The sequence below is a fragment of the Lolium rigidum genome, chromosome 2 (assembly GCF_022539505.1).
Source record: "Lolium rigidum isolate FL_2022 chromosome 2, APGP_CSIRO_Lrig_0.1, whole genome shotgun sequence".
In the NCBI taxonomy this organism is placed as follows: domain Eukaryota; kingdom Viridiplantae; phylum Streptophyta; class Magnoliopsida; order Poales; family Poaceae; genus Lolium; species Lolium rigidum.
In genome coordinates, this window is record NC_061509.1 from 139,160,275 (window position 1) to 139,232,363 (window position 72,089).

General features: G+C 45.9%; 3 protein-coding genes across 4 annotated transcripts in view; 2 read left to right on the plus strand and 1 right to left on the minus strand.

Annotated features, from left to right (window-relative positions):
* The first annotated feature begins 36,487 nt into the window (after positions 1–36,487).
* LOC124687335 (NADH dehydrogenase [ubiquinone] 1 beta subcomplex subunit 3-B-like) lies at positions 36,488–39,030 on the plus strand. The gene is made up of 2 exons (XM_047221129.1): positions 36,488–36,751; positions 38,828–39,030. Exon 1 carries the CDS (start codon positions 36,535–36,537, stop codon positions 36,736–36,738), a length of 204 nt encoding a protein of 67 aa, XP_047077085.1. The 5' UTR covers positions 36,488–36,534; the 3' UTR covers positions 36,739–36,751; positions 38,828–39,030.
* Positions 39,031–39,902: 872 nt separating this feature from the next.
* LOC124687336 lies at positions 39,903–41,868 on the minus strand. The gene has a single exon (XM_047221130.1). It carries the CDS (start codon positions 41,764–41,766, stop codon positions 40,048–40,050), a length of 1,719 nt encoding a protein of 572 aa, XP_047077086.1. The 5' UTR covers positions 41,767–41,868; the 3' UTR covers positions 39,903–40,047.
* Positions 41,869–69,607: 27,739 nt separating this feature from the next.
* LOC124692411 (CLP protease regulatory subunit CLPX1, mitochondrial-like) overlaps positions 69,608–72,089 on the plus strand; it is a 5,539-nt gene continuing 3,057 nt past the window's right edge. For both annotated transcript variants that reach the window (XM_047225786.1, XM_047225787.1), the window contains exons 1-3: positions 69,608–70,339; positions 71,684–71,745; positions 71,884–71,981. In XM_047225786.1, the coding sequence (XP_047081742.1) occupies positions 69,623–70,339; positions 71,684–71,745; positions 71,884–71,981 (877 nt within the window). In that variant the 5' untranslated portion in view covers positions 69,608–69,622. The remainder of the gene's footprint in view (positions 70,340–71,683; positions 71,746–71,883; positions 71,982–72,089) is intronic.

Genomic DNA, 72,089 nt, shown 5'->3' on the forward strand with positions numbered 1-72,089 from the left:
GGAATTAAAGACCTTCCCAAATAAGAGAGAGAACACTCATACCAATATTAGATTTACCTATTTAAGAATAAAGGACAACCTTGGAACTGAAGAATTAGGAGATTAACCATTTCATCTTGGAGTGGTGAGACAACCTAATATCACATGGAATAATACCATATCCATGAATTGATAAAGTAAGGAGGAGATTAATTTAACCAAGATACCCAAGTGGAGTTTTAGACTAGATACCTATTGAGATATTGTGAATACACCCTAAACCCTAGAATAACTATTCCTATAAGAGAGAGAGCTCAAGCTATGGTGTTACACTCAAGTTAATGAGGCAACACTTGGTCTTGGGGAAGAGAACTATCTATATGTCCCGATAATTAAATCATTATTTATTAAGTAGAACCCTAACATATTATCTCGGGCATTCTCCTGGGATATAAACTATAGAGGCCACCATAATAGCCATCCTAAAATGTGAAATAGAAGTGTTATATCCTAGTTGATCAAGACAACACTTGATCATGGAAGTGAAAACCATTCCATTAGAAATACCTTAGGAAGCCAAACCTTGACCATTATAAATTGTGTAGTAATCATAAACCCTAAGAACTTGAAGTAGTGGATTTTAGCACATAAGAAAAGCTTAGAGTTAAAGCCTATAATTCATATGGTGAGGAAACCAACAATCCATTTGACCAAAGTTAACTATAAAAAGAACCATAACCACTTTAGTTACTTCAACAATAGATTAAGGATAATAATAATAATAGAAGTCTATTAGTAAAAGATAACACCAATTCTCATATCCTTAGTAACTAAAGGAGCACATGAAATAATAAGCAAGTAACCATTTTACCATGCATTGGGGAGATTAAACCCTAGCACATACAATATGGTGTCATCTCATCTCTATAACCTAGAATTAAACCTCAACCCTAGTTTATGTATCACTATGGTGATCATAATATGAACTAAGCCACAATTAAATTCCAAACCATGTGCCATTAGGTGAATATGCTTTTAACCCTAGAATTGCTCACTAATTAAAATCTTATGCTTCAATTCTTCAACATAAGAAAAACCTTGTGCTACATTATATGGTTAAGACCATATGTGAAGTGATCAACTATTTATCTTGGTAACCAAGAACAACCATGATGGAACACTACCTATCCTAGATCCTTCCAATAATAATAATAGGCTGTGTTTGGATGTATGAATTTGAGCTCGGAATTGAATTGGACCAAAGATTCCAAATCCAAGATGGAAACGAATTGGACTGCAATTCATTTCTGTTGTTTGTATGTGCATGGAATTTTCCCTTGGAATCAAGTCTGGTACCAAATTCTAAATCTTGTTTGGTCTGTACATGGAAATAGAAATGGAGAGCAACATGGAATTTCCCCTTGGAGCCGCTGCTGCTCACCCAGTGCCACCGGAGAGCAGCACGTCGCCGCCCAGCCTCCAGCTCAACCGCGCGCGCCGGAGAGGAGCACGCCGCCGCCCAGTCGGCCACCGCCACCGTTCACCCTGCCGCCGCCATCTAGGGTTAGGACAGGCGGTCTCGAGCAGGGAGGGCAGGACTGAGGGAGGGGATGGGGGCGAGGAGGGCGGTCGGGAAGAGGAGCTCGATTGCTCGATGGGGAGCCGGAGACGGCGGGGACGAGGAGCTCGATGGGGATTCTGGTGGTGGTTGCGGGGTCACGCGGTTGCGGGCAGGCGGGGGCGGCGGGGGACGCGGCGGGGGCGGCGGCCGGCGGGGAGACGCGGCGGGGGCAGGCGGGGGCGGCGGCCGGCGGGGGGACGCGGCGGGGGCGGCGGCCGACGGGGGACGCGGTGGTAGGGGCAGCTCCCAGCTGTGGCGATGGCCATGCCTCCCTTTCTGTCGCGAGGAGGAAGGGGGCAGCGTACCGATTCGGTCGGCCTCCCGATTCCACGCGTTTCCGAGCTCCCCACCTCGGAAATTTTGCGGGCGCGTTTGCACAGGAGGATTCCGAGCTGGAATTTGGTTCCATTTCCGAGTTACGATTACGAGCGCAAACCAAACGGTGGAAATGAATCCAAATTCCAGATTGGCTGATTCCGAGCCGAATTCCGCGCAACCAAACACAGTGATAGTGTTAACTTTACAAGGGGCTGGTAATAGAAACCATAAAACCCTAATAGATTTAATGCTCACATAAAATCATATGTGAACAACCAATTTCTCAAATAGAAACCAACTCCTAATAACTAACTCGGAATACTTTGAGTTGAGATTATCAACTCTATTAATTCCAAATAGAGTTGATTCATATAAATAAGGAATTAAAATGAGAATACAAACTCATGTTTAATTGCTATATTGAATAAGCCCACATATGTGAAATTTAATCAACTATAAAATGTTTTTCTCAATTGGGAGAGTGGTGTAATGGTCATTGCACTAAATACTCAGTAAACTTCAATTATTTAACACCTGCAAAATAAGAAGATTCAAGTTTGAATTATAAAAACCAGAATTGAAAACAGAAAATAAAATAGAAAAAGAAGAGAGGAGGGAAAAACCTACCTGGACCTTACCTGCACCGCAGCCCAGTCGCAGACCCGGCAACCAAGCCCGTAGCAACCCGGCCAGTAGCCCACCAACACGGCCCAACGCCAGCCCAAAATATCTTTTCGCCAAAATAACGAGAGGAGAGGCGTCGTCCTCATCCTCTCGGCGCGCATGGACGCCGGCCACGCAGGCGTGCTCCTCTTCTTCGCTCGCTGTCGCCCTCCCCTTCCCCGACGTCGTGACGAGGCTCGCCCTTGAGCCGTATAAAGCCTGGACGAACCCTAGCCCGACCTTCTTTCTCCTTTGCTCGATTTCCTTTCAAGAACGAAACCCTAACCCGCTCCGGCACCGATCACCGCCGTCGATTGGGGAAGCCCCGAGCCCCGCCGTGACCACCACTGTGACCACCGTCCTCGACTCAGTCACCATGCACAAGGAATCTAGCTGAAACGCCCTCAATCGACCGTGCCAAGTCGTCTTCTCCGCGCCGGCATCGAGAAATTCCGGCGACCTAGACCACCAGAGACCTCGCCGCCAAGCTCATCGTACTCCTGGTGAGCCGCTGAACCTCTAGAGCATCATAATCCTCTCCCTAGCCCCCTGCATCGCCGTAGCGCAGTATGACTGCAAGCTTCTCCGCTCGATCTCGTCGCCGGCGAAGCTCCGGTGATGATTAGCCGGCGGCGCCACCACTATTAGGTCCGTCTAGTCATCCTCTCTCGATTGAGCACACGCCCGAGTCCGCGGGAACCTGGAATCGCCGGCGACGACCACCTCTGGCCGCCGGTGAGGCACTTGGTTGCCACGTCGGCACCACGTGGCCGCCAGCGTGGACACGGCCCACCAATCAGGGACTGTGTGGGTGCCCTGTCCGTGTAGCTCTAGTTATTTTCTGTTTAAATTTAAATCCAGTAAATTACTGCAACTTCAAATAAATTTAGAAAATCCAATTTAAGTCAGAAAAATATAAATGAGTTATTAAAATTCTTAGAAAAGAAAACTCTATCCAATAAAAATATAAAATGAAATTTTTATTTTTAATAAAAATTCAATTGTTTAATACTTGTTATTTAAGCCTTTTCTTTTAATTCAAAATACCATTAAAATTCAGAAATTAGGAAAACTTTACAAATTAAATAAAAACCAGTAAGGTAAATAAAGAAAACTTTAAAACTAATTTCCTATATCTGGAACTTATTAAATCTTTATTATTGGAATTTAAACCCTAAATAACAATCACCTTAATTATTAATTCATTAAAAATAATAAAATGTCAAATCCAATATTATTATTTCAAATTTATTAAATAACTTCATCTTTATTAATGAAGTTATTAATCCAATAATTACAGGGTAATTAAGAAACCCTAGTTCCATTTTAAACCAAGTGATAACCTCATAATTTTATGTGGAACCCTAAAACCCTAATTCAATTATGAACAAAACCTAGTTCTATTATTACATGTGAAACCTAAATTGCTTCTAAACCTAAACCTAGGTTAGAATATGTGATCATGTACTTACTTCTGATCCACAAAACCATGATTAGCAATTAATACTTGTTATGCCCACATAAAATGTAGGAGCTCTTTTATCAATCATTTAGTATCACATATATGCATCCCTATCCAACATGGTTGATCAAATAGGGTCAACCAAATGAAAACCCTAGCTCATATCCTTAGAATTATCATCTTTAAGTAACTTTAATTATCATCACACCATTGTGAGGAACCCTAACATCACCCATACCTAATATATTGCATTACATAACCCTGTTCCACTAAACCCTACTAGTGTGAGATACTTATGAACCATCCTATTTTGGAACCAACCATTCTCTACTTAGAGATCCAATGGCTAATATAAGCCAACCTCAACCTTAATTGTAATACTTCTTATTACTTAAGAAGTATGTGACATGGGCATACCCTTCGGGTACCCATTATTAGTATACCTGGCTCGGGCCAATATGGAGAAGACCAAATATGGAGAAGGTCCAACAAGGCAACCCGAAGAAGTAGTCGACTAGGACTCTTGTAAAACCCTAGGCTGGTTGCATATATAAAGCTAGCCAGGGCACCCGAAATAAGAAAAACGACAGATAGACAACATAGCTCCGCCTACGGCGGCACCCTGTAAACACATCTATGATCATATACTGGATTGCTAGCAGCACGTAGGGATCCTCCACCGAGGGGACCCGAAGCTGGGTACGTTGTGTGCCTAATCTCGTCCCCGGAATCTCCATCGCCGCTCTCTCCCGAAACCCAAGTCTATAATACGTAGGCATTGGCGAGGTGATCCCTCATCAATTGGCGCCGTCTGTGGGAAACCGCGATGACTGGATTTTGTTATCCGGGCGGGATCCATCGAATTTATCCGAGAAGGCTGCTCTTAGAAGAAAGATCGGATCTGGCCGACCCGTCAATTTCATCGTCAAACAACATCATGAAGACCGCTCACCAGATCCGTTTGTACGCGAGTGCACAGCAGTAACGCAAGATATCAGAGGAATCCATTAGCAGCTACAAGATTGGACTTCGCCATGTTTCTTATAAACAAGCTAAGTATTTATACTTAATACGTAACTCAATAAGATATGACTAGGCCTTCTAGTTTCCTTTCTTCATATTTTATTGGCAGCCGAGAAGCCAGCGTGTGATTTTTTGGGTGCTTTTTTATTCAATCCAATCTCTTGCTTGGTTTGCGTGTCCCATATGACACAATTAAACCGTGATGTACAAAGAGCAGGACTCGCCGGCGCGAACGTCCGTCGCGAATTTGCCGCCATCCGACACAGATGGGATTGCAGGTTTCAAGCTCGCATGAATTAATGATGAAAAGGATTCGGAAGAATAGATGGAAGTCAATTGGAGCTTTCACGCATCCAAAATATCAGCTTTCGGCCAGTGCTTCGAGCCAACAAAAATAATCAGGTGCTATATTTTCAGTACACTATTCTTTGCAAATTTATTTTGGGCCAAATATTTTTGGTCCGTGCTATTATTTGCGCGCAATTTTTTGCGCTGTAACATAACTGCAGATCGGAAATAAGCTCCGACTACTTTGTTGTGTCGATACTGTTCGCCATCACGCGTCCACTGTCGCGCACTCAACAAGCATTTGACATGCCCGGGGGCTCGCCCGTCGTGGATCCGCCACATCTGCTGCATCCTCTTCATCAACTACTTTCGGGCAGGCACCACGCGACTACATCGACTGTGTCCGCCGCTCGACCTGCACGACCTGCTTTCACGTGGGCTCCGACATGGCTGATAAATAAGCTAAGCGTTTCTCTTCTAAGAATCAATTATTATTTACTCCTGCAACACCCGACACTCGGGATGCACCATTACATTATTACGGCAAGTACACTCGATTACTCGGATACTGCGAATGGATACATCTTCTCCGGCTAAGTGAATTTATTTATCCGGCCTAGTGGATTCATCTTATTTGGCACTGGATATATCTTCTTCGGTTAAGTGAATTTATTTCTCCGGCTTAGTGGATTCATCTTATTCGGCACTGGATATATCTTCCCCGGCTAAGTGGATTTATTTTCTTCGGCTCAGTGGATTTATTCTCTCTGGATTACTGGATTGGTTTTCTTTGGGTTATTATTGGTTCACTTATACAATATTACCCGATGCGTTTTCGGGTCAATGGATTCATCTTCTATGGTTATTACTGGAACTATTTTCTCCGGCTGAATGGATTCATCCTCTATGATATCAACGGATTCATCTTTTATGGTTATTACTGGATTCTTCGGGTCAATGGATTCATCCTCTATGATATCAGCGGATTCATCTTCAATATATGATGGTGTAATCTTTAATATGGATTCATCTCAAGTACTTCATCTCGGACTTCATCTTCATTATTTCATCTTTAATGGCCTTCTTTCGGCGACACGGATAATACTCGGGGGCTCGACAACGACTTCGCCCAGAGTAACAACTGTGACACGGCGTATAAGCAACAATCATGACATCACCCCAGCAGTGCTCGGGGGCTCGGCTATCTCTTCATCAATAATTTGGTGGTATCCACTTTCGTTAATTCGGTGGTTTCTACTTTGTCTTGACTTTGTTGCTGCACTCGAAGACCTCATCGCGCATCGATTCCGTCGTGCTCAATAAGCTAAGTGTTCCTTTATTTTACATAAAGTTGATTATCATTTAATTTCACCGCACCCGACACTTGGGGGCTGCGCGGCATATATTCACTTTACATATCATCGAATCAGAGCATCTGACACCGCATGCAAAAAAGAGAGTCAAGGAAAAGATAGAAAAAGTTTGTTTATTTGTGCAGGAGAAAGCAAATTATACAAGTTCTTGAGCCTATGTACAGATGCGTGCACCCGACCATAGCCTCGGGGGCTACTCCCATCGGGAGCGCTGACCACGCACCCGATAAAATCTTCTTCAGGGAGGAACCCGACGAAATCAAAAGAGCACCCGATAAAATCTTCTTCAGGGAGGAACCCGACGAAATCAAAATAGCACCCGACGAAATTTTCTTCAAAAGAGAACTCGACGAAATTTTATTCAAGGAGGACCCGAAGAATTATCCTCAAGGAGGTGCCGAAAAATTATCCTCAAGGAGGTGCCGAAGAATTATCTTCAAGGAGGTGCCGAAGGTGCCGAAAATTTATCTTCAAGGAGGTCCTGAAAATTTATCTTCAAGGAGGTGCCGAAGAATTATCTTCAAGGAGGTGCCAAAGAATTATCTTCAAGGAGGTCCCAAAAATTTATCTTCAAGGAGGTCCCGAAAATTTATCTTCAAGGAGGTGCCGAAGAATTATCTTCAAGGAGGTGCCGAAGAATTATCTTCAAGGAGGTGCCAAAGAATTATCTTCAATGAGGTCCCGAAGAATTATCTTCAAGGAGGTCCCGAAGAATTATCCTCAAGGAGGTCCCGAAGAATTATCCTCAAGGAGGTCTCGAAGAATTATCTTCAAGAAGGTCCCGAAGAATTGTCCTCAGGGAGGACCCGAAGAATTGTCCTCAAAGAGGACCCGAAGAAATTTTCCTGAAGAAGGAACTCGACGAAATTATTATCAAGGAGGAACCAAAAAAAAGGAAAAAGAAGAGGATAGACAAATCTTCGTGTCCATTGATTCATCATATTCTTCCGAGCAAGAGCATCGGTGATGAACCCGACAATATAGAAGAATCCAATATATTCGGCTATCTCATCAAGCCCGAGAGAAAAATAGAAAAACCCGCAAAATGGGTCATTGCATCAGCTGAACAAGGCACTTGACAAAATATTCTCAGAGCCAAAGTCGCGAATAATCTCTGAATGCCGCAAAACTCTGCGAAGGTAAGACCCCGGGTCCGTCCTGTGTGGCGTGGCATCGCCAAAGACTGCGCTCTGCTACTTTTTTCCACATCAACATATGTGAAGAAATATCCCAGCGGACGCGCTCGTGGACCCGATAAAACATGACTCGGGGCTCGACAGATTGTAAGACCTTAAGCGGCACTCGTCGAGTTAACACCGATATCCCGGGATCATGTCCAGGGACGTGATCTTGAAGTAGGTTTTTGCGGATTGCCACTAGAGCAGTTAACTAGTACCTGATCCGTCGGATGAACTAGCCCCAATTACCATTATCCCCGTACAATATAGATATGGATGTCAAATAAAAATAGCAACGGCCCGGAGTCGATAAAAGAGGGGCTGCGTCCATAAATACAGTCAAGTTCTTTATCGAGTAGTACAACTTGAGCCTATGCCTAGGTGCAAGCACCTGCTCATAGGCTCGGGGGCTACTCTTATCGAGAGTATTGTTCACCCTCCCGATAAGATACAAGAAAGAGAAAAAATTGTGGTGTCGATTAAAAGCAAGTTGAGCCTACACTCATGTGCAAACACTTGGCTGTAGCCTCGGGGGCTACTCCCATCGGGAGCGCTGGTCGCGCACCCGATAGAAAGATAACTTCGACAACATCTACGACAATTAAGGTTTGTAGACTCAACTCGATTCTACGACTCGAGTGGAGCCTACTCCCATCGGGAGCACATGGATTTCATCAAGTCTTCCAGAAATATAGTTAAGTTCTTCATCGAGTAGTACAACTTAAGTCTATGCCTAAGTGCAAGCACTTGCCCATAAACTCGGGGGCTACTCCCATCGGGAGCGCTGCAGCGCACCCGATAATTTCAAGGATCGTCGACATTATCTACGCTACACATGATCTATGACATGGACCTCGCCTTGTATTTCTTCGACTTCGGAGGTGATTATGCTTGGAGTTTCTACGCAAGTCTTCAACTTCCCTATAAACTCGGGGGCTACTGACATGGGCATACCCTTCGGGTACCCATTATTAGTATACCTGGCTCGGCCCAATATGGAGAAGACTAAATATGGAGAAGGCCCAACAAGGCAACCCGAAGAAGTAGTCGACTAGGACTCTTGTAAAACCCTAGGCTGGTTGCATATATAAATCTAGCCAGGGCACCCGAAATAAGGAAAACGACAGATAGACAACATAGCTCCGCCTACGGCGGCACCCTGTAAACACATCTATGATCATATACTGGATTGCTAGCAGCACGTAGGGATCCTCCACCGAGGGGACCCGAAGCTGGGTACGTCGTGTGCCTAATCTCGTCCCGGGAATCTCCATCGTCGCTCTCTCCCGAAACCCAAGTCTACAATACGTAGGCATTGGCGAGGTGATCCCTCGTCAGTATGTTCTTCAAAAGTTATTCTTTTGAAGTAAATAAAGAATCATCATCAACCCTGCTTATAAGGACCTATAAACCCTAGCCAACTATCACCAACAAGGTATGCCACCTTGATAGCAACTATTGGTAATTAAGATGTTTAGGCTTAATTCAACAATACAAGCCTAGTAGCTGATGAATCCAACTAGGTTGTGATCCATCAAATACTCACTCCAGTAACTAAATGAAACCATAGTTAACCATAGAACCCCATCAACCTAATTATCATACTTGTTCTTTATTAAAGAATATGTTCTTCAAAAATTATTCTTTTGAAGTATATGATAACTAATCATTAACCATGCCATGTAGTGCTAAAACCAACCACTATTCATTACATGTTAGAATCACACCAAAGCTTATTGTTATGTGCTATTAATGCTATTGTTATGATATATTGCAGCACATGTTTAGGATACCAAGTAATCACACCTGAATAAGAACCTTGTTTGTGAATCACTCTAAAAGTGTAACACACCCTAAAACCAATCATATCAACTCACTAATCATAAATCATCGGGGTTAGGTTCCGCTTAGAGCGATTGCATCTCATACTTATGCATTATTGCATCCTTGCCAATCTTTTAAACATCGTCCTTACCGGACGATGATGCTATTTCAGAATTTGGAGTTATTGCGTATCGAAGACCTTGTCCGCATAATCTTGCGAGTCAAGAAAGGCAAGTTCATCACTTGCTCATGTCATTTGAGTATCTTTATCAAATTACTTGCAAAGTACTATGATTATCACTATTGCATAAAAACCAAAAAACACTATTTTCATAACTATGAATATGACTATGTGGTGGGCAATGGAACCATGGATTGTGTTGATATGGTGGAGGTTCCATTGCAAGGGTTTACATCCATCTAGGATTAAACAACAAATGTCGTCCGGTGATTCTTGTGCCGTAATACCCGTGTTAACCATAAGATCCGGAGTGGGACGGAGTAGTCAAAAGTGTTTCCACCTCTCGTTCATCAACGGATGCGCTTACCGTAGCGGTTGTATCTTGCGGAGCAATTGGTGGGTGGGGAGCCCCTTCTAATTCCCCACGGTATAGCTTTTGCTTACCGTAGCGGTTGCTGCTTGCGGAACAATTGGTGGGTGGGGATCCCCTTCTAATTCCCCACGGTATTGCGGTCTATGATGGGTTGCAGCTACCGGCGAAGGAGTTTGGTTCGATCCCGGATCGTCGTCGTGGTCGGGGTCCACCCTGAAATCTATGGGAATAATGGGACCGGCGAGGACCCAGGGTCGGGGCATGCAACAAAGGGTGGGTGATCGAGGTAGCGGAGGAACATGATTGGCTAGACCTTATACCGGGCCTCACACCAAAGGAAGTGTGGACGGGGAAATTGCCCGGTTGGCACCAAGGTTAAGATCTCTTATGGGTAAAGCAACACACCTCTGCAGAGTGTAATGAACCGTGACCCGTCACTCCCTGTTCCGGGATATGGAACTGCGAACGCGGCCGGAAAGGAGCTCCATGAAGTTCTAGTAAACCGGTGAAGGCTGACGGACATAGTTCTTCGGAATAAAAGCAACCCTTTTGAAGAAATGGTTATGAAGACCTGCATTGGTATTAGACTTTACGGTCTAATGCTGTAGCTAGTGCATTAAACACCTCTTTCCTATAATGAACTTGTTGAGTACGCTCGTACTCATCCCACTCTTAAATCCCCTGCTTAGATATGGAGGCATCGAGGGAGGATCTACCGTGCAACTCAAAGGCCAAGGAGTCTACAACTATTTCAAGAGAAAGGACCATGACAGAAGAGTCAAATACTACATCCAACAAGAAGAAAACCTAGATTAACCATAGAAGGGAACTAGCTTCCTAAACCTAGCTCCTACTTAGTTAGAATCTATTCTTAGCCTCTTTAGCTAGTTAAATACTCTACAAATATAGTTCGTGATAAGACTAGTCTACGAGTCGTTCTTCTGAAGTTTATTTGCAGAATTACCTCATTGTAAAATAGGAGGTTGTGCTTGATCTTTTGTAACAAAGTCCGTATGTAATTCTATAGACATGCCTTGGACCCGCATATGTTTCTGTTGTACCACTCTGAGCGATATAATACTAGTGGAACGATGTTTCATTGGTGTTATATCAGACTTGCATACTACACCATGCAGTGGTATGCCGGGTCACCACAACATACCACGGTACGAGTAAAGAGTACTTGTCAGGAGACGAGGTTGAACAAGATATGAAGTGATACCGATGATCAAACCTCGGACAAGTAAAATATCGCGTGACAAAGGGAATTGGTATCGTATGTGAATGGTTCATTCGATCACTAAAGTCATCGTTGAATATGTGGGAGCCATTATGGATCTCCGGATCCCGCTATTGGTTATTGGTCGGAGTAAGTACTCAACCATGTCCGCATAGTTCACGAACCGTAGGGTGACACACTTAAAGTTGGATGTTGAAATGGTAGAACTTGAATATGGAATGGAGTTCGAAGTCCCGGATGAGATCCCGGACATCACGAGGAGTCCCGAAATGGTCCGGAGAATAAGATTCATATATAGGAAGTCATTTTATAAGATTTAAAATGATCTGGAAGGTTCTATGGAAGGTTCTAGAAAAGTCCGGAAGAAACCACTAAGGAAGGCGGAGTCCCGGAGGGACTCCACCTCCCATGGCCGGCCAAACCTTCACATGGAAGGTTTTGGGTTCGGGTCTTATTCGGAGACTTGTAGTCCAACACTTGGGGCTTCCACCTATATAATGAGGGGCCAAGGGGAGGGGGCCGGCCACCCCAAGACCACAAGGTGGCCGCACCCCCTAGTGGCCGCGCCCCCTCTCCCAAATCCTAGCGGCCCTCTCTCCTCCACCACATCCCGCACGCTTAGCGAAGCTCCGCCGGGTTTCTCCACCACCACCGACACCACGCCGTCGTGCTTTGTCGGATTCAAGAGGAGCTACTACTTCCGCTGCCCGCTGGAACGGGAGGTGGACGTCGTCTTCATCAACAACCGAACGTGTGACCGAGTACGGAGGTGTCTGCCCGTTCGTGGCGCCGTGATCAAGATCTTCTACGCGCTTTTGCAAGCGGCAAGTGAACGTCTACCGCAGCAACAAGAGCCTCATCTTGTAGGCTTTGGAATCTCTTCAAGGGTGAGACTCGATAATCCCCTCGTTGCTACCGTCTTCTAGATTGCATCTTGGCTTGGATTGTGTGTTGGCGGTAGGAATTTTTTTGTTTTCTATGCAACGAATTCCTACATATATATATCAACCAGGTTAGGGTTTACAAGAGTTCTAGTAGAATTCGTATTGAAGTTTTCTTTCTTATAATTTAAGTTGATATTCCTTGTGGGTCCAACTTATCGAGTCCTTGCGCTAGTCCATCTTCATAATCTGTACTGGTATAGCAATATCGGGTACCCGAAAGGTAATGTCCACATCACGTATGGAGGTGCGGTTTGCCCGGCGAGCAAAGCTAGCACCATTTTGGGTGCGTGGGGCGATGGCCGGCCAGGTGGAGGTAGAGCAAAGGGCTCCCGGCAACGCTCCAGAAACAATCTTTTCCCTATAAAATAAAATCTATTATATTAGAATCATTTTAAAATCTGAATTATATGCATTTAATATTATAAAACACACATTTTAAATTTAATAACTAACAAAAAAACGCGAGCTAGATGTGAGGGAGAGTACATCGGTAAGGAAACAAAATCTGGCACGCGTGGTGGATTTCGTTTCTGGGTGTTTCCAGCCTGGCTGAGCGACCCCACGACCGTAACCGAATCTTTACCTGGACGTCTCAGTGAAAATTGGACGGAGGAAATTACATTGTGAGTGACACAGCGCGCATACGGTAATTTCGCGTTGCCCCTTTTCCAAGCCGCAGTAACTGTCCGTCACATGATTCACATTTAATCCCCGTCCCCAGTCTCCACCCTTCGTCCACGCCCAAAAACCGTCACGCCAGCACATTCACAACTAGAGAGACACAGAGAGAGAGCTCGGCGCTGGGCAACAATGGCGGAGCAGTGGAAGGCGCTCGCGGACACGGTGGACTCCGAGCTCGCCCAGGCCTGCGCACGGCACCTCGAACCATACTTGAGGCACGCCAACTCCTTACTCGGCTTCCGCAATTTCGAGATGGGCCTGTTAAACGGCGGACACGTCGTCCCCTTGGACGGCGCCGACCTCGTCGGCCCCGCCGTCAACCTTATGATGGCCTTGGACGAGATGGCGCGCTGCAACGAGCTCAGCGGCAGGTCCGTCCGCGTCTACTCCATCTACGCCGGGACCCTCGGCGTCCTCACGGACGCCCCGTTGTGGCAGAGGAACCTCGCCGCCGGCCCGCAAGCCGCCGCCGGCAACCCGATGTGGCAGACCTGGGCTCAGCGCAGGGCCGACGCCCTCCACCGCACCGAGGACATGTCGCGGTTGCTTCGCTCCGTCGCGGTGTACGACCTCGCCACCGTCGACGCCTTCACCGTGGCCCGGAGCTTAACCGAGAATTCCCCGTCCTTCAGGCCGTGGATACGGGCGGCCGCCAAATTCGCGCTAATTGCCAAAGAGCAAGCCCACGAGGCGTCGCAGTTCTTCGAGACGATCATGTCCTCCGCCGTTGTCATGCAGTTCGCCGTCGGCGGGATCATGCTCACGCACTAAGCACCTGAGCGCCCCGAGCCCGGCAAGCATCCAGCTACCCGATCGATAAGCCTCTCTTCATAATAAAATCCCCTGCAGGTTTTGCGTTTTTTTTCCCCAGCTTCTTTCGAATATACCAGTTGGTGCATCGTCGATCTTGCTCTGCCCCCAAGAGGCTTGCCCAGGAGATTCTGCTTGTATAGATAGCCATTCTGTTTGTTCATTCATCTGTGATCCGTCGCTCAACTCAAAACTCTTGATCCGTAACAATGTTAGATGCACATGTATCTGCTTCGTCTAGTCTGCATTTTCGCTGCTTCTACAAGAGATTTTGTCTGTAGGCAATCATGCCGGTTGTTCATCTATTGTTGGACTCGAAATCCCTGATCAGTTTGAATGTTGGATGCATATCTGTCTACATCTTATGGAATTACTACTAGTGTATTACTGTATTGCAGTATTCAGATTCAAACTGCACTTGCTTCACCGCTTTCTGAATCAAGAACATCTCCCATTTTCAGAGTTTAGCATTCATGTTCAGCAGAATTCTGTTTTGGGGTTCTGCATAGATGGCATTGTAAACTGATCAACAACATATTCAGATTTTAGCATAGATGACATTGTAAACTGAATCAAGAGCAAATCCAGAGTTCAACATAGGTGGCATCGTAAACCGAATCAAGAGCATATTTAGAGTTCAACATAGATGATCAAGAACATTTTCAGAGTTCAGCACATATGGCATTGTAAACTGACCAAAACCATATTCAGAGTTTAGAATAGATGGCATTCTAAGCTGAATCAAGAACATATTCGGAGTTCAACATACATGGCATTATAAACTGAATAAATTAATTCTACCTTCCCATTTCGTTTAAGAAGTCACTGCTTGATGGAATTCATTATGGTTTAGAACAGAGCAGGAAACAAGTGCAGTTTTGAAGTATTTAGAGATGAATTCAAACTCACAGGTTATCTCATCAACATATTGGCAGAACCGCGTGACAATAATTTGTCAAAAAGAAAAAAAAAGTAGGCACATGAGCATCGTAGTGGTGTACGTGCAGGAATAGTTCTCAATTACGTCCATGAAAGCTTTATACAAATATGAGCTATGCAACCAAATTTCCGATCGGTAAGTATTTCGATCCATGCTCCCATGGGTCCAAATCTAGCTTTATGTCAACAGTTAGCATTTCCAAAGTCACAACCCTTCCACTAGATGAAGATAAGGCACGAAACAACTAGATCTTCTAGAGGAAATGATTTTTGAAACGTGAAATAATTAAGTTCCTATGCGAAAGTTTACTTTTCCTCAGTGAGCATCCCAAAATATATAACTGAAATAAACAAATGAGAAATTGGTTAGATTTATGCAGGAGAAAGATCATTACATTAGTTTGCAGGAGAAAGATCATTACATTAGTTTGCAGGAGAAAGATCATTACATTGGTTAGATTTATGAGGCCAGGCTGCACCCCCTTGGCCCATGTGGCCCCTCCTGGGGTGGTGGGCCCACTAGTGATCCTCAAGAACCTTCTAGAAACTTCGGTGAAAATACCAAAACTATTCCCGAAACTCGGAAAGTGACTTCCCTTATATGAATCTTATTCTTCGGACTATTCTGGACCTCATCGTGATGTCTTGGATCCAATCCGAGGCTCCAAACAACATTCGATTTCCATATCATATTCCATATCTACTTAAAATAACATTGAACCTTAAGTGTGTCATCCTACGGTTCGCGAATGGTGCAAACATGATCAAGAGATCTTTCTGATCAATAACCAACGTCGGGATCTGGATCCATAATGGCTTCTACATATTAAACGATGACTTCGTGATTGAAAGGACCATAAGCATTTGTTACAAATTCCTTTTATCGCGCAATACTTTACTTATCTCGATTCAAACATTGGTATCTCCATACCTAGTTCAATTTTGTTACTGCTAAATACTCTTTACTCGTTCCGTGATATGATATCACTTGTGACCTAGTCACATGCTTGCAAGTTAATTGGATGCCATTCCACCAAGATGATCTAGAGTATATCTCTCCGTCATTTGGACGGACAAATCACATTCTTTATCCATGAGCTTCAACTCTCACTTTCAGAGTACCCAATGCCACCTTATAACCACCCAGTTACGAAGCGGTATTTGATGTCATCAAAGTAATCCTCCGGTGTTAGTGATTAACATGATCTCATGGTCAAAGGATTAAGTTACTATGCATTTGATAGCTATAGCAAAAACCAACTTAATGACTTAATCTTATTGCTATGCTTACTATGGGTGTGTGTCCATCATATCATTCTCCTAATGATATGATCTTGTTATTAACAACATCTAATGTTCATGATCAGGAAACCATGATTATCAATTAATCAACAAGGTAGTTATACAAGAGACTTGCTAGGTTTGTTTACAAAACACACATGTATTAATGTTTTCAGTTAATACAATTATTGCATGGGATGTAAATATTTATCATACACAAATATATAATAATAACCACTTTATTATTGCCTCTTGGGCATATCTCCAACAGCTAGCGGTGCCATTATTTACGCCATGTGTAGAACTTGGAAGGAGAGAAATCGGCGTGTGTTCCGAAATTATGGTTTATTGCCGGACGCGATGGCTCACTTGGTTTTGGGAGGAGATTGCACAGAGGGCATACACATACACTCAGGACTTGGTTTGGTGCTTTGTGGGCATCTCCAGCAGGCCGACTCATCAGGTCCCGGGGCTGTCCCGTTTCGGTCCGCGCGGACGGACGGACAGTGCGCGCACGCTCCATCATGCAAACGGATCGGCCCGTCCGCCGCAACTAATCTGCGTCCCAAATTTGGGAAACTGATGCGTCGGCGTGGACATCGAGCGTTTCCTCCCATGTCCACCCGCGTGCATCTTGGGCCCGCATTGAAGCGACCCAACAGTCTTCCACCTCTGGCCATCAATGGAAGTACTCTGGCAGCACCGCCTGATGCCTGCGCTCCTACTCTAGTCGCGCTGCATGACGCTTGCGCTCCTATTCTGGCCACGCCGCCTGCCGACTATCAATGTCGGCATTTTGTTCTACGCGTCGACATCCAATGCTCCGGCCTTTTATAAGCAGGCAAACGCCGGCCATTTTCTTTCACCAGCTCTCATCTTTCATTGCCACCACCACCACCAGCATCACCACAGCCATGGCCGACGGCATAGGCTCGAGGGGAGGGCGCCTATGACCGGCCTCCGGGCCGTGGGCGTGGGTGTGGGAGAGGCCGCAGCCGAGGCCGGCGAGGAAGAGGTAGCGGGAGAGGACAGAGTCAGCCACTAGCATCGTCGTCGCCACCGCCATCGTCGCCCGAGACGGTCCCCATCAACCTCTCCTGCTTCGAGTTTGGCGTGACCATCCACCAGGGCATGAGCTGGGACAGGCTATGCCTACCCCAGAGGTTCGCCTCGGCCGTCGACGGGCAAGAGCCCCAATCATGTCCTCCTGCGCGTGTCCGGCGGTATGACAGGCATGTGGCCCGCGGAGGTGATGTTCGATGACGAGGGGCAGATGTTCCTCCATAACAGCTGGAGGTGCTTCGCCCGCTCGCACGCCATCGACATCGGGCGCTTCGTCGTCTTCAAGTATGACGGCCACGGTGATTTCAACGTCAAGGTCTTCGACGAGACCATGTGCCACCGCCACTACCACTCCGACGAGGACGACTAGGCGACGCCAAGACGAAGACGATGTGGTTTCTGCTATGTTTTCATTGAGTTTCTATTTGCTTCAAGCAAATCTGCCAATATATATGCAACAATGGAGAAATGAAATGCAAGATGATTTGACCAGCTCCGGACCGAATGGATCGTCCCGCTGCCTGCTTGAGTCGTCGATTTGGATCGCACCGCTGAACATCCCCTAATAAGAAACCGAAACTCAAACATCCGTACATAAACCTCAATTCTATCTAATGTAACGGTAGTTGTAAAAGTGGACCGTATACAAAATAGGGCTAGCGACTGTCTCGCAAATTTTGCAAGTCAACATAGTAGAACGGTTACATGGGTGAGCTCGGGGCATGAATGTCTTGGGTAGTTCCTCAAGGCGGACCTGATTGTAAGTCCTATTGAGTAATAAAGATCACTTTTACCCGAAAAAAAAAAGAACCTTAAAACTCGATGAAAAAACTCCGAAGCGATTGAGGAAATAAATCTTGGGCATGTCACATGTGCGTCGTGGATTTCGTTTCAGGGTTGTTCCAGTCTGCCGGAGTGGACCCCATTATCATAACCAGTTCTCTCTCCTTTTTTTAGATGACCGTAATAACCGATTGTTTACCTGGACGCCCTCAGTTGAAAAGTGAAAGAAGGGGAAACTGGATGCGCTGATCACGGTTGAAAACTGGACGGAGCCAAGTGCATTGTGATTTGTGAGTGACAGCCTCAGACGGTAATTTCCCCAAGCCGCAGTAACTGTCTGTCACAAGTCATATAAAAAATCCCATCATCCTTCTTCGTCTACGCCCACAAACCGTCACGCCGGCACATTCACAACTAGACAGAGAGAGAGAGAGGGAGCTCTGCGCTGGGCGGCAATGGCGGAGCAGTGGCAGGCGCTCGCGGGGAGGGCGAACTCACTCTTCGCCAGGACCTCCTTATTTCCCTTCGGGAAGCGATTCAAGGAGGCCTCCGCCGAGCTCCACTTCCGCAGGTCCCAAATAAGCCTCCTAACCGGCGGAAGCGTCGTCCCCTTGGAGAGCGTCGACCTCGATGCCGCCACCGATATGCTTCAAGAGGCCTCCTCGATCCAGATGGCGGCCTACAACGAGATCCACAACAAGGCCATCCGCGTCTTCTCCATCTACGGCAGCACCCTCGGCGTCCTCCCGGAGGACGCCCCGTTGTGGGAGAGATCCCCGCAACCGCAATCCGCCGACCCGCTGTGGCAGAGCTGGGTGCAGCACAAGGTCGACGCCATCCGCCGCACCGAGCACGCGTCACGGACACTTCGCTCCGTCGCCGCCTACCACCTCGCCTCCGTCGACGCCTTCACCGTGGCACGGAGCTTCCCCGAGAATTCCCCATCCTTCAGTGCGTGGATGTGGGCGGCTGAGGTTCTCGCGATACGTGCCGGAGCGGAGGCCCACGCGGCGTCACTGAGCGAGAGAAGCCTGTACTCCGCCGCTACCGGGGAGTTCCTCGCCGGCTGGTCGATTTTCAATCCCTGAGCGCGCCTGGCTCCATCCTCCATGCACCAAGGCCAGCATCCAGCTACCCCCGATTGATCGACAAGCCTCTCTTCATAATAAAATCCCCTGCAGGTTTTGCGTATTTTCCAGTTGGTGCGTGGTCGAGCTTGCTCTGCGTTTCTGTAGAGAGGCATTTTGTTTCTTCATTCATCTGTCATCCGTCGCTCAACTCAAAACTCTTGATCAGTAACAGTGTTAGATGCACATGTATCTGCTTCGTCTAGTCTTGATGTCGCGGTCTGAACTACAAGAGATTTTGTTTGTAGGCAATCATGCCGGTTGTTCATCTATTGTTATCCTGATCAGTTTGAATGTTAGATGCATTTCTGTCTACATCTTATGGAATTACTAGTGTATTGTAGTATTCAGATTCAGACTGCACTCGTTTCACCGCTTTCGGAATCAAGAACATCCCCTTTTTTCAGATTTTAGCATTGATGTTCAGCAGAATTCTTTTTGGGGGTCTGCATACATGGCATTGTAACAAGAACATATTCAGAGTTTAGCATTGATGACACTGTAAACTGAATCAATAACAAATTCACAGTTCAGCATAGATGGAATCTTAAACTGAATCAATAGCATATTTAGAGTTCAGCATAGATTATCAAGAACATTTTCAGACTTCAACATAGTTGGCATTGTAAACTGATCAAGATCATAATTTAGAGTTTAGCATAGATGGCATTCTAAGCTGAATCAAGAACATATTCAGAGTTCAACATACATGGCATTATAAACTGAATAAATTAATTCTACCTTCCCATTTCGTTTAAGAAGTCACAACTTGATGGAGTTCATTATGGTTTAGAACAGAACAGGAAACAAAGTGCAGTTAAGGAAGTATTTATTGATGAATCTGAACTCACAGGTTATCATCAACAAATTGGCAGGACCGTGTGGCAATAATTTGTCAAAAAGAAGAAAAAAAAGAGTAGGCACATGATCATCGTAGTAGCGTACATGCAGGAATAGTTCTCAATTACGTCCAGACCCATCAAGAACTATTGTATTGTAGTATTCAGATTCAGACTGCACTTGCTTCACCGCTTTTCTGAATCAAGAACATCTCCTTTTGTCAGAGTTTAGCATTGATGTTCAGCAGAATTCTGTTTTGGGGTTCTGCATAGATGGCATTGTAAACTGATCAAGAACATGTTCAGATTTTAGCATAGATGGCATTGTGAACTGATCAAGAACATATTCAGATTTTAGCATAGATTGCTCCGTAAACTGAATCAATAGCATATTTAGAGTTCAGCATAGATGATCAAGAACATTTTCAGACTTCAACATAGATGGCATTGTAAACTGATCAAGGTCATCTTCAGAGTTTAGCATAGATGGCATTCTAAGCTGAATCAAGACCATATTCAGAGTTCAACATACATGGCATTGTAAACTGAATCAATTAATTCTACTTTTCCATTTCGTTTAAGAAGTCACTGCTTGATGGAGTCCATTATGGTTTAGAACAGAACAGGAAACAAATGCTGTTGGGAAGTATTTAGAGATGAATCCAAACTCACAGGTTATCATCAACAAATTGGCACAACCATCCCACTTCAATTTGTCAAAATAAAATAAAAAGAGTAGGCACATGAGCATCGTAGTGTCTTACGTGCAGGAATATTTCTCAATTACGTCAAGACTCATCAAAGGTTTATCTAAAGTACAAATAGGAGCTATGCCACAAAATTTTCGACGGGTAAGTATGTCGATCTATGCTCCCATGGGACCAAATCTAGCTTTATGTCAACAGTTGACATTTCCAAAGTCTTACCACTTTCACTAGATGAAGATAAGGGCAAGAAACAACTAGATCTTCAAGAGGAATTGACTTTTGAAACATGAAATAAGTTCCTATGCGAAAGTTTACTTTTCCTCAGTAAACATGCCAAAATATGTAACTGAAATGAACATATGAGAAATTGGTTAGATTTATGCAGGAGAAAGATTGTTACATTAGTTTTCTGGTTGGAAACAAGGATAAAACAACTGCACTACAAAAATTATAAATACTAAATGTTGAAAACACCAGCTGCACTTTCCGGCGGGAAGGTGAGATAGGTGAATGTATGGTTACTACATTCGTGGTGTTCAATCAGTGTCCTGCCTGTCATTCTTTACCTCACCAATCTAAACCAAACACCAGGATAGAACTTGGTGAGGTTAACTTTCTAGCTAGGCTCCAGATTAACTGCCCCTCCGGGGAACTACATTGGTCATTTAACATTAATTTCATTATCCTGGCTTTGTATAGGAGTGGATAAAGTGCTGGCCAAAAAGGGGGAAAGCGGGTAAAACTAGTAACCTGGGGTTCCGCTGCGCACCTTACCATCACTAGGATAGAAGTGAAATCAAGTCACAAAGTAAGCCTTTCTCATCCTTCCGAGTAAACATTGTAAGAAAAGCATTGCAGGTTAAAGGTCAATTGCACTTAAAACTACTCAAGAGAAATAATTAAACAACACTATGTTTTAGGTATTACTTGAAGAATCATTAGCAAGCCTGCCGTAATGTACTGTGACAGTCAACTAGGTGGAAAGCAACTGCTTGAGTTAATCTTAAGCCTTAGCTATAGTGTACAGAACATAAGTGAACAGAAAACATTGCAACTATACTTTCTAGCTAGGCTCCATATTTACAGAATGAATATCACTGGATAACCGTACTGCCCCTCCGGGACTCGAACTACATTGGTCATTTAACATTAATTTCATTATCCTGGCTTTGTATAGGAGTGGATAAAGTGCTGGCCAAAAAGGGGGAAAGCGGGTAAAACTAGTAACCTGGGGTTCCGCTGCGCACCTTACCATCACTAGAATAGAAGTGAAATCAAGTCACAAAGTAAGCCTTTCTCACCCTTCCGAGTAAACATTGCAAGAAAAGCATTGCAGGTTAAAGGTCAATTGCACTTAAAAGTTAAAACTACTCAAGAGAAATAATTAAACAACACTATGTTTTAGGTATAAGTGTTCTTCCTGTTTATTTCCTGTTCTTTTGCTAAGCTTATCTGGCGAGTAGTTTTTGCTGCATATAATATTCCACCTCCTACCAATATCACAAACATGTTTGGGAATTGGCTTAATGGAACTGACAAAACTGATAAAGGTAGGATTCGTATTGGGGTTTCCGCTTTATGTTGGTCAATATGGAATTGCAGAAATGATATTGTTTTTAACAGAAAAGATTCTACTAATTTCTTGCAGGTTATCCACACTATGGTACACTGGATACAGCTGGCGTTTCCTACTCCCGGAAGATCAGCGGGAGTGCATGGTTTCTGGATGCAACCGCCTTCGAATGGTTGCTCAGGATATTTTCTACTAGGCTACTTGGCGGCCTACTAGAAGATTGCAGCATGCCTAGCTCGCTTAGCTTTTCCCTCTTTTTTCGATGGTTGATCTTTATAGCGAATTTTGATGATCCTTGAATTGTAAACTTTTATACGTTTTCTATTAATAAAGGGCTGTGTGCATCAATCGATGCAGAGGCCGGGGTAATCCCATTTCGAAAAAAAATGTTTTAGGTATTACTTGAAGAATCATTAGCAAGCCTGCCGTAATGTACTGTGACAGTCAACTAGGTGGAGAGCAACTGCTTGAGTTAATCCTAAGCCTTAGCTATAGTGTACAGAACATAAGTGAACAGAAAACATTGCAACTATACAAAAGTATGTACAGGTTGTCATGTTTTGGCAAGTAATGATCAGGGACGCACAGCAAACAATTCAATACTTGCAAATATATGTATATTCAATCTAAGAAAATGTTTTTATTCAGTATGTAGAGCTTTTATTGCTTTTATTCCTCAACTAAGCCGGTCGCCGGCGGGGACAGGTGATGGTTTTGGTAAACCGCACAAAGCACACTTCTTGGAACTTGGATGTGTTCCAACTGTCCACAATACAAACAAAGCGAGATCTCACCAGCTCCTTGATCAATCCAACTTGTTCATGTGCCATAAATCCCGAGCCCAGTTGATCAAAGGATCGAAGGCAAAATCAATTCAAACTCGAATTGACCACCAAAGTCGATGAATTGATCCAAGCAATTGCCTTCCACGCATCATATGCGCAAGAACTACGCTAAAAGCCTGAAGCCCAAGGTTCTGATACAACCGTTGGGCCGTCTCGACGAGAAGATCGTCATTAAAATTTCTCCCTACACGCGCCACCGCCAAGGATCCGATTCATGAAGATGGTCACAGTTCTTACCGCTAGACACATAATTGTGGAAGGTGAGGTAGGGCGTCGCTTGGGGCACTGTAGTCCTTGTACCTCATCTCGGACTACTCCTTCTTCCTCAGTCTCGATGGTGGCTCCGTCTTCGTGTCCTTGTCGGTGATGGCTCCGTCTCAGCACTTCAGGTGAGGCACCTCTGCTGGTATCCAAACATACGGGATGGAGCAGCTCGGGTGAGGTGCTAGCCTTTACTCTGGTGCAGAACAGTATGAGGAGAAATCTTAGAGTCCAAAACATGTACCCACTTGCGTGTTTTGCTCTAACTTGTGGCGCTAGCCACTCCCCTCCTTATATACGCGGTAGCTGAGGAGGCACGGGCTCACTAGCTTGTGGGCCCAAGTCCTCCAAAACTCTAACCCGAGAAACCTCAACTTGTTTACCCTCGCTCTCCCTTACACCCCTTCACTCACTCACTTCGAATCAGTACAACCGTGATTTGAATCAAAATAAGCTATACATGAAAACGATGTGTGTCGATGATATGGATCCATTCCGACAATCAGTTTCAAGTTTCGTTAGCCGTAAATAGTAAGTTTTGTGTTCATATTTAGAGCTTTTTTGAGCGAATTTTATCAAATTCATTTACGGTCAATTTTCTTTGAGGAGTAGGTTCATTTCGCCATTACGCACAACTCTCGTGTTTTAAGTTTTTCGTTTCGGTGGACGTAGATGGATATATAAACAACTCGCTAGTATACTACAACTAGTACATATGTGGTAGTTCATTTGGGTATACTATAACCAGACTCACTTGTCTTCTTGATCATCGTTCATGATGGTAACCACCCTCGGTGGCAGCATGATTGTATTTCCGTGCGCCGTCGTGGTATGCATTGTGCCCGACTTCGTGAATGACGGCATGGTCATGGTAGGTGATTGGTGAGAGAACGTAATTCATGGTGGTACCACCGCTGTTGTTGGCGGCATCATGGTGGTATTTTCAGGCGCTTTCATGGTAGACATTGTGCCCGACTTCGTGGAAGGCGACATGGTCATGGTAGGTCAGAGGTGAGAGGTGGTAATCCATGGTTGTAGCCACCATCATTGTCGTCTGTGTCATGGTGGAAGTTCCACGCGTTGTCGTGGTTGGTCTTGTGCCAACTTCGTGGACAACGAGTAGGTGATGATAGGAGATATGTGGTAATCCATGGTGGTATGTACCCTCGTTGGCGGTGGTAGGGTGGTAAATTCCGCCTACCTTCGTGATATGCCAGCGTGGACCACAACACCATGGTGCTATTTTTGTGCGCCGTCGTGGAAAGCGGTGTCATGGTGGTGTTCGACTTCATGGACGGCGACATGGCGATAGTTGTGGTAGGTGAGAGGTGAAAGATAAGATCACCATGTGGTATTTCCTCACGCCTCACGACATGATGGTGTGTCTTGCCGGCGTGAACGGTGGCGTTATGGTGGTGCCCGGCTTCATGGATGGCGATGTGCCAATGCTTGTGATGGTTGCAATCGTGGCTTGTCGGTGTGGACGGTGGCGCATGGCGGTGTCCGACTTCGTGGATAACGACATGGTGGTGTCCAACTTCATGGTCAATGACATGGTGATACTTATAATTGGTGAGGTAAGATCACTATAGTGTCAAAAGGATGAGCCCAACAAAAACATGCAATCGACCGAACAAAATGGCACTTAAATACCGCTAGATGCTACCTAGGTTACCCAGCATTGTGACGAAATTGGCTCGAAGGAACAGATTGGACTCATTCCCCCCCCTCCCCCCGCACCGCTCTCAGCGGTGAACAGTGCCTCCTTGAGAGTAGCTGAGAGGGTCACGGCTCCTCTCCCTCCCCTCTCCGGCGGCCTCACCGGCCGGAGTTGGAGAGGGAGAGGAGGCCGCTATGTATATTACAGTAGGTCTAGTAGTAGTTGTTGGCCTGGGTGCCAGTCTGGCGTCATGCCGATGGGGTGGTTTCGGTACGGAGACGGCGAGCTTCTCTGGCTGGATTAGGGAGCGGCTCTCCTTCGTTGCTGCGCTCCGGTGGTCGGAGACGGCGAGGAGTGGAGTCCTCCGTTCATCCCTTTCAATAAAGCTCAGGAGCTGGATGCCATATCGCAAGGATCTGAGGATCCCTTCAATCCCCTTTTGTGGTCGTGGTGATAGACAAGGGGGAGAAGAGGGATCCAAAGGTCATCGATTTGGAGTTCGGCGGGGAGAAGACGAGCGTGCGCTTCGCACGTTGGGAGCTGCTGTTCTCGGAGTTCACCAGCGTCGGCCATGGCTCGCCGGCGCTATCTTCGGCGTTTTGAGCCACTCCAAGCCGACCTCTTCGTCGGCTATTTATCCTCTGAGTGAGGATCTTCCCCGACCCCGCCTCAGGAACCAACGCTATCGACGCCCTAAGTGGCAACGTCCCCGGCGGCGACGATGGTGCCTGATGGTGGAGGTCCCAGACCGGCGGCGACGACTGAGGACTCGATCGCGTTTTTGCAGATTTCTTCAGGGTCCTGGTTGTAATATTCGAGGCCTGCTTTTCTTTTTCTTTTTCTTAAGGAGCCTGCCTGTAAAATGTACCGTCCGCGTTGACTAATGAAAGCTTCCTGACCCTTCGGGGTCTCTCCTGGTTCAAATTTTTTTTTTTTGGCTCGAAGCTGTATCGTCAACGTCAGACAACTTTGCAACGCACGGGGCACGGGAGCGAACAGCCCGACGAGATTGAGGAAATAAATCTGTGCGCACGACCGCACGTGCGTCCTGAATTTCTGTTTCAGGGGTGTTCCAGCCTGGCGGAGTGGACCCCGTGACCGTAACCGATTCTTTACCTGGACGTCTCGTCTCGGTGAAAATTGGACGCAGCAAATTACACCTACATTGTGAGTGACACAGCCCGATACGGTAATTTCGCGCTGCCCCTTCCCCAAGTCGTAGTAACTGTCTGTCACAAGTCAGCACATTCACAAAATCCGATCATCCTTCTTCGTCTACGCCCACAAACCGTCACGCCGGCACATTCACAACGCGCGCGCGAGAGAGAGGGAGCTCGGCGCTAGGCGGCAATGGCGGCGCAGTGGAAGGCGCTCGCGGAGACGGCGAACTCCGAGCTCGCCACGGCCTCCTTCCACCCCTTCGGGGAGCACTTCAACCACGCCACCGCCGAGCTCGGCTTCCGCAGGCTCCAGATGCACCACCTAATCGGCGGGACCATCGCCGCCTCGCAGAGCGTCGACCTCGACCGCTCCACCGCGCTGCTCGAGAACGCGGCGCGCGAGATGGCGCGCTGCGTGGAGGTCCAGAGCAGGGCCATGCGCGCCTTCTCCCTCTACGGCGGGGCCCTCGGCGTCATCGCGGACGGCCCGCTGTGGGACTACCTCGACGGCGGCCCGGAATCCGCCGACCCGCTGTGGCAGAGCTGGGCGCAGCACAAGGTCGACGCCCTCCGCCGCACCGAGCACGCGACACGGACGCTTCGCTCCGCCGCGGCCTGGGACCTCGCGGCCGTCGACGCCTTCGCCGTCGCGCGGAGCTTCCCCGACTATTCCCCACCCTGCATTGCGTGGTTGATGGCGACTCAGACTCTCGCGGAACGTGCCGTGGCGGAGGCCCACGCAACGTCGCAGAGCGAGGCGGCCATGTTCAACGCCCTTTACGGACAGTACGCCGCCGGCTTCCTGATTTGCAATCCCTAAGCATCTCAGCGCGCGTGGCAGCTCCATCCTCCATGCACGGAGGCCAGCATTCAGCTACCAGTTGGTGCGTGGTACGAGCTTGCTCTGCCGCAAGAAGCTTGCCCGGGAGATTCTGTTTCTGTAGATAGGCATTCTGTTTGTTCATTCATCTGTGATCCGTGGTTGAACTCAAAACTCTTGATCAGAAACAATGTTAGATGCACATGTAGCCGCTTCGTCTGGTGTTGTTTGATGTTAAGGCAAGCATGCCGGTTGTTCATCTAGTAATTGTTGGACTCAAAAATCCCTGATCAGTTTGAATCTTGCATGCATTTCTGTCTACTTCTTATGGAATTGCTAGTGCATTGCAGTATTCAGGTTCAAATTGCACTTGCTTCACCACTTCCTGAATCAACAACTTATCCCTTTTCAGAGTTTAGCATTGATGTTCAGCAGCATTCTTTTTCAGGGTTTAGCATAGATGGCATTGTAAACTGAATCAAAAACATATTCAGAGTTCAACATACATGGCATTGTAAACTGAATCCCTTTTTTTTTCATTTCGTTTTAGAAGTCGCAATTTGATGCAGTTCATTATGGTTCAGAATAGAACTGGAAACAAGTGCAGTTGGGAAGTGTTCACAAAAAAGAGTAGGCACATGAGCATCCGTGCAGGAATAGTTCTCATTTAGATCCAGACTCCAGCACAAGGTTTGTCTAATGTGCAAATAGGAGCTATCCCACCAAAAATTTCGTCGGGTAAGTATCTCTAGGCCCCCATGACACCAAATTTAGCTTTATATCAACAGCTAACATTTCCAAAGTCTTAACACTTTCAGTAGATGCAGATAAGGCAAGAGATTTCTAGAGGAAACGACTTCTGAAGCCTGAAAAGGCTCCTATGTGAAAGTTTACTTTTCCTCTGTGAACATGCCAAAATATCCAACTAAATAAACAAATGAGAAATTGGTTAGATTTATGCAGAAGAAAGATCATTACATTAGTTTGCTGATTGGAAACAAGGATCAAAGAACAACACTACAAAACTTGTAAATATAAAATGTTGAAAACACCGGCTAAAGTTTCCGGCAGGAGGGTGAGATGCATGAATGTATGGTTACTTCTACCTTAGTTCTGAAATGTAGTATGTTTTGGAGAGCTAAATTAGCTTTCCAAACCATACTACATTTCAGAACGGAGGTAGTAATTAGCTTTCCAAAACATACTACTTTTGAAAACAGTACTTGCTTGGTGTTCAATCAGTCTGTCATTCTTTACCTCACCAATCTAAACCAAACACCAGGATGGAACTTGGTGAGGATAACTTAGTTCCACAATGCACTTTACCATCAATAAGATACCGAGATTCTCTTGTCACAAGTGGTATTTCTTAGATCCTAGTTGTTCTTGCCACAAAAGCCTTTAAATCTCATTAGGGGAAAAATTCATCAAATCATGAATATATGGATAAAACGATTCTATAGTGCAATTTCCTCTTTCTAGCGCGCACACACCGCTCTCCCCCCACAAAGCCTTTAAAAATTCATCAAATCATGAATATAATTCTATAGTGCAATTTCCTCTTTCTAGCGTGCACACACCGCTCTCCCCCCCCCCCCACCCCCACCCCAGAGGCCAGACACACACACCACTCTTGTACACCAGAAATGTGAGCAGCCCAACTCGATCAATGATGACTGTATCTATATATTTAACGTCACAATTTTTGGAGACTTAAAAACGTGAAATTTTAAAATTTTCAAAATTTTAAAACCGAGGAGAGCATTGGTGTCCCCTTGCAACGCGGACAAGTTTGCAGGACAATTTACTGTAGTAATTGAACTATATATGCCTAAAAAGTAGATCCAAAAAATCAGGAAGGCAAAGAAGAAAAACTTGCTTTGCGGGACATGCGGACGCGCCGCCCTGCTACCCAATGCCCATGTGTCAGAGACACTTTCCGCTTGCCCCAAGCCGTAGTGTCCGTCACAACTCACATAATAATCACAATCACGATCCCGTCCCACGGCGATTTACACAGAAATAACCCTTTGTTGCAACTATAGCACAGACTGACCCTCCGGTGAAACTATTTCACCCATCTAACCCTTTTGTGTGGCGCCCCTCTGATGGGCGCCACACATGCCCGAGTGGTGCCCGTGCCTGCGGCGCCACTCTCCCAGCCGACGTGGCGCCCTCGACGCTGAGCTGGTGCGCCGATCCGACGTGGCAGGATGTGTGGCGCCGCTCCCATCGGCGCCACACATGCACTTGTAATTTCCCAAAACATACTGTAAGACAAAGCGTCTGGGACTTAGCCGTTTTGGCGAGGCGCTATGTGTGGCGCCGATGCCACGTGCGCCACACTGCACAGTGTGGCGCCGATGCCACTGGCGCCACACATCCACGGTCAGCTTACCAGTTGAAGCCAAGGGGCAAGGCTCCAAACCGGTACACTCCGGAAGATTATGTCAACCGAGGAAAGAAGGTTGTCATTGAGGAGGATGAGGCGCCGCCGCGGAGATCATCTTTGAGGAGAATGAGGAACGACGAGCCGTTATCTTCAGAGGAGGAGGAGCAGGAGGAGCAGCAACAACAAGAGCCACGGCAGCGGACGAAAAGGATGGCCGTCCGGAAGCAGCCCGCGAGGAGGGGACGTCGAGGATAGATGGATTTGTGTTGTGAACTCTATCTTCATTGCTACGTGTTCTAAACTCTATGTCATTACTACATGTTGTGAACCCTATGTCATTTCGAACCATGTCTGTAATGCTACTTGTTGTTTGAATCTATGTGCTACGATGTGAGCTATGATGTGTTATATGTGTATGTTCTGTGTATGAAATTGCTATTGTTGTGTTCAAAACTGTTTAACTAAGGCAAGAATTTTCATGGTTTAACACAAGTCAACAAGTGGCGCCGCCCACGCTGGCGCCACACCTCACTATGCGGCGCCCATGGCATCGGCGCCACATATGTTGATTATATGTCGAAAACATCCAGGAGCTCCGGATGCTTGGTCCTTAGCCGTTTTGGCGAGGCTGTTTGTGTGGCGCCCGTGGCACTGGCGCCACACCTCACTGTGTGGCGTCCGTGGCGTCGGCGCCACACATAGAGCCTCACCAAAACGGCTAAGTCCCAGACGATTTGTCTTACAGTGCGTTTTAGGCAATTACAAGTGCATGTGTGCCGCCGATGGGAGCGGCGCCACACATATTGCCACGTCGGATCGGCGCACCAGCTCAGCGTCGAGGGCGCCACGTCTGCTGGGAGAGTGGCGCCGCAGGTACGGGCGTCACTCGGGCATGTGTGACACCCATGAGAGGGGCGCCACACAAAAGGGTTAGATGGATGAAATAGTTTGCCCGAAGGGCCAGTCCGTGCTATAGTTGCCAAAAGGGGTTATTTTTGGAGAGAATTCCTTATTTGGCCCTGTCTGAAGTTTGCATTCTTTTTTTGGCCCTGGCAAATTTTTTCTTCCTTTCATGACCCACAAAGTTTGGTTGGTTCCTTATTTGACCCTCTAGTACAATTTAAGCACTAAGATGACCATTTTGCCCCTACAGCAATATGCGACAAAATTGCACTTAAAAAGCTGTGATATACTAGTTGGTTTGTTAAAAAAAGCAACATTTTGCCCCTGCTGCAATTTATTCCAGAAATTACTCCAAGTTTTTTGTATTTCCACAACTCCAAAAAATTTGATATTAAATAGGCACAAACATACGGACAATCCGCAGGCACGCCAGAAATTTCAGCCCAAAATACGTTGTATTTTGGAAGATACAAAAAAAATAAATTTCTGACAGACTATACGTACACTATACGCCTATATAATGTCAGATTTTTTTTTCACAGCCTAAAATAAAACGAGTTTGTGCCCGAAACATTGCACATACATCCCAATCATATACATGTATTTCTGGAATAAATTTTAGATTTTTATGAAACTCAAAAATTTGCTAGCATATTACAGCAGGGGCAAAATGGTCATCTTAGTACTTAAATTGTACTAGAGGGTCAAATAAGGAACCAACCAAACTTTGTGGGTCATGAAAGGAAGAAAAAATTTACCAGGGCTAAAAAAGGAAGTCAAATTTCAGCCAAGGCCAAATAAGGAATTCTCTCTTATTTTTGTGTAAATCGCCCGTCCCCACCGTTCAATCTCCCTCTGTCCCACTTCAATCTACAAAATCCCATCACCCTTCTTCGTCCAGCCCACAAACCGTCGCGCCGGCACATTCACAACTAGACAGAGAGAGAGAAAGCGAGCTCGGCGCTGGGCGGCAATGGCGGAGCAGTGGCAGGCGCTCGCGGTGACAGCAAACGCCGCGCTCGCCCAGGCCTCCAATCCCAACGGAACATACTTACACGACGCCTCCGCCGCACTCAGCGTCCGCATGTTGCAGATGATGCACCTCCGACTCCGAGACGGCGGAAACGCCGCCGCCCTGGAGAGCGTCGACCTCGACGGCCTCACCGCTATGCTCGGGAACGCCTCGCGCGGGCTGGCGAGCTACAACGAGGTCCACAACAGGGCCGTCCGCGTCCTGTCCATCTACGGCGGGACCCTCGGCGTCCTCACGGACGCCCCGTTGTGGGAGAGAGACCTCGCCGCCGGCCCGAACGCCGCCGGCCCGCGGTGGCAGAGATGGGTTCAGCGCAGGGCCCACGCCCTCCAATGCGCCGACCAGGCGTCACGGAAGTTTCGCTCCGTCGCGGCGTACGACCTCGCCACCGTCGACGCCTTCGCCGTGGCCCGGAGCTTCCCCGAGAATTCCCCATCCTTCAGTGCGTGGATCCGGGCGGCTGACAAGCTCGCGCTAGGTGCCCTATCGGAGGCCCGCGAGGCGATGGTGCGCGAGAGGTTCATGTACGACGCCGTTGGCCGGGAGCTCCTCGTCAGCTTGGCGATTGCCAATCCCTAAGCACCTGAGCCCCCGGCGGGCGCACGCAGCTCCATCCTCCATGCACGGAGGCCAGCATCCAGCTACCCGGCCGATCGATAAGCCTCTCTTCATAATAAATTCCCTGCAGGCTTTGCGTTTTTTCCCCAGCTTGTTTCGAATATACCAGTTCGTACGTCGTCGATCTTGCTCTGCCCCCAAGAAGCTTGCCCAGGAGATTCTGCTTGTGTAGATAGCCATTCTGTTTGTTCATTCATCTGTGATCCGTGGCTCAACTCAAAACTCTTGATCAGTAACAATGTTAGATGCACATGTATCTGCTTGTGTAGATAGGCATTCTGTTTGTTCATCTGCGATCTGTCGTTGAACTCAGAACCCTTGATCAGCAAGAATGTTAGATGCAGCTGTATCCGATTCGTCCAGTGTTGATGTTACGGTCTGCATTTTTGCACCTTTTACAGGAGATTTTGTCAAAACTAGGCTAGCATGCCGGTTGTTCATCTATTGTTGGACTCAAAAATCCTGATCAGTAGATACATTTCTGTCTACTTCTTATGGAATTGCTAGTGTATTGCAGTATTTAGATTCAGACTGCACTTGCTTACCTCTCCAGAGTTTAGCATTGATGTTCAGCAGAAATCTTTTCTTGGGTTCAGCATAGATGGGATTGTGAACTGATCAAGAACATGTTCAGGGTTTAGCATAGATTGCATTCTAAACTAAATCAAGAACAGATTCATAGTTCAGCATAATGGTAAAGCCGAATCAAGAACATATTCAGAGTTCAGCATAGATGGCATGACATTGTAAACTGAATCAAGAACATTATTCAGAGTTCAGCATTGATGGCATTGTAAACTGAATAAGAACATATTCAGAGTTCAGCATAGATGGCGCAATCAAGAATATATTTAGAGATCAGCATAGATGGCATAATCACGAATATATTTGGAGTTCAGCATAGATGGCATTGTAAACTGAATGAAGAACATATTCAGAGTTCAGCATAGATGGCATTGTAAACTGAATCGAGAACATTATTCAGCAATCAGCATAGATGGCATTGTACACTAATCAAGAACATTATTCAGAGTTTTCAACATAGATGGTACTTTGTACCCTGAATCAATAGCTTCTCCTTTTTCATTTGGTTTTAGAAGTCGCAGTTTGATGTGGTTCATTATGGTTCAGAACAGAACAGGAAACAAGCGCAGTGGGTAGTGTTTAGGGACGAATCCAAACTCCCAGGTTATCATCAACAAACTGGCAGAACCATCCCACATCATGGAGACAATAATTTGTCAAAAACAAAAAAGAGTAGGCACATGAGCATCGTAGAGGTGTAGGTGCAGGAATGGTTCTCAATTATGTCCAGACTAATCAAATGTAACCGAAATTTTCATTGGGTAAGTATCTCTGTACCCTTATGGGACTGAATATAGATTTATTTCAACAGTTGTCATTTCTGAAGTCGTAACACTTCAACTACTTGCAGATAAGGCAAAAAAAAAAACTACTAGATCTTCTAGAGGAAATGATTTTTGAAACGTGAAATAATTTCCTATACCATGGAGGTTGGAATGCAAAAGTTCACTTTTCCTCAGTGTACATGCCAAAATATCCAGCTGAAATGAAATTGGTTAGATTTATGTAAGAGAAAGATCATTACATTAGCGTGCTGATTGGAGATAAAGATCAAACAACAACAGTGCAAAAATAACAAGTCAATGTTAAATGCTGAAAACACCGGCTGAACTTTCCGGCGGGAGGGGGAGATGGGTCAGTGTATGGTTACTACTTGCTTGGTGTTCAGTCGGTGTCCTGCCTGCCATTCTTTACCTCACCAATCTAAACCAAACACCAGGATAGAAACATAAGAACTTGGTGAGGATAAGTTCCTGGGCTCTAGATTTACAGAATGAGAATAATCACCAGATAACCGTACTGTCCCTCCGGGACTCAAACTAGTATGGTCATTTAACATGAATTTCATTTATCCTGGCTTCGTATAATACTGCAGATAATATGCTGGTCAGAAAGGGAGCGAGTAATACTAGTAACCTGGAGTTCTGCCGTGCACCTTCTGAGTAAAGCCTTTCTCACCCTTCTGAGTAAACATTGTAAGAAAAGCACTGCAGGTTAAAGGTCAATCGCACGCAAATCTACTCGATAGAAATAATAATCAAATTAACACTATGTTATTGAAAAATCATTAGCAAGCAGTGCAGCCTGCCGTAATGTACCGTGACAGTCAACTAAGTGGAGAGTAACTGCTTGAGTTAATCCTAAACTTAACTATAATGTACAGAACAGAAAACATTGCAACTATACAAAAAAAGTATGCACGGGTCATCATGATTTAGTAAGTAATGATCATGGACACACAGCAAACAGTTCAGTACTTGCAAACACATGCATACTTAATCTAAGAAAAATACTTTTATTCCTCAATCAAGTTCTTGTTCACAACACCCCTACTGCACAAACTTTCCAGCAGTTCTTTTGCCTCATCTGAAAAACCCTCATAAACAAGGCCTTCGATGAGAATGATATAGGTTGATTCATCAGGCATGCCACATTGGACACCATATAGGAAAAAAAATCAATAGCAAGATCTGTTCTCCAATTTTTACAAAGACCAAGCAGTATAGCATTATAAAGCATCGTGCCAGGTGATAGGCCCATGTCCTGAACTCTGCGGAACATTCCAATAGCCCTGTCCATTCCATCTTCTCTTAAGAGCCCGAAAGCTAAAGACTGGTAAGTAGTTTTGTCTGGGTAAAGGCCCTTAAATCATCACATTTAATAAATCTAGAGCTTTATCCATCGTGCAAGATTTGGAAAGACTAGCAAGTACTCTGTTGTAATCACATCCGGAGGACAGCTATTCCCCATGCCACATACTAGATCAAAGGCCCCCTGTGTCTGGCCAGCATTCAAAAGTTCCCCAACTATAATATCATAGGTAGTTGAGTTCAGAATGCAGCCTTTCTCAGGTATTAGCTTCAGAAATTCAATTGCTTGCCAATGTAATCCCTTCTGGCATAAGGAAGTGATTATTGTATTAAGTGTCACTTCGTCTGGAGGACAATTGTTGTGGATCATCTCAACCATGAGCCTCTCAGCGTCTTCCCACCACTTGACACTACACAAGCCCTTCAATACAGTGTTATATGTAACGATATCAGGCATGCACCCAGAGAATTGCAGACAGCCGAACAATTTTATTGCATCGTCGACACACATTTTGCTGCACAAACCATCAATAATACAATTGCATGTGACAATGTTTGGGATGGATCCATGTCTGGCATTCGATCAAAAACATCAATTGCACGATTTACCAGTCCTTTGTGACACAAGGAAGTGATTAGTGTATTGAATGCCACTTGATCTGGGGGACAGTTCTTGTGGACCATCTCGACCAAGAGTTCCTCAGCATCATCTCACCGCTCGCTGCAACACAGGCCATTCAACACGGTGGTATAGGTAATGATATCAGGCGTACATCTGTAGGACTGCAGATCACTTCATAATTTGACAGCATCGTCAACACGCCTTCCTTTACACAAACCCTCGATAATACTGCTGTACATGTAATATCTGTAGTGCATCCGTGCTCTGACACTTGACCAACAATTTTAATTGCACGATCAAAAAACCCTTTCTGACACAAAAAAAGTGATTATTGTGTTGAACGTGGCCTCATCTGGGACACAGCTGTTGCTGAACATCTTGGTCAAGAGCTTCTCAGCCTCGTCCCACCGCTCAGAGCTGCACAAACTATTCAACACAGGGTTATATAGGTGACAGCATCAGGCTTGCATCCATAGGACGGTAAGCTATTCAAAACCTTGAGAGCTTCACCAAAATCAACCTCACTGCACATGGCATTGATGCGGACGTTTTAGGTCACGATGTCTGGCTCGCAGCCCTTGGCCGTGCATCTCGTCGAGGAGCACCATGGCCTGCTTGTATCCACTCTCCTTGCACATGGCATCCAGGAGCATGCTGTAGGTGACCACACTAGGGCAGCAGCCCCGCAGGAGCATATCGTCGAACACCGCGAGGGCGTCCTGAACACGGCTACGGTCCTACGGACACAGAGCGCGCGGATAAGGGGGTTGTAGGTGAACGTGTCCGGAGCGAACGGCATGGCGTCGATGAGTATCCGACGGGCCGCGTCGATCTTGCCGTCGCGGAAGTAGCCGTTTACCATGGTGTTGTTGGTTATGATGGTGGCGGAGGCGGAGGCGGACGGCCCGAGCGCCTCCACCACGCGCTCCGCGTCGGCGACGCGGCCGTCGGCTCAGAGGCGTCCTTGTCCATCTTGCGGTGGCGTTACAACACTGGCAATAGTCGGCGGTGGACTTCCGGCACCTGGTTTTGAGCTTCGGAAAGGGAACCGAAGGGGAGCGCGGAGCTGGGAGCTCCATAGAATGCGAGGACACGACAGGTGGAGCTCGCTCACTCACTCGGACTCGAGCACTGATTTCATTGGGCTTAAAGGCCCAGGTGGCATAGTATTGGGCCCTGTATAACTACCTGGGCTTCCGCTCCTGTGAGTGTGGCTGTCCAATTCTCACGACGAACTGTGTGTAGAGAGAGAGAGAGAGGAGAGAGAGCGGCGGCGATGGCGACGGGAGGGAAGGGGCTGAACTCGACGGGGGAGTTCTTCCGGCGCCGGGACGACTGGAGGAGGCACCCGATGGTGGGGAACCAGCTGCGCCACGCCACGCCGGGGCTCGGCATCGCCATCGTCGCCTTCGGGATCTACCTCGTCGGCGAGGCCGCCTACAACCGCATCTACCGCCCCGCCGGCGACAACCACCACTAGATCGACCCCCGAGGTAAACGCCCCATGTCTTCCTCTCTATTTGTTCCGAGTCAAACAAAATGGGTGAATTTGGATTGGTTTCAAGGCAATAAGGGCTGTTAGGATGTTTTCGCCTAGATCTACCTATCCGTGACTGCGTAGTTCTGTGCTCCGCGGAACGGTTATGATTGGCACGTTTGAAACAAACTGCAGAGGTTATTGGACTAAAGTTTGTAGTTCTTATGTGTGCTTGTGGCATAATTGATGTTTGCAAAACATTGGACCAAAATGTATCACCTGCACGCACTGGTTAATTTTTCCCCAGCATATGGTCATTCTGACCACCAGTCCAATCGCATGGATGGTCAGCAAACATGAATAGCTGTTTCATGGGCTGATGGCTAGGCCGGAGGGGAGGCTACTTTGTTGTTTACATGTGGAACTCATCTACACATTTCAGAACTAGCATGCTGCAAAACTCAAGTCGCACGTTCCATCGTTCCGTGAAGCAATACCCAAGTGCTGACCAGTAGAGGAGAAAGTAGCAAGCATAATAGACCACTCAGACAGTAGAGTGAAACCTCTTTCTGCTATGACTCTTCCAGATGGCGCAGAAATAATTGCCAAGACAGCGACAAAGAAATCATCGCATTATGGTGATGTATGCTTGACCTTAAACAGCTGCTGATAATATTGTAGAGGGTCTACAAGACAAACATAGGAATTTGTCAATATTTCAGAACTAACATGCTACACGCCGCGAAACTCAAGTTGCTCTTTTCACGAAGCAGAATAGATCGCTCAGACTGGAGAGTGCAAACCTCTTTTTGTCTATGACTGTCCAGATGGCGTAGAAATAATTGCCGCGACGGCGAGAAATAAATCATCTCATTTTGGCATGCAGGGTGTGTTTAGTTCTAGCCCCAATGAACCCTACCAATTTTGGCCTTAACCAAATTTTTGGCGCTAGATTTGGCTGCTCTCGCTTTGCCCACGATTTGGCGGACAAGTGCACTGCCACCCACGGAGCGGAGCAGGCTAGCTCAATTTTTGGAGCTAAACCAAGTAGCAGCCTAGGGTCAAGGTCATACCGATTATTTGTTTAGGCTAGCTTTGGCTATAAACCAAACGTACCCTTTATGCTTGACCTTAAGCAGGAACTCATAAAATTCTAAATTCTCGAAGATGAACCCCAGTATTTGTCAATAATCCTCCACACTCGTTTTGACATTGTGCAGCGAAAGAAATATGTTGTGTTGAGCCCTGGAACTCATAGAAATACCATGTAGGATCACCTGGCAAAATTGTATAACCATGTTATATTTTTTAACAACGGCATGTTGGGAAATAATCGAAAGAAAAACAATAATTTTCGTTGGTACTTTAGCCTTCCATTTGGTTATGATCCTTCCCTTTTAGAGATCCAAGTCAAGTGTTTGTGCACTGAATTCACAGAGAAATATCCTGAGTTTCTCAAAGACCATTTCATGTGGTCTTTTTTAGCCTGCAGGTGAAATGGTCTCAGTTCATCTTCTAGTGATTCCTCTAAAATTCTTAAGGGTTGATTTCAGTGCATTAATGAAACTTTTGTCGATGCCCATCTTTTTAAGTTATGATTTTGATTTTCTTAGCCTTCATATTTTGTTCTGTTGAAATCAGTCATCCACAAAAATGAATTAATGATTGCTTGAGCTTGTATGGATGGTGTACAAAATTCTTGAGAGATGTGTGTAGGTCAAGCCAATAAAACTGCTACTTACAGCCTTAGGAGACTTATAGCCGAAATTGGATTTGTGTAGTTGTACTGTTGAACTGCTTTAAGAATTATGTGGCTCCACTGAACTTCTGAGGTGCTCATGTCAAGTCAGCATATGCCTAACACTGAGAAAGATAATTCCACATTAAGCTTTATTTTACATCAATACTCCATCTGCTTCTCAATAATTTGCACAAGCTTTGGTCAAAGCCAAACTTTGTAAAGTTCAATCAAGTATATAGAAAAACTATCAACATTTACAATAATAAATGCATACTAGATGAAATTATATTTCATAAATAATGGTTCTAATAATATTATTTTGATATTAATTGCTGATATTGCATGTTGCAGGTAAAGGAGCTGGAGCAAACTTTACCAAGCACCAATGTTGATCTTTTCCAGTTTGTGCTCATAAGGTCTGGCATGACCACCTTGTAATCTGCAACCGGGGAGCCATGCTACCGGTCCAACTAGCATTCCTGGCACCATGTACTTTATATTTAATATGTGATGCTTATACTCGGCATTTGGAAATGATATTTTTCTTACATTTACTGAGTTCATATATCTACATGCATGTTTTGTTTCACTCCCTGAATTTAGAGTGACCCAAACATCAATAGATCAGCAACATCCTGCGTCAATTTAGCTAGAGATGTATGTGGGATTCCGATGTCCCACTTATAGTTCATTTGGAAATTTGTAGGTCAAATTTTGGTTTAACATTTGAACTACAGAAATTTCCAGATAAACTATGAACAGGACATTGGCAGGATCCACCTGACACCTTGAATTTAGCACTCTATAGGAGAAGTTGTGATTTATGTTGGCTGCGCTGGACACATCTTGCAGGTCCGTTTATACCAGTTGTGTGCTGTGTTTGCACCACACCGTTGCCGTTAGTAAACGACATAAAATTTCAATTTAAGCTCTTGCTGAAGAACAATCATTTTAAACAGTGCCCAGCTTTAAATTAATAAAGCCCATATGGCTAGGTTTGGTACAAGATGTAGAAGAAAAGCTTACAAGCAACACAGACAATAGCAAACATAAGAAAAACAGCTGGAGTCCTTGATGCCCTTCAAACGTTAGCGGGCGTCGAAGAGAGATCTCGAAGGAAAGGTGTCGTCAATAGAGTGGCCGTCCTCGTCTGCACCAGGAGAAGCGAGTCGTCGCCTAAGCATTCTCTTCCCGGAGAGGGACCTTCCCCCTTGCCCCGGCTCGAAGGGCGCCGCACCACCGTTATTGGAAATGCTCACCATAACCAGACTGCCGATTGGGGCACGAAAGAGCCGAGCTACATGTTGCACCGAGCACGCCTTGCTGCCCACCATGGATGCACTCACGCAGAAACGAAGCTGCGGATTTGATAGTTGATGAAGAAGTTGCAGAGGACTAGGAGATGACCAAGGCACACAAGGAACCAAGCTAAAGAACAATCTCACAACTGCGTCCAGTTTTATTAGCCAGGTGAGCATATCTAAACGAAGCAAATTCTCTCAATACAATTACATTAGGTTTGAACGTATGGTCGTACAGAGTTAGCACATACACTAACGCGATACTACATTTTATCTGAGATCTGATGCTGGCCGGAGCGAGTATCCGTCTCCTCTGAACTGCCGCCTCCCATTCTTGTCCACAGATCCGTGCAATTCTGATGTTGGTCGTAGTGAGTATTCATCTCCCCTGAGCCGCGCCCAGATTCTCTGCCTATTATCGTGGTCGCTGCCATCTTCTCCGTTGGTGTGCATCCCAGTATGAGCGTCTAGCCGTCTTGCCGCCCCACTGCCACCTCTCCTGAATACCCCGTTCATGTCACCTTTGTACTCTCTGCTGCCATCGTTGTTCCTACCTCCGTTCTTTTCTCTTGGCTTCCATGTTGGCTCATCCAGGTCCAAGGCGAAGCCATTCTTTTTTCTTGGCTTCCATGTTGGCTCATCCAGGTCCGAGGCGAAGCCGATACCACCACTGTTGCGGTTCATGTATACTCTTGGCCTTTCTCCACTGTTGACATCAGGCCTATAGTTCGACCCTGGTCGACCTCTTTGGTTCTCACTTCGGTTAAACTTGTTTGGTCCTCTCCATTTTGGTTCCATCATGTCACCGCTTCCACTCTCTGGATTTGAATCTAACTTGCCGCTGATGCGGACCTTTCTGATCACATTGCCATGGCTATCATACGAGAGCTTCCACTTCATCGTGGTGTCCAGTGTGTCCTCCCTATTCCTTGCTCTCCGACTCCGGCGGCTCATTCCTGAATCGGAGAAAGAACCGCCACCCATTCTGTCCGTCCCGTTGGCATTGCTGCCCTCGGTGCTCGAAGGCTTCCATCTTCCGGTGGGAGCTTTGCTTCCACTCCCGCTACTTATGTCTGACCATCTTTGATCGAGATGACCTCTTCTTGCGCCTTCTGAATCTGAAAAGGAACCATGGCCTCTCCAATCTCTGCCCCCATCCCTACCAACAGTCTTAGTGCTTGCAGTTTCACGCCTTGCTACACCACTCCTCCTTCCATCTACTCCACTCGCTGCTTCTTGTTCGTGACCAAAATAGTCATCTTCTTCGTCGTCCGAGTCTGAATCAACACCATCATTAATCCAACTCCGGTCGACTGAATTGTTATCACCTTCACCATCCAAAGCAGTCACCGGCTCCCACGTTCCATCTCTTTCCATCAATTGGACGGTAGGCTCGCGGCCACCATATACATCTTCGGCAGCGTCATTCGCACGAGCACCCTGCGTGCCCTCGGCTCCGGCACCGAGACGCGCGTAGGGTTGGACGCTGTGGACGGCGTTCTTGGGGAAGAAGCGCGCAGAGGTCTTGCCTGTGTCCGGGGACGCGAATACCTGGGGCCCGTCGCGGTCGTTCCAGAGGTCGACGCCGCCGGGACGGTGGAAGCGGTCGGCTAGCCCCTTGAGCTGGTCGTCGGCGGCGACGGAGAGGAGGTTGGGCGCCAGCGCGGTGGCGGAGACGGGGGATAGGTCGGAGTCCCAGGGACGCTCGAGGTGGAGGACGGCCTCGCGGAGCTCGGCGCGCTTGCGCATCTCGTAGAGCTGGCGCTCGCGGGCGAGGCGGGCCTTGAGGAGCTGCTTGGCCTTCCTGGCCTGCATGCGCTTCCACTGCCACTTGGAGACGCCGCCGGGGAAGGTGCGGGGCCCGCCGCCCATGCGGATGACGAGGTCACCGCGGCGGAGAGGGCGGCCGGCGGAGGAGGGCAGCGAGAGGAAGGGGAGGCTGTGGCGGTGGGAGGAAAGAGGCAACGGCGGCAGCGGCAGGAGCGGCATGGCGGTGGTGGAGCCTTGGATAAGAGGAGAGGTCCGTCAGAGTTCTTGAGGCCGAGGAGTGGCTGGATACTCGAGACTCGAGACGATTGTGCTTCAGTCTGCTGCTTGCGTGAGAGCCTGAGAGGCTGTGATGCCTTTTCCCCCCTTTTTCTTGCTTATCATCTCTATCTCTAGCGGCTCTACCTATTTCCAACATTAAATGTGTATATTTGGTTCGTTTAAGTAAGGTTGCAAATATAAAATTGATCATGTTAACCTTTATCCATTTGGATCGGAAAAAAAATCCATCCACCGTCATGGATGACATTGTGATCTAGCGGCCGCTCGGTTCCCACGCACCCCGATGTTTCACGCGCGCTGCTATGCCGATTCCCGCCCTAGTCGTGGCTATAAGAGAGCGCCCCCGGCAGGGAAGGGCAAACCGTAGAAACACGACAACATCAGTGGCCAAGTCATAAGTGATAACATAACATTATAGTAGCGCACCTTTTCAACTTTCTTCCTGGAAAGATAAAGCCTTCATGCTAAAAATTGACCTTACAAAAGCTTTTGAGAGACTGGAATGGAATTTTGTCATCTCGACTCTTGCACGTAAAGGGCCGCATGATCATTTCAAAATCTTATCCATTCCTGCATCTCAATGCCTTCGTTCTTTGTCATTGTCAATGGCCAGTCATATGACAATTTTTCCCCAGCTCCAGAGGTATAAGACAAGGATGCCCTCTATCCCCATATCTGTTTGCCTTGGCTATAAATAAATTATCCTTACTTCTTCAACAAGCTCTTGCAGAAGTCGCCTTGACATGTATAAAACTTAGACAAAACTGCCCCTTATTCATTCTCTGCTCTTTGCAGATGATATTCTCATCTGCGGTCAAGCATCAATGAAAAAAGCTCAGCAAATAAAGCAAATTCGGCTAAACTTTCATTCATCTAGGACACCCTCTAATCCTTCTAGCTAAGAACAGCACAGAAGCTTATAACTTCATTTTGGGAAAATTCAAATCAAAACTCTCCACTTATAAGGAAAACTCTCTTTCCCATGCTGCCAGGATGGAACTTATTAACTATGTTTTCTCCTCAATACCGGTTTATTACATGTCAAACATCATTTTCTCCAAGTTTGGGAAAACAAGCAAGTGCTACCAAGAATAAAAGCTTTTTCCTGGATATTATTTAGAAAAGAAATTCCTACAGGAGAAAAAAGGTCAAGGTACTCAAAATATCCCTAATCTCTGTTGCGGGTGTGGCTTTCAAGAAGATGATATGTATTCATTTATTCTTCACCTGCACTTATGCTATATGCTAGAGCTGCTTGATTCCATTCTCCCTGGCATCTTAGAATTGATCTCATTGTGGGGAACACTCATAATATTGGGTACTATCATCTCTAGTTTACTAGCTATCAATCACCCAGCTGCAAATGTGCAACATATATTCACTTTTCTTTGGTGCATCTGGAAAATGAGAAACGAAAAACTGTTCTCAAAGGCAGAACTTGGAATCTACATTACATGGCAGCATAACTCTCAATTTTTTTGATGTATTTGTTCAGGCCAGGGCATCTTATGTCTCTTCGCCACTTCAAGTAGAAGCACATGCTCTTGTCATGGCAGCACAGATTGCTTCCTCTTTGATTTTGCAGGATCCCATCTTCTTCACTGATTGTCTGGGAATTGCAAAAGCAGCTGCTGCATTCGGAGCAAAATATCCAGTAGTGCTATGGCAAATAAGGAGGCACGCTCTGCAATTTCAGGAAATCACCAACACACTCAGAGCAAGAACCATTCACATCAGCAGGCAACTCAACCAGATAGCTCACTCATGTGCACAACATGCAATGCAAGCTTACAGAGCATCGCCAATCTTTTCTTGCAGGAGTGAAACTCATAGTAATTTAGCATGTCCTATAGTTGTAGCAATGCAGAGGCTACAATTATCAGGATATGTAATCATATATGTACAATGTCTATGAATTCAATGAAAATTGGGGTGCTACGCGTCCTACCCTTGTTTAGAAAAACATTAGTGGGCAATCACAACGCTACCTGGGCGAGGATTAGTGCAACAATGGAGTGTGAGCACTACCCCGACAACGCCGACACGGTGGTGATCACCATTAGGGAGGCGTTCGAGGCAGAGCAAACATGCATGTATGTCGTTGCTGAGGCCCGCGAGGCTATGGGGAGGAGGCGAAGGCCGCGACTCTTGAGGCTTTAGCCAAGGAGAAGGCGTGCTCGGATGCGAAGCACACACGGGTGGAGAGGAGACGGTCGAGGCGGAGTCTACGACACGACTCAGATGATGGTTGTGGCAGCCGCTCGTCGAGCGGTGGCCGAGGACTACCTGGTCGAGGTCCATGCCATGCTAGCTGGGGTGCGTTCGACGCTGGAGGAGCTGGCGGGGATCGTGGTGCATCCGCCCCCAGCCGACGCTTGGGAGGACGACGATGGCGACACACCCAACATGAGCGACGAGGAACAAGTTATGCTTGAGCCATTTCACACCACCCACCGCGGCGAGGCCGCTCGACAGCCGGCAGCCATGAGCCGCCAAGAGGCAAGCCAGCGCAAACATGAGGGTGGCGAGGCGTAGTACTAGTGCCACCCTACGGTCCCTGGCGGCAACCCACCTCGTGGTGCACGAAGCGGTAATGGCGACCACTACTGAGGATCTCCCCCCCCTATCTTAGAAGGGTCGTCTGAGGGTTCGCCGCTAGCCAACATAGCCAGGTGCGGGTGGATGATACGTCTCCAACGTATCTATAATTTCTTATGTTCCATGCTAGTTTTATGATAATACCTACATGTTTTATTCATACTTTATATCGTTTTGATGCATTTTCTGGAACTAGCCTATTAACAAGATGCCGAAGTGCCAGTTCCTGTTTTCTGCTGTTTTTGGTTTCAGAAATCCTACAAAGGAAATATTCTCGGAATTGGACGAAATCAACGCCCAGTATCTTATTTTTCCCGGAAGCTTCCAGAGCACCGAAGAGGGGCCAGAGGGGAGCCAGGGGGTCCCACCCCACAAGGCGGCGCGGCCAAGGGGGGGGCGCTCCCCCCTATGGTCTGGCTGCACCAGGACTCTTCCGACGCATCCCTTCCGCCTATATAAAGGTTCCGTCGCGAAACCCTAAAAGAATAAGCCACGGGACGAGAAAAGTTACGCAGCCGCCGCCATCGCGAAGCCAAGATTCGGGGGACAGAAGTCTCTGTTCCGGCACGCGGCCGGGACGGGGAATTGCCCCCGGAAGGCATCTCCATCGACACCACCGCCATCTTCATCGCCGCTGTCTGTCTCCTATGATGAGGAGGAGTAGTTCTCCCCGAGGCTAAGGGATGTACCGTAGCTATGTGGTTCATCTCTCTCTCTCTCATGTGATCTTTATGTGATCATGAGCTTTGTGATCTAGTTGAATATCATCTATGTGCTACTCTAGTGATGTTATTAAAGTACTCTATTCCTCCTCCATGATGTAATGTTGACAGTGTGTGCATCATGTAGTACTTGGCATAGGCTATGATTTTGTAATCTCTTGTAGATTATGAAGTTAACTATTACTATGATAGTATTGATGCGATCTATTCCCCCTTTCATAGCCTGACGGTGACAGTGTGCATGCTATGTTAGTACTCGGTATAATTGCAATGGTCTATCATGCACTCTAAAAGTTACTTAAATATGAACTCCGGATGTTGTGGAGCTTGTTAACCCCGGCTTGAGGGAGCTCTTGTAGCCCTACACAATGAATGGTGTTTGTCATCCAACACAAGAGAGTGTAGAGAAAGTAGTATTTGTTTATTCAGTTATGTGATCAATGTTGAGAGTGTCCACTAGTGAAAGTATGATCCCTAGGCCTTGTTTCCAAGCACTGAAACTCCGTTTATTTACTGTTCTGTTGCATGTTTACTCGCTGCCATAGTTATTTTAGATTGCTATTACCACTCATATTCATCCATATCACTTGCATCTCACTATCTCTTCGCCGAACTAGTGCACCTATACATCTGACAAGTGTATTGGGTGTGTTGGGCCAGCAAGCTATTTTCTGGCGCCGTTGCCGGGGAGGTAAGGTAAAAGGTATTCACATCCTCCGACTACTAAGCTATTTCCTAGCACTGTTGCCGGTGTGTGAGTGCTCGAAGGTATTTTCTTTAGATCCTGCAATTATATCTTTTTGTTTCTTGTTTTCACTAGTTAGGCTTAATGGAAAACAACAACAAAATGAGAGATCTTTAAGAACTTTTTCTTGTATTAGGACATGATGTGTTTGAAGAGAGAATTAAAAAAACCCATGGAACTTTATATGCATGCTAATGGGAATGTTATTAGTATGAATGCTTTGAACACCATTGTTGCTAATGCTATGGAAAATTCTAAGCTTGGGGAAGCTGGTTGTGATATTTTTAGTCCCCCAAGTTTTGAGGAGAAAATTTTCTTTGATGATACTTTACCTCCTATTTATGATGATTATAATGATAGTGGTATTTTGGTGCCACCTACTATGGAGGATAAAGGTTATTATGATTATACCATACCTGCAATTTACGATGATTACAATGATGGTTATGGTAGTTTTACTCCCACTATTACTAATAAAATTAATTATGCTTATGTGGAGAGTAATAATTTTATGCATGTAGCTCATGATAAGAATGTTTCATGTGATAGTTATATTGTTGAATTTGTTCATGATGCTACTGAAAGTTATTATGAGAGAGGTGAAAGGATCGTATGCCGCACCTAGAGGGGGGGAATAGGTGCTAACCAATTTTTAGTTCTTTTTCAATTTAGGCTTGACACAAAGGTAAATTCTCTAGATATGCAACTAAGTGAATTTACCCATATGACAAGGTAATCAACTAAGCAAGATATAGCTACACAATATAAGAGATAGAATAGGATAGAGGTAACCGAGAGTGGAGCACGCGGAGACACGGAGATGATTCCCGTAGTTCCCTTCCTTTGCAAGAAGGTACGTCTACGTTTGGAGGAGTGTGGTTGCTACGAAAGCCAAACCAACATCCACGAAGGCTTCACTCAGATCTCCTATGGGCAACGCCACGAAGGCCTAGCCCACTTCCACTAAGGGATTTCCTCGAGGCGGAAACCGGGCCTTTACAAGGTTCTTGTGGCACACATCCACAACTGAATTGGAGGCTCCCAAATCTGTTACAACACAACAATCAACAACAATACATCAACACAAATCAACTAGGGATCCAAAGAGGAACACTAGCAAGGGGGCCCTCAAGCATATGAGGGGGAAATGAAAAACGCTTCGGTGAGGATGTAGATCGGGGTCTTCTCCTTCGATTCTCCAAAGCACAAGTGATTTGGGTGGTTGAGGAGGAGATCTGGCTATTTTGGTGTTCTTGGTGGCTCAGCAATGGAGGATGAAGATCTTAGGGTTTGAGCAACATTCCAAGGTAGGTGAAGGGGGGTATTTATACCCTACCCACTTTTCTGCCCGTTGGAGGTGAAACTCCGGCAGTGCCGGCCACTTTTCTGAATCTTCAGGTCGACAGACAGGCCGGCAGTGCCGGGCCGAAAACGCCGGCAGTGTCGGGGTGCACTCACCGGCAGTGCCGGCCTGAAATCACCGGCAGTGCCGGGGTGCACACACCGGCAGTGCCGGCCCAGTGTTGCCGGCAGTGCCGGCCAGGGCCAGGTTTCAGCTTCTTCCTTTTTCTTTTCTTCCTTTTTGAGTGGGTCGAGATTTTCTGTTGTATCTTTTCCATAACTGTAAACCACTTAGCACATGGTTAAATTGTCACCGGTGTTGTTAATAAACACACAAAACTTAGAGATCATGAAATGTTCTTTCAATCTCCCCCTTTTTGGTGTTTGATGACAATACCGGGATTTTGCAAAGAATAGAGCAAGAATATCATTGTGCTTGACATAAGAGAGAAACTCCCCCTAGATGTGTGCATGCGAGAAATTTAGTGCAAGAATATTGATGCACACATTTGGTATGGAGCAACTCCAACTTTCAAGGTAGAAAGCACAATGCTCATAATATGTATATGATAGATAATGTATGGAAAAAGATAAAAGTTGAGATGTTAAGATCATACCCTTGCATACTGACATCCTCAACAATACAAGACAATAGTCTCAATTTCATGAACAAGAGTCCCATGATCATATCAAGTAGATAAATCCATAGACAATATGAGATATAAGATGATCATACCAATTCATGACAATACTCTCAACCATATAGAATACCGAAGACCATAGCAATAGTTCACTCACTAAAAGGTCTTGCTCACCACACATAGAACACATAAAACACAAGATAAGGTTCAACATAAACATAGAAGGTAAACGGAGGACACAAGCTTTAACGGAATGATAAAAAGCAAATGCTTGTGCCCTCAAACCCTAGCAAATCCCGTGCAAGTCCTACTAGACCTTCTTCTCCCCTTTGGCATCAAGACACCAAAAAGGAGAAAAGAAGCGATGCTACATCGTCCCATGAAAGCTCAATCATCCTCGGAGGATTCCTCCGTATCTTCATCATCGTCAGACTCGGCGGGCTCAACATCATCACTAGTGGGGCGCCGACGGCGAGAAGGACCGGGAAGCCCAAGCTGTTCAAATTAAGTCACATTGCCATGCTTAGAGAGCCATTCTTCTTCAGGAGTGATGACCTCCTCAGATCCACTCTCAACAGGAATATCCAACTTGCGCATGATGAGCTTTGTGTTCCTCCTGTCCATTTTCCGCTCCCTATGAGCTTGATACTGACGCCTGTTGATGTCAGACTTGAGACAGAACATCTTGGCCAACTTGGCCTCTATACGAGCAACCCAACCATTGTCAGCAGGGGGAGCATACTCCATATCAGAGTCTTCTTGGGCAGAATCCTCATCATTGGGAAGACGAGGAGGATTAGCATGAGTCTTGATCTTGAGATCCTTGGCCTTGTGAGGTAGAAGAGTAACCTCATCAGAGAGTTTGCCATATCCAGCATTGTCCCAACGAGATCATATGAAGAACATGAAGTAGGGAGCAAAAACAGGAGCCTTGCGAGCTATAATGCATGCCCAAAACTCATTCCACAGAAAGTCCATCACATCAAGCTGAATACCAGTGTCACGGTCGTTGGTGAGAGAGAAATAACAAGTTCCCAAGGTACCCATAGATCTGATCAACGCAGCCAACCTTGGGATTAAGGACCTCTCGGTAAATGCGGAGAAGGATGTCATACACCGGACGAAGGAATTTCGAGAACCATATACCACTTCTCCTTCAAGATAAAGATCAGCAAGGAGAGCCTTCTCAATGGGCTTGGGAGTGTTGTGGGCTCTAAAGTATCCATCTTCATTGCCGAGTGAGCACCTGGATAACCAAGACAAGCTGCAAATTGGTCCCAAGTGCCATGCAACATGCGACCTTCTGTCATCCAAGTCATAGTCTTGGCATCATCATTGTCAACATAAACCGTGGCAAAGAATTGCCCAATCACATCCACACAGTAAGGATGTTGAAACTTCATCGGTGGAAGAAGACCAAGCTGCTCACAAATATCTCGAGCTTCAGCAAAGTAGTTGGCGTGTCTATCCATGTGAGCAAAGTTGATGTGATGCATAGGAGCAACTTTATAGGTGGCATTTGCATAGAGATCATCAAAAATCTTCTCTTGATACTTAGTCCAGAATAGCTCAGAGCAATTGGTGGCCTTGGGAGAGGTGTAGATGTTGGTCTGACGCGGCCGAGCATACTCATTATCTGGCCACTTCCCAACGGGCATGCCTCTCAACCTCCGGATGAGGTTAGCTCGAGGTTCAGCCGGAGCCGAATTCTTCTCCCGACGAGATGACTTCTTCATAGGTAGGATTTCGGCTTCAAAGTCACTAGGTACCGCCCGTTTTCCCGAGCTAGAGCGATGAGAACCACCCGCACTGTGAGAGCAATGGGTAGGAGGAGCATATGATAAGGTACACTAAAACAAAGCAATTATGATGATCAAAGCATGGTGAATGAAATGTTCAAGATACAAGAGAAGAAGCTAAAATTGATGCCGGAAACAGTACTGCCGTAGCAGTGCCGGGGTGGTATGGGCGGCGATGCCGGCCCAGCCAGGCGATCGTCGGTGAGACGAGGCGGCAGTGCCGGTCAACACGAAAACACACCAGATCTGTTCTAGACTCAACCATTGTTCCTCAAATTTTCACAGCACAATGCACAAGATCATCCACCTCTATGGCAAAACTATCGGAGAGATTCATCCATCCTTCTTTCTTCTAGAGAGGTCAACCCATTCTAGAGAGGGAGAGAGAGGAGAGGAAGCTAGCCGGAGGAGGAAGCCATGGAGGAGAGGGGGCCCTGCCCGGATCCACCGACCAGAGGAGGAGGGAGGTCCCGGGACTGCAGCCGGAGTGCGGGAGCGACGGCGGCGGCAGCGGCGGCTGGGGTCGGGTGAGAGGAGAGAAACGCACGATGGGGGAGAAAGAGGCACTTGCCCTAACTACCCCTGCGGGCCCTCAACATATCCCACCGCAGCAGCGGCAGTGCCTCCCAGCCGAGGCCGGCAGTGCCGGTGCCACCGGCAGTGCCGGTGAGAAGGCACCGGCAGTGCCGCCGAAGCTGCCCACAGCCCAAAAAACCCTCGAAAAATGCAGAGTTTTAGTGTATGTAGATAGAAATGGTTTCTTTTAGGAAAGGTGGGGCTTAGGATAGAAAGAGCACACTGTTGATGGTACAATATCACTCATATTTGCAAAATATTGCAAATGAAGACCAAACATGAGTGATTTCCCATAAGAACAAAAGATAGTCAAATGAAGTCCAATAAAGTCCCAAATTACTCCAACTCTTCACAAAGAAGAGTGCGGTGGCCTAGGCCACCATATATGAGTGTGATGGCATGGCACCGCGAAGATATATCTTGGGTCCAAGCCATTACTCATCATTGAAGCTCACATATCAACATATGATACAAGGAGAATGATTTCTTAATGTTGGCATTATGGGGGGAGGGATAGCTCAATAATTTAAACCGCACTCCCCCTATTTCCATGCCCACATCTAAACCAAATAAAGTTTTGAGGCAAAGGTGTGTTTGCAAGATGGTCAAGCTATACTCCTTGAATCAATGATATTTAGCTCATTCCTCAAATAAGAGAACCTTGCTTCATCAAGAGGCTTCGTGAATATATCGGCAAGTTGATCTTTGGTAGGAACATAGATAAGCTCAATATCACCACGGGCAACATGATCCCTAATGAAATGATTCCGGATCTCAATATGCTTCGTTCTTGAATGTTGCACTTGGATTATAGGCAATCTTGATGGCACTTTCATTGTCACATAATAGAGGCACTTTGTCACAAATGACACCGTATTCCTTTAAAGTTTGCCTCATCCATAACAATTGAGTGCATCCACTCGCGGCGGCAACATATTCGGCTTCGGCGGTGGAGAGAGATATACAATTTTGCTTCTTAGAAGACCAACACACCAAGGACCTACCAAGAAATTGGCAAGCCCCAGAAGTTGATTTCCTATCATCCTTGTCACCCGCCCAATCCGCATCGGTATATCCATTGAGAATAAAACTTGAGCCTTTGGGGTACCAAATACCATATCTTGGGGTATCAACCAAATACCAAAAGATTCTTTTGAGAGCCATCATGTGGCTCTCCTTAGGAGAAGCTTGATACCTTGCACACACACCAACACTCAACACTATGTCCGGTCTAGATGCACAAAGGTAAAGCAAGGATCCAATCATGGAGCGATATACCTTTTGATCCACCTCTTTACCATTGGGATCTAGTGCAAGATGACATTTGGTAACCATAGGAGTGGCCACACCCTTCAACTCGGTCATCTTGAACCTCTTGAGCATGTCTTGGAGATATTTTGCTTGGTTGATGAAGGTTCCTTCCCTCAATTGCTTGATCTCAAAACCAAGGAAGAACTTCATCTATCCCATCATAGACATCTCAAACCTATCGGTCATAAGCTTTGAGAATTCATCATTGAAAGCTTTGTTAGTAGAGCCAAAGATAATATCATCAACATATAATTGGCAAACGAAAAGCTCCCCATTGACCCTCTTAGTAAAAAGAGTGGGGTCGATTAGCCCAACATCAAACCCACGGTCTACCAACAATTCCTTAAGGTGCTCGTACCAAGCTCTAGGAGCTTGTTTGAGACCATAAAGTGCTTTATCAAGCTTGTAGACATGGTTAGGAAAGTTGAGATCCTCGAACCCCGGGGTTGCTTAACATAAACCTCTTCATGCAAAGGACCATTAAGAAATGCACTTTTCACATCCATTTGTTGCAACTTAAAGTTATGATGCGATGCATAAGCAAGAAGGATACGGATGGACTCAAGGCGAGCCACGGGAGCATAGGTTTCTCCAAAGTCAATTCCCTTAACTTGAGAGAACCCTTGAGCCACCAATCTTGCCTTGTTCCTCACAACATTTCCAAACTCATCTTGCTTGTTCTTGAAAATCCATTTAGTGCCTATAACATTGCGGCACCCCTTTGGCTTCTCTACTAAGGTCCATACTTTGTTGCGCTTGAAGTTGTTGAGTTCTTCGTGCATAGCTTCCAACCAATCCGAATCTTCAAGGGCTTCAAAAACTTTCTTGGGTTCCACTAAGGAGATATAAGCATGATGATTGCTAAAGTTAGCCAATTGCCTTCTTGTGGAAACCTTTGCCCTTACATCACCAAGAACCTTGTCATGTGTGTGTTCAAGACGCTCAAGTTGCCTTTCTCTTCTTGCTAGACGACGGGCCTCGATCTCCTCCTTGGTTCTACTTGGCCTTGGAGGTGTCACTTGATCAACTTGATCATTTGGGTCCCCGTCTTGACCTTCAACTTGAGCTTCCTCAATTTCTTGAGGTTGCTCATCCTCATGTGCTTGATCTTGAACAATATTCAGAGAATGACAAGAGTTGGTTGGATCCACATTGGAGCCATCATGAATGCTTGGTTGATCTTGTCCTTGATCTTGCACATAAGAGGGAGGGTCTTGTTCTTGTTCTTGGGTTGGTGCATCATTTGCTTCACTAGATGGGGTTTGTTGATGTTGAGAAGATGAGGGCTCCACCGTGGTAGAGCATAGTTCTTCCCGAGACGCCACACCGTGTCCCTCAATGGGGCGGAAAAATCCCACACCCATTCTTACTATGGCATCTTGAGGTATTTCATCACCTGCACAAACATCAACTTGCCCCACTTGGGAGCCATCATTTTCTTCGAACTTCACACTACAAGATTCAATGATAATCCCGGAGGATACATCAAAGATTCTATAAGTGTGAGATTCGGCACCGTAACCAACAAATATACCCTCCAAAGCTTTAGGAGCAAATTTAGACAAACGAACTCCTTTGATTTTGTAGAAACACTTACACCCGAACACCTTGAAGTATGAGATATTAGGCTTGTTCCAGGTGAGTATTTCATATGGAGTCTTGTTCAAGCCCTTGCGGAGATAGAACCGGTTAGAGGAGTGGCAAGCGGTGGAGATGGCTTCCGCCCAAAAGTTATAGCGGGATTTATACTCCGCCATCATAGATCTTGCCATATCCATAAGAGTCCGGTTCTTCCTCTCCGCAACACCATTTTGTTGAGGGGTGTAAGCAGCGGAATATTGATGTCGAATCCCCTCATCACTAAGAAAATCATTGAGTGTATAGTTCTTGAACTCGGAGCCGTTGTCACTTCTTATTGCCATAATGAGGAGGTTGTGTTGACGTTGCACCTCGGTAGCAAAGTCAATGAATATTTGTTGAGTCTCATCCTTCGTCTTGAGAAAGTAGACCCAAGTATATCTTGAGTAGTCATCAACAATCACCAAGCAATGTTTCTTCGCACCAAGACTTGCATGAGTAACGGGACCAAAGAGATCCAAATGAAGGAGCTCCAAGATCCTCTTGGAAGAGATGATCTTGCTTGGATGCGGAGAGTCATGTATTTTGCCTTCAACACAAGCCCTACAAACACGATCTTTGGCAAAAGACACATTTTCCATTAGTCCCACAATATGGTTCCCCTTGTGAAGACTTTGCAAAGTTCTCATGTTGACATGGGCTAGGCGGCGATGCCACAACCAACCCACGTCCGCCTTTCCGAATAGGCACATCGCACTTGTCGTGGTGGTCCCCGAAAAGTCCACCACATACAAGTTGTGTTCGCGATACCCAACGAAAGCAACTTTTAGAGTCTTGCTCCACAAGAGGACCACAATATCATTATCAATAAAGACGGCGAAACCCATCTTGCCAAGGGCGGAAACGGAGAGCAAATTGTAACCAAGGGTTTTGACAAGCATGACATCCACAAGAGTAATGTTGTGTGCAACCACAACCTTGCCAAAACCCAATACCTCGGATTTAGAATTATCGTCAACGGAGACGGTGATATCATTTATGTTAGGCCTCAACTCCTTGACGAGGTTCTTGCCGCCGGTCATATGACTTGTACATCCACTATCAAGTACCCATTTTGAACCTCCGGCGGCATAGTCCTACATGAGATCAATTCTTGGATTTAGGTACCCATTTCTCAATGGGTCCTCTTTTGTTAGCAACAAGGGTCTTTGGGACCCAAATAGACCAAGCAACATAACCATCATATGGGCCAACATATTTAGCATAAACATCACCATAATAATCTTTAAATAAAACATAGTGAGGGTTAGCAATTCCCGCATCATCATCATTTATGGTTTTGCCCTTGGAGGCTTCACCATTAGTGATGGCTTTCTTCTTCTCTTGTGCGGGCTTGGCCTTTTGCTTGTTCGCCTTCTTTGCCTTGGCATTATAACCAAGGCCCTCCTTCCCATTGTTTGATCTTTGCTTACTCAAAAGATCATCCAAAGAAAGTTTACTTTGGGGAGAGGAGGCCTTAGCAAGTTCATCCTTCAACCTAGCATTTTCCTCAACAATATTTGCATGATCACATAGAGGAGTAGAGGTGCTAGGTATGTCATATGAAGCGAGCCTAATTTTAAGTTGCTCATAAGACTTGGAGAGGAGAGAGTATTCACTCTTCAAGGCTTTGTGTGCCTTGTCTAGATCATCTAGATCTCTCACAAGTTTCTCATGATCAACACCAAATTTGGCCTTTTCCTTTGAAAGCACTTTAGTCTTAGCTCTAGCAAGATCTTTAGCTTTAGTGAGCTTGTTAATTTTATCTTGAGGATCTCCAAGATTTTCTAACCTCTCTTCAAGAGAGGCTATGGTTTCTTGGCTTTCCTCAAGGGCATTTCTAAGAGCATGTAGTTCAAGAGCATCTTCTCTCTCTATTTGGCATTTTTTCTCAAGAGTACCATTTAGTTGAGCCATACGAACCATGAGCTTTGAAACATGCTTTTTAGTATTACCTTGTAGGTTAAGAATGAAATCATCAAACTCTAGCATTTCTTGTTTCACTTTTAGACTAGCAACATCAACCCCTAGATCACTTGAAATGATAGGCATAGAGGGGTTAGGGGATGATACCTCGGAGGATTTAGCCATGAGGCAACTTTCTTCCTCCACATGAATGACCTCATTGGGGGATTCACTTGGTGATGAAGAGTTAGTGGAGAGGGAGGCAAGAGCGACCAATCCATTAGAGGTTGCATCTTCTTCATCATCAACATCATCATCACCGGAGGTGTACTCTTCTTGAGTGGATAGCACAATAGATGTGTCCAAGGAGGACCTTGCCATGAAGCAATGTGCATTCTTGATATGAGGACTTTCATTGGGGGATTCGAAGAGGGATGAAGAGGGAATGTTGGTGGTGACAATGGCGGCCACCTCCTTTGAGCTTTCTTCATCTTCATCATCACTAGAGCTTTCAACCTCATCGGAAGAATATTCTTCCCTAGTCACTAGCACAATCTTTGAGGGCCTCTTGCCCTTCTTGGTCTTGTTGTTGTAGAATTTCTTCTTGGGGGCTTTTGAATATTTGCCCTTTGAGTCTTTGCTTTTGTCCTTGGGAATGAGCCTTCCACCATGAGTCTCCCTATTCTCATAGGGGCACTCGGCAATGAAGTGGCGCTTGTCATCACAATTGTAGCAAGATCTTGTTCTTGGGCCCGAACTTGTGAACCCCCTTGAGTTGTTTCTCTTGATGTTGTCTTCCTTGGCCTTGGATGGGTCAACCCAAAAGGAGTTAGCATGGAATGCCATGTGGTCATGGTAGTGGTGTTCCAAGTCTTCCGGATAGGACATACTCCAAGATGCCCTATAAGATTCTTGAGGAATCACTTCTTCAACGGAGTTGACCGCCAAGGCAAGGTTGGAACCTTTTGTCATCCCAAGAGCTCGATTGCGAGAATCATGAGAGTTTTGCTCAAGCACCTTGAGAGCTTGCATCTCGTGCACGACTTGTTGAGAGGTGAGAGAGGAATAGCATTCCCTCCCCACAAGAGTCTTGACATCAATGGGTACAAACGGCATCATGCATTCAATGTACTTCTCCTTGATCCAAGAGTCATTGATGTGGGTGGCACCAATAAGCCGGAAGGCATCGGCAACGGTGAGAAGTCTTCCATACATGACTTCATGATCTTCATCCGGTAACCTCATGAAACCTTCGGCTTTATTCTTAAGAGCATTATACTTGTTCCTCCTCGTGCTCTCACTTCCAATGCAACTAGCGGCCAAACCATCCCAAGCTTCCTTGGCGGTGGTGTAGTTCCGAACACGATGCAATTCCTTTGTCCCCACACTAGTTTGAATCATGTGCAAGGCGGTGTTGTTGAGTTGACTATCAACCGCTTCTCTTCTAGTCAACTTGTCGGGGTTGTATGGCTTGAAGCCTTCCATGATGATTCTCTAAAGTTCATTGGAGGCACTCGCAAACATGAGAGCGAAACTCAAATTGCCAAGTATCGAAATTCTCAATGGAAAACTTAGGTGGGTCGCCCCGAATGTTCATATGGGGATGGGGAACCGGTATATCGGGAGATAGAAAAGGTGGAGCTACTCGATTGTAGCTCTCACCTCCACTAGTTGCCCTAGGAGATTTGATAGTGTTTAAGTTATCACCTTCCACGGGTTTGGTAGAGGAGGGTAATTCCGAAGCATCTCCCTCTTCTAACGCACCCGTGTCCTTTACCTCTACAATGGGAGCCTTGGGAGGGACCGGAGCCAAAAGCTCGGCAATCATCTTTTTCATGCTTTCCATTTGGGCTTCCATGGAGGACTTCAACGAATTGAAGTCTTCCATGGAGACCGTCTTGGCGGCCCCTTCCGAGAACTCCTCGTTCGGCATACTCTTAGGCGGTTAAGCCCGAAATAAGAGCCGAGGCTCTGATACCAATTGAAAGGATCATATGCCGCACCTAGAGGGGGGGGGATAGGTGCTAACCAATTTTTAGTTCTTTTTCAATTTAGGCTTGACACAAAGGTAAATTCTCTAGATATGCAACTAAGTGAATTTACCCATATGACAAGGTAATCAACTAAGCAAGATATAGCTACACAATATAAGAGATAGAATAGGATAGAGGTAACCGAGAGTGGAGCACGCGGAGACACGGAGATGATTCCCGTAGTTCCCTTCCTTTGCAAGAAGGTACGTCTATGTTTGAAGGAGTGTGGTTGCTACGAAAGCCAAACCAACATCCACGAAGGCTTCACTCAGATCTCCTATGGGCAACGCCACGAAGGCCTAGCCCACTTCCACTAAGGGATTTCCTCGAGGCGGAAACCGGGTCTTTACAAGGTTCTTGGGGCACACATCCACAACCGAATTGGAGGCTCCCAAATCTGTTACAACACAACAATCAACAACAATACATCAACACAAATCAACTAGGGATCCAAAGAGGAACACTAGCAAGGGGGCCCTCAAGCATATGAGGGGGAAATGAAAAACGCTTCGGTGAGGATGTAGATCGGGGTCTTCTCCTTCGATTCTCCAAAGCACAAGTGATTTGGGTGGTTGAGGGAGGAGATCTGGCTATTTTGGTGTTCTTGGTGGCTCGGCAATGGAGGATGAAGATCTTAGGGTTTGAGCAACATTCCAAGGTAGGTGAAGGGGGGTATTTATACCCCACCCACTTTTCTGCCCGTTGGAGGTGAAACTCCGGCAGTGCCGGCCTTGAGACGCCGGCAGTGCCGGCCACTTTTCTGAATTTTCAGGTCGACAGACAGGCCGGCAGTGCCGGGGTGCACACACCGGCAGTGCCGGCCCAGTGTTGCCGGCAGTGCCGGCCAGGGCCAGGTTTCAGCTTCTTCCTTTTTCTTTTCTTCCTTTTTGAGTGGGTCGAGATTTTCCGTGGTATCTTTTCCATAACTGTAAACCACTTAGCACATGGTTAAATTGTCACCGGTGTTGTTAACAAACACACAAAACTTGGAGATCATGAAATGTTCTTTCAAGAGGGAAACATGGTTATATGCATCTTAATAATATTAAGTTTCCCCTCTTTATGTTGAGAATCTTGAAGTTGCGCTTGTGTTGCCTTTCTATGCTTGTCGCATTATGCTTACATGACTTGTTTATTTACAAGATTCCTTTTAATAGGAAGTGGGTTAGACTTAAAAGTGTTTCTTATTTGCTTTTGATGCTCTCTTTTGCTTCAAATCTTATTTCTTGCGAGAGTATCATTAAAATTACTGAGCCCATCTTAATGGCTATAAAGAAAGCACTTCTTGGGAGATAACCCATGTTTTTATTTTGCTACTGTTTTTTTGCGTCTTGGAAGTTGTTACTACTATAGCAACCTCTCCTTATCTTTATTTTATTGCATTGTTGTGCCAAGTAAAGTCTTTGATAGTAAGGTTGATACTAGATTTGGATTACTGCGCAGAAACAGATTTCTTACTGTCACAAAATTGAGCAGCCCCGTCTCTAGGTAACTCAGAAAAATATGCCAATTTACGTGCGTGATCCTCAGATATGTACGCAACTTTCATTAAATTTGAGCTTTTTCATCTGAGAAAGTTAAGTGCCCCTGAAAAATTCGTTTTTACGGACTGTTCTGTTTTCGCATTGCCTCTTTTGCTATGTTGAATGGATTTCTTTGTTCCATTAACTTTCAGTAGCTTTGTGCAATGTCCAGAAGTGTTAAGAATGATTCTGTCACCTCTGAATATATGAATTTTTGATTATGCACTAACCCTCTAATGAGTTTGTTTTGAGTTTGGTGTGGAGGAAGTTTTCAAGGGTCAATAGAGGAGGATGATACAATATGATCAAGAAGAGTGAAAAGTCTAAGCTTGGGGATGCCCCCGTGGTTCATCCCTGCATATTTTAAGAAGACTCAAGCATCTAAGCTTGGGGATGCCCAAGGCATCCCTTCTTCATCGACAACTTATCAGGTCACCTCAAGTGAAACTATATTTTTATTCCGTCACATCTTATGCGCTTTACTTGGAGCGTCTGTTTGTTTTTGTTTTTATTTCTGTTTGAATAAAATCGGATCCTAGCATTCTTTGTATGGGAGAGAGACATGCTCCGTTTTTTCATATGAACACTAGTGTTCTTCGCTTTTACTTTTAATGTTCATGGCGGAGTTGAAAACCGCTTCGTTAATTGCTATTTGGTTGGAAACAGAAAATGCTTCATGTGGTAATTGGTATATTATCTTGAATAATTTGATACTTGGCAATTGTTGTGCTCATATAGATCATGTTTAAGCTCTTGCATCATGTACTTTGCACCTATTAATGAAGAACTACATAGAGCTTGTTAAAATTTGGTTTGCATGATTGGTCTCTCTAGAGTCTAGATATTTTCTGGTTAAGGTGTTTGAACAACAAGGAAGACAGTTTAGAGTCTTATAATGCTTGCAATATGTTCTTATGTAAGTTTTGTTGTACCGGTTCATACTTGTGTTTGCTTCAAACAACCTTGCTAGCCAAAGCCTTGCACTGAGAGGGTATTTCTCTGCCATTCCAAAGTACATTACTTGAGTGCTACCTTTAAAATTTCATTCCTTGTCTTTGCAATATATAGCTCATGGGAAAATAGCCTTAAAAAATATTGTGGTATTGAATATGTAGCTTATGTGTCTTATTTCTTATAAGTTGCTTGTTGAGCGGTAACCATGTTTCTGGGGACGCCATCAACTTTTACACCTTTGTTGAATATCATGTGAGTTGCTATGCATGTTCGTCTTGTCTGAAGTAAGGGCGATTTTCATGATCAAATGGTTTGAGTATGCATATTGTAAGAGAAGAACATTGGGCCGCTAACTAAAGCCATGAATCATGGCGGAAGTTTTAGTTTGGACATTAATCCTCAATCTCTTATGAGTATATTATCTGTTGTTGAATGCTTATGCATTAAAGAGGAGTCCATTATCTGTTGTCTATGTTGTCCCGGTATGGATGTCCTAAGTTGAGATTTATCAAAAACGAGAAATCAAATGCGATCTATCTCCTTGGACCTTTGTACAGGCGACATAGAGGTACCCCTTTGTGACACTTGGTTGAAACATATGTTATGCAATGATAATCCATGTTAATCCAAGCTAATTAGGACAAGGTGCGGGCACTATTGGTACTCTTTGCATGAGGCTTGCAACTTATAGGATATCTTATACATAACACATATGAATTATTACTACCGTTGACAAAATTGTTTCTATGTTTTCAAAATGAAAAGCTCTAGCACAAAAATAGTAATCCATGCTTCCCTCTGCGAAGGGCCATCCTTTTACTTTATGTTGAGTCAATTTACCTACTTCTTTCTATCTTAGAAGGAAACACTTGTGTCAACTGTGTGCATTAATTGTTACATGTTTACCTATTGCACTTGTTATATTGCTTTATGTTGACAATTATCCATGAGATAAACATGTTGAAGTTGAAAGCAACTGATACGTCTCCGACGTATCGATAATTTCTTATGTTCTATGCCATATTATTGATGATACCTACATGTTTTATGCACACTTTATGTCATATTCGTGCATTTTCTGGAACTAACCTATTAACAAGATGCCGAAGTGCCGATTGCTCGTTTTCTCGCTGTTTTTGGTTTCAGAAATCCTAGTAACGAAATATTCTCGGAATTGGAAGAAACAAAGACCCGGGGCCTATTTCGCCACGAACCTTCCGGAAGACCGAAGAGCATACGAAGTGGGGCCACGAGGTGGCCGAGACCACATGGCGGCGCGGCCAAGGGGGGCCGCGCCGCCCGTGGTGTGGGCCCCTCGTCGACCCCGACTCGGCCCTTCCGCCTACTTAAAGCCTCCGTCGCGAAACCCCGATGCGAAAAAACCACGATACGGAAAACCTTGCGAGACGCCGCCGCCGCCGATCCCATCTCGGGGGATTCTGGAGATCTCCTCCGGCACCCTGCCGGAGAGGGGATTCATCTCCCGGAGGACTCTACACCGCCATGGTCGCCTCCGGAGTGATGAGTGAGTAGTTCACCCCTGGACTATGGGTCCATAGCGAGTAGCTAGATGGTTGTCTTCTCCTCATTGTGCTTCATTGTTGGATCTTGTGAGCTGCCTAACATGATCAAGATCATCTATCTGTAATACTCTATGTTGTGTTTGTCGGGATCCGATGGATAGAGAATACCATGTTATGTTAATTATCAAGTTATTACATATGTGTTGGTTATTATCTTTCATGCTCTCCGTTACTAATAGAGGCTCTGGCCAAGTTTTTGCTTTTAACTCCAAGAGGGAGTATTTATGCTCGATAGTGGGTTCATGCCTGCATTGACACCGGGACGATGTGACGAAAAGTTCTAAGGTTGTGTTGTGCTTGTTGCCACTAGGGATAAAACATTGGCGCTATGTCCGAGGATGTAGTTGTTGATTACATTACGCACCATACTTAATGCAATTGTCTCGTTGCTTTGCAACTTAATACCGGAGGGGTTCGGACGATAACCCGAAGGTGGACTTTTTAGGCATAGATGCGGTTGGATGGCGGTCTATGTACTTTGTCGTAATGCCCAATTAAATCTCACTATACTTATCATGCCATGTATGTGCATTGTTATGCCCTCTCTATTTGTCAATTGCCCGACCGTAATTTGTTCACCCAACATGCTTTTATCTTATGGGAGAGACACCTCTAGTGAACTGTGGACCCCGGTCCATTCTTTAATACTCGAAATACAAATCTGCCGCAATACTTGTTTTTACTTGTTTTCTCTGCAAACAATCATCTTCCACACAATTCGGTTAATCCTTTGTTACGGCAAGCCGGTGAGATTGACAACCTCACTCGTTTCGTTGGGGCAAAGTACTTTGGTTGTGTTGTGCGGGTTCCACGTTGGCGCCGGAATCTCCGGTGTTGCGCCGCACTACATCCCGCCGCCATCAACCTTCAACGTGCTTCTTGACTCCTACTGGTTCGATTAAACCTTGGTTTCTTACTGAGGGAAACTTGCCGCTGTGCGCATCACACCTTCCTCTTGGGGTTCCCAACGGACGTGTCAACTACACGCATCAGCAACCGCTGAAACTTATATCTTCCTTTGTGTTGCTTCAAAACTCTCTACTAAGAATTTATTGCTTTATGAGTTAACTCTTATGCAAGACTTATTGATGCTTGTCTTGAAAGTACTATTCATGAAAAGTCTTTGCTATATGATTCAGTTGTTTAGTCATTATCTTTACCATTGCTTTGAATCACTTCATTCATCTCATATGCTTTACAATAGTATTGATCAAGATCATGTTGGTAGCATGTCACTTAAGAAATTATCCTTGTTATCGTTTACCTACTCGAGGGCGAGTAGGAACTAAGCTTGGGGATGCTTGATACGTCTCCAACGTATCTATAATTTCTTATGTTCCATGCTAGTTTTATGAAAATACCTACATGTTTTATTCATACTTTATATCGTTTTGATGCATTTTCCGGAACTAACCTATTAACAAGATGCCGAAGTGCCAGTTCCTGTTTTCTGCTGTTTTTGGTTTCAGAAATCCTACAAAGGAAATATTCTTGGATGGACGAAATCAACGCCCAGTATCTTATTTTTCCCGGAAGCTTCCAGAGCACCGAAGAGGGGCCAGAGGGGAGCCAGGGTCCACCACCCCACAAGGCGGCGCGGCCAAGGGGGGGTGCCCCCCTATGGTCTGGCTGCCCCAGGACTCTTCCGAGGCTGCCCTTCCGCCTATATAAAGCTTCCGTCGCGAAAACCCTAAAAGAATAAGCCACGGGACGAGAAAAGTTACGCAGCCGCCGCCATCGCGAAGCCAAGATTCGGGGGACAGAAGTCTCTGTTCCGGCACGCCGCCGGGACGGGGAATTGCCCCCGGAAGGCATCTCCATCGACACCACCGCCATCTTCATCGCCGCTGCTGTCTCCTATGATGAGGAGGGAGTAGTTCTCCCCCGAGGCTAAGGGCTGTACCGTAGCTATGTGGTTCATCTCTCTCTCTCATGTGATCTTTATGTGATCATGAGCTTTGTAATCTAGTTGAATATCATCTATGTGCTACTCTAGTGATGTTATTAAAGTACTCTATTCCTCCTCCATGATGTAATGTTGACAGTGTGTGCATCATGTAGTACTTGGCATAGGCTATGATTGTAATCTCTTGTAGATTATGAAGTTAACTATTACTATGATAGTATTGATGCGATCTATTCCCCCTTTCATAGCCTGACGGTGACAGTGTGCATGCTATGTTAGTACTCGGTATAATTGCAATGGTCTATCCTGCACTCTAAAGGTTACTTAAATATGAACTCCGGATGTTGTGGAGCTTGTTAACCCCGGCTTGAGGGAGCTCTTGTAGCCCTACACAATGAATGGTGTTTGTCATCCAACAAGAGAGTGTAGAGAAAGTAGTATTTGTTTATTCAGTTATGTGATCAATGTTGAGAGTGTCCACTAGTGAAAGTATGATCCCTAGGCCTTGTTTCCAAGCACTGAAACTCCGTTTATTTACTGTTATGTTGCATGTTTACTCGCTGCCATAGTTATTTCAGATTGCTATTACCACTCATATTCATCCATATCACTTGCATCTCACTATCTCTTCGCCGAACTAGTGCACCTATACATCTGACAAGTGTATTGGGTGTGTTGGGGACACAAGAGACTTCTTGTATCGTAATTGCAGGGTTGTTTGAGAGGGATATCTTTGTGCTCTACCTCCCTGAGTTCGATAAACCTTGGGTGATTCACTTAAGGGAAACTTGCTGCTGTTCTACAAACCTCTGCTCTTGGAGGCCCAACACTGTCTACAGGAATAGAAGCGTGCGTAGACATCAGTGGACCAGGAGAACCGCAAGATGGAGGGGTCGTAGCTGCTACCCGCGGGCAATGTCTAGGGACCATGCTGGCTTCAATGCCGAGATGGAAGCGACGCTTCGGACGGAGAGAGCCCGCTAGGACACCGCTCTTTGCTAATAGTGTTTCAGTTTTATGGCGTGATTGGTTGACTGCTATTTCATCATTGCATATATACTGTCTTTTTTGGTTGGCCGGGGTGTGGCATCGACCATGAGCTGAACCACCAGTTCTAATTAGCCGCAATGAATTGTATCCTGGTCCTGCACATCCTATTCTACAATTTGTTGCATATATATTATGAGACACATTGTCTCATTTGGAATGAGAGATGCAAGATAGTCCATAGAGGAATTCTCAATGGGTAACACATCAAGGCAATGGCATTTCTCCGCAAGGCATTCGATAGAGTAGTCAACCCCAGTAACCCTTTTAAACATAAAAACATAGCATGTCACAACATCACACATGCATAATGACACAGCTGACAACCATGCAAAGAACCCAAACACAACAATCACCTACCACGTGGTTAATGCAAATACTCGAGCCATAGCTAGGGGTTAGAGAAAGCATGGCACTAAAAGTCTAAAGCCAACCCACAAGGCCACAACCTATAAAAGTGACACCGAGCAACAATGCGTCGCATACAATCATGTATGTTGAATGTAACCCATGGCTAACAATATGAGGGCTCATTTGATTCATAGGATTTATATAAAAACTGCGTAGGATATAGATCATATATAATTTTTTCTGCACAAACTATTTGATTTATAGGAACATATCCAATATAAATTAATCCTATATGAATCATTGTAGCGTAATCCAATAGAAAAATATTATCAGATCATAACTCATGAATAAAATTTGCTACAATTAAAAAGAATTCATCTTCCCACAAGATTTAAGTAGCCATGGAATCTCTGGGAAATCCACTTTAGCTCATAGGTGTAGACGTACCCACTACATAAAAAATATAATTCAAAATGTAAAAAATTCTGAAAATATCTAGACGCACAACTAGACATTCTTTGTTCGCAAACAAAATTCATGTAAAAAGAATATTTGTGTGCCTTGTGTAAAAAAGCATAATTTGCGGTGCTCCAAACTAGCTTTTCGCTAGTTTCTTTTGTCTCTTTTACAAAAGCAGCAAAAAATATCGTTTTCCCTCAAAAGTTTGTGTCCAAAGAAATAATGTCGGGATGTGCACATGAGATTTTTTCAGATTTTTTAAACATTTTGAAATATAATTACAATGCACTTTTTTCCAGAATAAAAGCATCTATACCTGTAAGCCAAAACACAATGTCCGTCCGTAAATGCCTAGTCTAGATAGAGTTCCAGTCGAACTAGGATAGAAATCTTAGATATAGTGCTCCGTAGACCGTAGTTGTGCTGAGCCCCCCAAGATGAAACGAGGCCCTCATACGATTCCGATGATCGCTGGCCTAGGACCGAGCAGCAGCTCATGGCCGGACCTCCTGCCCGAGTTGCTAGTCCAGGTCCTCCTGCGCGTGCCGTCCCACGCCGACCGCGTCCGCTTCCGTGCCGTCTGCCGCTCCTGGCGCTCCGCGGTGCAACCGTGCGACCTACCTACCCTGCTCCCATGGGTCGCCCTCCGCGACGGCGCCTTCCTCAGCCTCCCGGACGGAGCACTCTACCGGCTGCCCTTTCCGGCCGATGTCTCCCACCGCGTCTCCATGGGCGACACGCTCTTCTCCGTGCACCGCGACGCCACCTGCTACCGGACGAACCCTCTCACCGGGGAGACGACCAGCGAACACATCGACCCCGACATTCTCTGGTCCGACATGAGGATGAGGACACACAACGTCCGCAAGGTGGTGGTCTCCGACCGCGTCGTCGCCGCTATAGGCATCAGCGGCCTCAAAGCGAGCATCTGCTCCCGCGCGCCGCAGACTTGCTCGACCTGCTTCCAATGTGAGCTGCCCGCCGAAGACGTCGTGCTCTTCCAAGGGAAGCTCTACCTACTCACCTCACAACATTTTCCCATTCATCTACAACTACATCGCAAGCTCCACGCCATGGACTTGGGCCAAGCCATAGCCAACAACACACATCATGCACGCGTCCTGCAATGCGTCATACCCGGCACCGCAGACATACCCTGGCCGGCCTACTTGTATAAGCGCCACTACTACTTGGTGGTGTCCGGTGACCGGCTGCTCATGGTTGAACGGGAGGTCGAGATGGAGCCCGTCGGTAATGTACCCAGACGGACTCGCCGGCTCGAGGTCTTCGAGGCGACGGGCTTGCTGGACGGATCAGGCCATGCGCGCTGGCGGAAGGTTGATACGTTGATGGGGCATGCTCTTTTTATCAGCTTGGACTGCTCTTGGTCGATCCCTGTTGCCAGCCATTACGGCCGCGCGGTTGCCGGAGCTCAGGAAGATTGTGTCTACTTTATGAACGAGCATAAACTCCACTCTAGCACTGACGGAAAGCCCGAGGATGATTTCCGCAACTGCGGCGTGTACAATGTCAGAGACCAGACCATGTCGCCGTTACCAACAGAGTTGGCGTCCACTCTGGCTTCACATGGCGGTCCATGGTCTTTGACTTGGTTTTTCTTGCCCCACATATGATCGAGTTGTCAGACAGGTTGGAGCTTAGATTGGCATGTTATCAAAGATTAAGCTCTCCAGTTCGAGTCATGGCTGCCCCCGTGTCACCATGAGCAGGATGCTGAAGTGTATACATAGATTGCCTATCCCTTTTTATTAGTCAAAATTTTTAGTTTGGTTGACTAGTGTATGAAACTTGATAAACACAATTCAGCAGAGCATTATGTGCATACGTGGTTCCGCTCGCTTGACATTATGTGTCTATCTTCTGGATCCAACACCATAGATGTGGTCGGAGATTCTAGATCGTGGGTCCATGTTGTATGCATCCCCGCCGTGGTGATCATGGCACCAAAGTATCGACATGATGCTTATGTTTTTACTTATTTTGTAATAATTTTGTGGCATGCATTATCAATGTCCCACCTAGCAACATTGTGTTATGCAAAGGCCGAGTGTGCCTCATATCCGTTGGATTGAGCGGAACGAGGATTGCATTGTCCCGACGCACTTCATCGAGTTTCGCAACCACGCTTCTAGTGTAACTCTCATTGCGTAAAACCTCGGCCGGATCTTAGCTATCGTGTAGGGGAATTTTTATTATTTGCAAGGTTGCATCCCTTGTTGCCCAACAATAGTGTGTTGGTACATGAGAACTTTTTGTTGGACACGAGAAAAACTATTTGTTGTATTTTTGAGTATGTTGATTTTATTACGTAGCCGTCTTGCAAAATGCACATCTATTGTACCGGCCGCATACAACAATCGATGTCGTCTTGCAAACTTTCTTTTTGCTAGGAGCAACTATTATTTGGGAGTGGTGCTTTGGAACATGGGAGCATATGCTCTCTATATTTTGAAATTTATCTTACACATATTTTAAATTTCAAAAAAATTGAAACAAAAAATTCGCACGTACATCTTCACGTGCTAAGCGCTCACAAAGTCGTTTCATAAAAAATTAACTTATCATGTGACGTGTGTAAAAAAGACAAAATTCAGTGCTACAAACAATGCTTTTCACATGATAAGTTTTCTCTTTTTACATAGGCCACAAAAAATATTATTTTTTCGTGAAACTTGACGCACACACATATATTATGGAGATGTACATGTAGAATTTTTTATCAAATTTTTTCCACACTTCAAAATATGTTTTCTTGGTAGAGGGAGCATACGCACCCGAGAGCCGAATTGAATTTCCGCTATTATTTATGTTACACAGGGTATTTAATGAGTTGCATAGTCGTATGTTCTGTTTCTAGAGTTGTAAACTCACAAATTTACTCCCTCATGAAAAGATTGTTTTTTTTTGTGATCATCTGTAATTTATATGCTACATTGGGGTCTCATTTCAAATAATCGGCTGCATAAGTGTATGTTTAGTTAGTTTTTATTACTAGAGTTGCAATCAAACAAATTTCCGGCTGCATAAATCGATTGTTTTTTCTATGATCGTCTGTGCTTTTTGTTACGTAGGCTTTCCATTTTAACTCTGTCGCATATGTTATTTCTATATTGCAATCTTCTTGATCGCGGGGTATTGGTCCATGCCTTTGTGATCGCCGGCAGAAGCTTGCAGCCGCTGTAACTGATCTACTGGGTAAAATGCATCCACATCACCGATTCTATCGCACGGGGTTGGCGATAGGGACGGAGCCAGAAATGAAGTATAAGGGGGACAATCTTAGTATGAGGGGGCAGAACTAGCTAAAATTACATAAATAAGAAGCTGTTATGGCTTGTGTTCAAAGGAAAATCATGAGCATGGGGGGGGGCGCTGCCCCCCTCGTCCCCCTTGTCTCCTTCCCTGGTTGGCGAGGTGGCAAAAGGATCACAGTTTACATCTACTTTTCAGGTGTGTTTCACAGTAACAGTTTGAATTCTCCAATAAGGAAGAAATGAAAAAGCTAGGCCGAAGGATGAGCATTTTCTTTTTCTTTTCTTTTAGACTCTTTTTTGAGCTGTATAAGAGCATCTCTAACAGAGCCCGTAAATCACGCCAGAACCGTATTTTTCGGCCGATTTATGGATTCGTGTCGAAAGTGGCGCAGAACAGAGACTGAACTCGCTGCCCGGCCCGAAAAAGCTTTTCAGGGGCCCGAAAAAATTCACACTCGATCCCTATTAATACAGATCGAAGAGCAGTTTACAGGCCCAAAACTGAACTGATTTCTCACCGCTCCTCCAGCGCCGCCGGCCGTACAACCGCCTCTAACCGCCAATTTCTAGCTGCTTTGCTAAAATTATGCAACCACGACCAAACTCGCGGCTGCAGGCGGAGCGTGCGGTGACCGGATACGGCAGGCCATGGCGCCAGCGCGGCCCGGTGGCAGGCGAGCGCGCGCGGGGCAAAAGCAAGATGCGCGCCGGCATCTAGCCAACCAATAGCAGCTCCACACCATGCACGCGGGCAGCTGGCTAGCAGCATCACGGCCACGTGCGTCCGGCCGCATCAATCTGGCCACGCCGCGAACCTTGGGCTCCTCGCGCTCGATTCTTTCCTGTGTGCGATCGTCCTCACCTGACTCCCAATCTCGCGGCTGCATCTAGGGGCGCGGGCGGCGGCCGCGCGGGGAGACGTACCTAGGCAGTGATGCAGGCAGTTCTTGTGAAGAAGATGATGATTTTCCGAATATTTCATTTTTTAATTTTAGTTTACGGGGTCTGTTCTGCGCAAGCTGTTTTACGACCCGTAAACACGTTTTCAGAAAATTGAATTCAAATTTTTCGGTTTGCACTTTTACAGGCTCTGCTCTAGGTAGGAGTATTTTAGACTCGATCGCAACAAAGAAAAGTTGGAAGAAAAACAAGTGTAGACACGAATCTCCAGCTAAAATGGGAACGTGCAGCAACGCCCCTTATCCGATCCGAAGATTCCAGCCTCGCCGTCCCGGAATCCACGTATCCACCTCCCCACTCCCCAGGCCCCCACCACGTAAAAAACTTCATCTTCACCAGAGAAACAACGCAGAAATTCGCTAACCACACCCGCCCGCAACACACACAGCACACTCTCTTTCCCCCTCTGATTCTCTCTCTCGAGACTCCGCCCCAATCCGCAGCTCCGCCATGTCCGGCCTCCTCCGGTGGAGGCGCCTCGCCGCCACCGCCACGCGCGCCGCCTCCACCCTCACCGCAGCCGAGTGCTCCCCCGCTGCCGCGCCGCCGCACCGGCTCCTCCAGGATCGGCGCAAGTGGGAGGGCCCCTCCTCCTCCTCCTCCTCCCGGGGCGGCTCCTCCTCCTCCTCCTCCACCGAGGACCCGGAGCCGCGCCGCATCCGCGCGGAGGCCCACTGCCCGCGCTGCTCCAAGCACATGGACATACTCTTCTCCCACCGCGCCCCTCCCCCCTCCGCCGCCCCCGGCGCCGGCGGCTACCAGGCGCTCAACCTCTGCCCCAACTGCCGCACCGCCTACTTCTTCCGCCCCAACCTCCTCGTGCCCCTCCAGGGCACCTTCGTCGAGATCGGCCGCCTCCGGGCCGACCTGCCCCCGGACGGTCTCAGGGCCAGGGACCCCGCCTCGTGGGAGACCTCCTCTTCGCGTGATGACGGGGATGGGAGTGGCGTCGCCGTGCACGTGCCGCCAGGCCCGCCGTTCCATCCCAACCTCAACGTCGTCCGCGTAGCCGGCGGCGGTGGTGGTGGCGGGGGAGGCGCTGGGGGCGAGGAGGGGGAGGGGAAGGAAGGATGGGGAGGCTCCAACCTTGGCAAGGATTTTCCCACGCCCAAGGAGATCTCCAGGGGGCTCGATAAGTATGTAATTGGGCAAGACAGAGCCAAGAAGGTGAGGATTATACTGACTAATTACTTGCGTCATTTTAGCTAGTTCGATGTCTAGGCTGAACCTGCCAATTGATCAGACCAGCCAACTGAGGAAATTTATGAATGGTAATATGGTCTATTTGGCGTAATAGGATATGCATTCCTGACAGAACCCGTTGGTCTCTTAGTCTCACCTTTCACACACTAATACTGACTAATACTGTTGTGGACTTACTACCGTGCTGAATATAGCCAGATGGCGTGGCTGTGAGGGATTGGGTAGACATAGGTTCAGAAGAGAGAATAACCAGGGAGATATTAGATTGATTGTTCTTGCTTAATTTGATAACTTACATGACTGACACATATATAATACTCCCTCCATATTAAAAAGGAACGGAGGGAGTACCTCCTAACTTGACACCCAAGGAGCTATACTTTCCTAATCCTTACGGTTCTGAATTTACCTTTCCTAATCCTATCTCTAGCTCCTCTTTCCTAATTCATGTCGTCCCCTTTATGGACTCTTCCCTACCCAACTCCTTCCCTGTGTCTCATTGGGAGGCAACGTAACGTGCTAATGTTCACAACAAATACACCCATTATTTGTTGATAACATAGATACTTACCGCTGAAATTTTAGAAACAATTAATTAGAAGAAACTATTAACTCCATTCAATTTGTTGCACCCGTCTTCTTGCTAGCACCTGTTCTTTGCTTCTTGCTATGCTCAAAAGAAAAGAAGAGAGGTGCTCAGTGGGTAGAGTTGCTTTCAACCATTGATGGACAAGAGAGATAAGAAAATAGAAAGAAACGAAGGGTATACATGGGATGGCTGGCAAGGCGCAAATGTGAAAAGAAGTCAATAGTCTCTTCATGTAGGATCTAATGTGGACATGAATAACAATGCTTGGAAGTTGGAGAGGACTATAAAATAAAATAGCAACATGTATTTTTTGTGATAGAAAGACGGAGATCTTGCATTCTGCGGGAGACATGGCCCAAGGCTCCTGCCTATCCGCCAGTGCAAACAGTTCTCTAAAAAAAATTGTACTGAAGAACCTTGATGATTTCACCTTCAATCAACCTTAATTTGTGTGCACCTTCCCTTGATCTCTGTCATCTAACCAAAATATGGTAATATGGTACATATAGTTTTGATGAGGTTTTGCCAATCAAACTGTCCAAATGTTGCTTTCTCACTTTTAAGTTGTATTAGCCATGAGCAGAGAGCAGCAGAAGTTTTACCTAGATATTTATTTACTCTAATCCGCATATAAGCTCAAGTACTCCTGATCAGTGGTGTTACTCAACAGTCAACCACTATAGATGATAAGCTCAAGTACTTGCCATTTAAATTTGCAGGTTCTATCTGTTGCAGTATACAACCACTATAAACGTATATACCATCAATCTGTACAGAAAGGGTCAGTTCCATTATACCACCTCAATTTTTTCCCTTCATTTACAAAATGACTTGAGGATATTTATTACTGCACCTGCAGAACTAGGTTTATGCATATCATTCAGTGACTAATTATGTGGTATATAAGCTAAAACATTAGGTCTGGAGCAGATTTGGGTTCTGATGGTGAAGCTGATGCCGAAGACAATGTCGAACTGGAGAAAAGCAATGTACTGTTAATGGGGCCTACTGGTTCAGGTAACATTTGCGACTAATCACTGTCAATGTGACTGGAACACATTCAATTCTAGTTTCTTCTATATTGGATGAACTATAGTAAAAAGAGAGCGCTCAGTAATATTTTGT

What these genes read in the sequence shown, in the direction of transcription:
- LOC124687336 (XM_047221130.1), bottom strand. Translation starts at nt 41,766, where the DNA reads ATGCCGCTCCTGCCGCTGCCGCCGTTGCCTCTTTCCTCCCACCGCCAC.
- LOC124687335 (XM_047221129.1), top strand. Translation starts at nt 36,535, where the DNA reads ATGGCGACGGGAGGGAAGGGGCTGAACTCGACGGGGGAGTTCTTCCGG.